The sequence below is a fragment of the Phacochoerus africanus genome, chromosome 4, assembly GCF_016906955.1.
Source record: "Phacochoerus africanus isolate WHEZ1 chromosome 4, ROS_Pafr_v1, whole genome shotgun sequence".
In the NCBI taxonomy this organism is placed as follows: domain Eukaryota; kingdom Metazoa; phylum Chordata; class Mammalia; order Artiodactyla; family Suidae; genus Phacochoerus; species Phacochoerus africanus.
Genome location: NC_062547.1, coordinates 136,375,483 through 136,433,873, shown reverse-complemented (window position 1 = coordinate 136,433,873; position 58,391 = coordinate 136,375,483). Strand labels below are relative to the sequence as shown.

Here is a 58,391-nt window from a genome sequence, read left to right as displayed (position 1 = left end):
TGGTTTGATCTAGGAAGATTCGAGTTTTCTCTTTGAAGTCAGTTTTTTTTTTTTTTTTTTAAAGCTGGTTTGATTATAACAAAGATGCCAAAGCCTGCCCCAGCTCTTTTACTCTCATATACACAGAGTGCATTGTTCATTTTACCCAGTGTGCTCTAAATAAGACACCAGATCAGATACAGCAACCCAGTCTTGCATAAGCCTTGGTTAAAGTGTAGTGTTTTTTTTGTCTTTTTTTAAAGTGTAGTTTTTTGAAACAACTAGGCCAGTAGCCAGAGCAGAATTCTTTAAATGGGACAGATGTCAAGAGAATGGCTGGTCTCTAGCATCCTTCCAGAAAGAAGCAAGTCTAGGATTACAACTTCCAGTGGCCTACTTTAAATAGACACTACTCTGGAAGATGACTTTATTTATAAATATTTTTAAACATAAAATTCAAAAAGTGTAACTCAGTGAAATGGAAATTACAATACATGACAGTGGCCCCGTGCCTGGTTGTGATAACTTCTTGCCCAACATTTATATCTGCTGCTTGACTGACTGCGCTGGCTTTATGACGCCTTTTACATTCATGACGGGGCTCGAGAAGTTAACAGAAATACTTTAGGAAATGCTTCATGTACCTTAAACAGTCTTTGGGAGGAAAGGGTGCTATTTAAAATACCTTCCTTATAGATTTTATGATGATACCAGGTTATAAAAGATGCCTGTGTTTTGTTTTCCTCAAAATAGGATGTATACTTGTGTTTTCTTTTCTCTCTGCCTTCAGAGGAAACTGGAACCTGGTGGTGATGTGCTTCTCTCTCTGGTTGGGGCTTAAGGACCGTAGGTACCAGTTTCCACCCCATTCTCAAATGAGCGGTGGAGGCAGGCGGGCCTGTGCCTGCATCAGGTGTGAGGCCAGAGGATTAGGGGGTTAAGATCAGGGCGTGGAACGGGAGCTTACACCTCGATGAGCCCTGTTGTCTGGGTTGGAGCAGTGCCCATGGCCCTTAAGGAGAGGGGACGGGAGTAATCCCTGGCTTGCGTGGGTTGATTCTTGAGAACATGCGTACTAAGAGTAAAGCTCATGTTTGGTGGCTGTGGAGAAGCAGAGGAACATGTCATCCTCTTGTTATTGAAACAGCTTATTCCTCAGGGTCAAGCTTCGAAAAAGAAACCCAGTAAAAAGTATCTTTATTCTCATGTCAGAAAAGTTCTTCTATGATACGCATTAACAATACAAAAATATTTTGAATACTACAGTGGTCCTTTTTTCTCCCAAGAATTCTTGTGGCGCTAAACTAGAACATAGGCTCTTTGGATTCTGAGAAGCCAGTGGCTAAAGAAAGAACTAAAGGCTTTTGTTGAGGGGTGTGTGGGGTATGGGGATAGCCCTTTTTCTTTGCTGTTCAGGCTATGTACAGTCAAAACAAAACTCCAACTAAGTTAAATTTTAAAGATTGTTTGGAGTTGTCTTGTGGCTCAGTGGGTTAAGGACCTGGCATTTTCACTGCAGTGGCTTGGGTCACTGCTGTGGTGCAGGTTCAGTCCCTGGTCTAGAAACTTCTACCTGCCGTGAGTGGCCAAAAAAAAAAAATATTGTGTAAGGCTCAGGGTTGAAGCTTGGCTCAGAAATGGGTTAAAGTAGGCTGTGGTGAAAACCCACTGTCCACTATAGGAGATTTTTTTGGGCTTCTTGCTTTGGTTATCACGGTCTTCCTTCCTGCAGCCTCACAGGGAACCTAGGTTCATGCTAGAAGATAGGCACTGGCTCGGTGTGAGGTGTGGTTTGCCCCTCTCACAACTGTTTAAGAGCTGGCTAGACAGTGAATGAATGGGAAATCAGTCATGAGAAAGGCTCTCAAAAGTGGGTAGGGGTGCATGCTGGATTTCAAGCCCTGACTTAGTTGAACTGTTGGTTGCAGCCTCTAGTGACTGGGGCATTTGTTATCAGGGCTTCTTAGGCGGTTGAGTTTCTCAGGAACATTTCCAAGTGATTTAAACTGGAACATTCCCCGCCCCCGCCCCCACTTGTCTGTAAGGTAGTGTCAGGTTATTCCTGTTACCCTTGTGATAGGTCTAAACCTAACCTGTTCCATTCACTTCTCTTCTTGTAAGGTCCTGAGAATGTGGCAAAAGGCTTCCCCTGGTCCAGCTTACAGACAGCAGCTGATTTTCTGTAAACAGGGCTTCTCCAGGCCCTTGAGGGAGAAGCACTGTCGTCTTGAGCTTTGTGGTTGTGACCTGCTCACGTGTTGTTGGGTAACCCAGCTCTTTCTTGGTCCATGAAGTATCTGGTATGGGGAGGGCGTGGCAGGGATGGGGCTGGGGTGGGATAGGGAAAGCAGTTTGGCTCAGTCCAGCCCATCTATAGACTAAAGCAGAAAGGGGATCAGGGGCATTTGGCTAGCAAGACAGATGGTAGAAATAGATGCAGTCTGCCAGAGGCATGAGGGATGCTCTGAATCAGATGACACAGCACAGACCTGATGCCAGCTACTTGGAGCAGTTTGAATTGATGGCCCCAGGTTCAGGCAGAAGTTGGGCAGCCTCTGAACTCTCTGGGGCTGGGACCCTGAGAGAGAGTTAACAGGGCCCCTGGCCGGTTTCCACGTGCTTTGGGGCTCTGCCGTCTCTTCTCAGAGAGTGGGCTCCTGGAGGAAGCTGTGTGTCCCGTGCACGCTAGGCTGCCTTTCTCTGCGATTGCGGTTGCTGTACCTGTGTACTCTGCAGGTCGCTGTGAGAGGCCTGAGGGGGCCCAGGGGGCTGGGAGGCTGAGGGCGGCTGAGAGACCTGGTGATGTAGGCGCTGGCTCCGCAGGGCTAGCGAGCAGTTCTGTGGGGAAGTGGGGCAGCAGGAGGTATGAGGGTGAGTCCTGGGGGGCTGGGGACTTGGGGCAGCCTAGAGCACTGTCATCGGAAGGAACGGGGCTGGGGCAGCGGCCTTCTCCGGGTAAGTACCGAATGCATTTCTTTTTCCTCCTAGGAATAGTGAAGAGAGTTATCTGTAAACAGAGGGTGAATTCATAGTCATACACCACAACCAAAAAATGCTGTTCCTGCGCAGGCCTAGCTGACCTCTTGTCCCCTCTCCCCATGATTTAGGTAATATGCCTGTGCCTTTAGACTTGGCCTTGTAACTGCTGAGCCTGGCCCTGACCTGGGATGGGTGCAGTTCCCAGCACAGCCACACAGTGGCAGCCCTGCCTCTTTCCCAGAGAAGCCTTCTCTTGGTCTAGGCTGTTGAGGCTCTGCTTCATATGTCTGTGGGGCTCAGATCTGATGAAGGGAGGGGGCTGCAGTGGGCTTAGGGTTTCTGGATGCCCAGAGCTACTGGAGAGGCAGAGAAGGGGAAGAAACAGATGGAATAGGGCCGCCTCTGAGGACAGGGTTGCCTCCCATCATGTTTAGATATGAACATACTTACTCCCCCAAATTTCTCTTTAGCCTTTGGACAGGGAGCATGATGGGCACTTTTAGTGGCTGGACAGTATTTCCTAGAAGCAATAAACTTACTGCCTGGAGCAGCCTCAGCCTCAGCCCTAGCAGGCATGTTCTAAACCTAAACTAGGCAACTGGAGCCAGTTGGTAGGTATATACGTTCTTTTCTCTGCACAAGTATTTCTGTCTTATGGTGGTGCTACAGGGCCTGAGCATGGGTGGCATCTCTCCCAACCTCTCAAGCTCCCTGGTCTTTTCTCTCTTCAGGGCTGCTTCCACAGCATATGGAAGTTCACGCAGGCTAGGAGTCAAATCAGAGCTACAACTGCTGGCCTACACCACAGCCACAGCCACATGGGATTCGGGCCGTATCTGCCCGCACCACAGCCTACGGCAGCCAGCGAGGCCAGGGATTGAACGTGCATTGTCATGGATACTAGTTGGGTTCATTGTCACTGAGCCACAACAGGATTCCTCAAGCCCCCTGGTCTTGGTAGGTCCATGTTCGAAGTTGCATGGCCACTGGGCATATAGGTTATTGAGGTTGTTCTCTACTGCAGTCACTTTCTTAGATTTAGGGGGCTCAGGATGGAATAGCAGGGGTCCCAACTTGAGGAAGTGAGGGAGCTGGTGGGCCACGATGACTTCCAGGCCTGAGAGCAGGAGCTCAGGCCACCTAAGTGGTGTATGTGGGATTTGTCTGCTCCAGCCCCGCCAGGCCTCACTAGCACCAGACCCCCATTTCCAGAGAGGCCTGGGTACTGTCTTCTAAGTCTGCCTTTCCCTCCCTTCGAGAACATCATCTCCTTCCACCTAGAGCCCAGTGACCTTCCTCACAAGCTGTGTTCCGTGTTCACTCCCACTCCTAAAGCATGGGCTCTGCAACTTGGGGTATGTTGGGGGCTAGGGGCCAAAGGAGGGCTACAGGCCCAGCAGAACATGTGCAGAGTCAAGGAAGCAGCTTGAAGCAAAGGGAAGATGGTGGTGGGGACAAACCCACCTGCACGGACCACACCAATCCGTCTGCTGGTTGAGGCCAAAGCGAGCACGGCATTTCTTAGGCGAGCCAGGGTCTGCTCACAGCCATGCCAGAGGGGCAGAGCAGAGCAGAGGGCGAGCAGGCAGGCAGCAGGGCAGAGCAGGGCCCAGAAAGAAGAGGTAACATTAGTGTTAGCCAGTCACAGGTACCCCACAGTCCCTACAGGCAAGGGCTTCTCCACGGCACGGCCACCCCTAGTGGGAGCCCTAGGGTGCAGAGCTGAGGGATCAGGAAAGGTTGGCACCCAGCTGGCAGTACAGAGGTAGTGGGAAGAGTGGTGGGGGTGGGAAGGGATGGTTGGCTCCTCTCTGGCTTGTGGGGCCTTCTGCAGCAGGGAGCTGAGGGAGAAGGGCCTGGGCGCCCATGGGGATCAAGCTGCTTCTGCCTCAGGGCTGCTTCCCCCCTCCCCAACTCCCTGCCCATTTTAGACAGTTTTCATCTTTGCTAGTCTGCCTGACCCAGACCCCCTGTAGCTTAAGGCTGTGCTACCCATTTCTTCAGCAGGAAAGTAAAGCCCACTCCTGCACCTTCGTGTAAAGGCTGTCTCTGCCGTGGCCTAGTCCTAGCCTCCAGCGTCCCTGGGTGGGGGCGGCACAGCTGTCCTCAATCCCCCATGGATATGGAGTGTGATTGATCAGAGTTGGGGCAGGAAGAAGACGTGGAGCAGGCTGTGGCCCCCCTGGGTCCTCTATACCCTTTGCACCTCCGGGAGAAACTGGGATGACTGGTAGAGAAATGACGAGGCAAGGGCCTGATGCAGCCTCCACCCAGCCAGCCTGTGCTGCCCACCTCTGCACAGCTAACCCGGATGCAGTGCTTGGGTCTAGCCTTGAATGAAATGGTCAGTTCCTCATTAGGTTCTCTGGCAGAGGGGAGAGGCTCGCTGTCGCAGGGCTAGCAGAGGGGTGCGTGGAGTGGGGCACAAACCACTGCTGTATTAATTGGCTTCTGCTGGTCTTCCCTGGGACTGAGTGTCCCTCTTCCTCTGGTGGGGGTTTGACTTGTGAGATGCAGGTCTTGTGGCCAGAGGGCCGGGTTCACGGCGAGTACTCTCCCCCTCCCTCAGGCCAGAGCAGGGCTGCTGGTGAAAGAGGGCCCAAGAGAGGAGCTTCCACTGCTGCTGAGGGAAGGCCTCACCTGTGTTGGAATCCTGATGCTTTTCCCTTGACCGCCTCTTCTTCTTCCCCTGCAGGGCACAAAGGGGAGGATGTTCACAGGATGTTGGGAGGTGGACACTGTCACTGAGACGAGGGGTGCAATCCCTGCAGCTAACTGCCTAGTCTGGCTGCTGCTGGGACTCCGGGCCCAGTCTCCCCTGATCTGGGGGCCCTGGAGTTGGGGTTTTTCCTAGATTACCATGGGGCAGTTGGGCTTCTCCTCCCGCTTGTGCTGATGTGGTCCAGTCAAATACTGGCCAGCAGCCCCGTGTGGAAGTGCATTCTGGGGCAGAGGGGATCCTTCAGCCTGCCTTTAGGGGCAGCTCCCCTCATTCGGTCCCCTTCTAAGCTATCCAGGGGAGGCCTGGGACCTCTATTCTGCCACCTCCCTTCCTCGTCTGTGCCCTAAGGACAATAGTCCTGCCTCCCCTGGTGAGACTGGCCTGCGTGCGGTGTGGCATCTTGAAGGTTCCCTACTGTGTGTTGGTGGCCACTCACATAGTTGTCCCGCGCCGACCAGCCTGGGTATAGCTGCATGTGCAGCTGCCTCTCCTTGCGGGCCAGCTCATAATACTTGGCCTGCTCTTCCCGCGACAGCGCGTGCCACTGCAGTGGGGAGGGGGGCAGATGGGGGGGTGCATCAGGGTGGAAGGAGTCAGGGGCCACCCCTCCCAGCCCACCTGCCCCGTGGCCTCACCCTGCGGCCCAGTATCTGGTTGATAGCAGCACTCTCCTTGAGCGTGCACTCTGCAATGACCTTGGCTCTCATCTCCTTCATGTACAGCATGAAGGCGTTGAGTGGCTTCTTGATGGTTGGCTTCTTGGCTTCCTTCTCTCCCTTGGATTCTGCCTGCGTCTTCCTGAGGGGCACATGAAAGACCTCTTAGGAGCCTCCAGAGTGGTCCGCCTCATGCTGCCACCCTCCTCTGGTGTGGCCCGTGTGTGTGTGTGTGTAAGTGCATAGATACGAGGGTTCTGTAAATGGAATCATTTTTTAAGCCACTCCAAAGGAAGTGAGCAGAGCTCCGTAACTGTTTCTTCTAGGGATGCTGCAGCTAAGTGAGGAAAGCCGCCCCCCACCCTGCCACCACCCAACTCAAACTAGGTCCTTGTTCCCCACCCTGCCCATGCCTCTTCTGCGGATCAGGAGTGGCAACTGCCACGAGACCACTGGACCAGAGGGCTCTTTAGGTAGCCCCTGGAGCTTCCAGGCAGCAGGTCTTGGGCTCAGTGGGAGGAATGTGTACGCTGGCGTCGGCTTACCTGTCTCCCTCCCCCTCCCCACCCAGTGTCTTTTCACTCACAGGCTGCGGTCATAGGGCTGCAGTTCCTGCTTCCCTGAAGGGGGCACAATGGCTGGGTGGGGGATGGCAGCATGGTGACCAGGTACACCCGAGCCTAGCATCAGGGGTGGGTGGGTGAACCTAGAGGCAGAAGGCGAGTTAACACTGAGCCAGGTCTGTAGTGCCAGACCTCTGGACACACACAGGCCCCTGCACAGTACAAGGGGACAGGTGAATAGACCCCCGCCTCCACTGGCCTGCACAAAGGTACACAGAAATACACACACACACACACCTGCTCCCGACCATTACACGGGCACACTACAGAAATCTACATGTCAAGTTCAAGTGGCTACTGAAGTCCTAAAATAGGAAACTGCCTCCTCCTCAGCTCCTGCCGTCACCAGCTCAGCCTCAGCCTGTGGCTGCCCTGTGGGCCCCTTTACTTTCCCCCTTGACCTGTCCAGGACTCTCCGCACCATCTAACAGCCAGAGTGGCCTTTTAAAAACCCCAAGTGCTCCTGGCCACTTCTGCTGAAGATTCCCACTGCCCACACAGTGAGAGCCAAGCTCCTTGGGCTGGCAGAGCCCTCATGATCATCCCTGCTGACCGTCTAGCTCCTCCCCTCATTCTGTTTCCCATCACTTCCCACCTCCAGCCACTGCTGTTCCTTTGGTCCCCCTCACTTGGGAGATGTTTTCCTTTTGAGGAAGCTCTCCCTGACCCCACCAGACCTGGCTGGGGCCTCCCTGGGGCTTCCCCATCCCAGGGTAACCCATTCAGCTGCTGCTGCTGCGGCGTCCATCCCTCCCGCCCTGGGCTGTGTGTGGAGCTAGAAACGGCTCCCGAATTGCTGGTTCCATACTGGCCCAGGTCTGTCACCGCAGGAGTGAGTTAAGTAGAGGACACACATATACACACGCCTCCCACTTTCCTTCTTGTTGTTCTATTGCTACCACTCTGTCCCTTGTTGCTTGCACAGGTAGGGGTCTCTGAGCAGGTGGCCTCTAAGGGCTGGAGGTTGGAGACCATGTAAAAACATGCTGCCTCAGCTATGGCAGAGCTCAAGGGGTGCCCAGGAGAGTGGTCCTGGCTCACCTTTCCCTCAGCAGGATGCAAGACAAAACAGATGCACGCCCACAGCCCTGCACGCCTGAGTGCACGCACTGTCTCTGGCTGTTCTGCACAGTATGCCCTTGGCTCGGGCCTCCTGCACTCCCACTGGCTTCACTCATGTACAGGGCAGTGTGGGGCTGCGGAGTGACAGACGGACAGATGGACAAACGACTAACACAGGGCAAGCACTGGCCTGGGCATGGCCTCTTGTGGGCACTGAAGCCTGGGCAACAGGAAGCAGGAGCCTAGCTGCAGGGTAGGGGACTCACCTGGGGTAGGGGGCGCCAGGGGCTGCAGTGGGGGCAGGGAAGTGCTGTCTATATCCGCAGGAAGGGGACAGGGGGTAGAGAGGAGGGCTGGGCCTGTGATTGGGAGAGAGAGCTGTTAGCAGTCTGGCTTCTGGCTAACTGTGGGGAAAGACTTCCCCACCTTGCTCAGGCCTGACTCCTAGCCCAATAAGGCCAATTGGCTTCTGCTTGGGCCACTCTAGTGAATGTTTTATACACCTGCCACCAGAGGGCAACCTTTCCCTCTACTGGTGTATGAGGGGGTAGGAATGGCATTCTCCTGGGACCCCCTCCAGCCTTGCTTCCAGAAATTTCCCTGTCATTATGGGGCTGCTTCCTGCCCTAGGGCCTTTGCACCCACTGTTGACACAGTCAGGATTGCTCTTCTGCCCCACTGTGTCATCTGTCAAGGTCTTGCTTGGCCAAAACGCCCTTTTTCCTCAAAGTGATGCATAGTCCAAGCAGGAGGAGGCATCCGCCCGGGCTCCTAGAGTCTGCCATCAAAACACTGCTAACTGGGCCCTCTTAACTGGCCTCTCACTGGAACTATGGACTGAGTTCTGAGAGGGCAGGAACCTGAGGCCCAGCAAGCTGCAGCAGTGCTTCTCTGGTGCCCAGAACCTGCCTGGCACACATCAATCCTGGGGGATACTCGTGGGGGATTCCTGATTTGTATTCAAGGTGGAGCTTTATCCAGAGAGAATCTGGACATGGAAGAGTGAGCTGCACGTGGATGAAGGGCAAGTGGGAAGGGGCAGGTGGGCCCCAAGTTGGGCTCTGGCCTGCCCTGATACCTGGGAAGCTAAGTTTTCCTGCCGTTGGGTGATTGTCCCAACCTAGGGAAGCTAGAGACCTGCCCAGGTCACTGCGGTTGATAAGCCAAGGGCTACATAGGCTGCTGAGGCCCAGCTCCAGCTGAAGAGAGACCTGTTGGCCTAGAGTTGGGCTACTGCGTGGGGTCCAGGCGGGCTTTTCCTGGCCCAGCCCGCGGAGACTCTCCAAGCAGGCAGCACAGGGGCAAGGAGGACCCTGCCCTTCAGGCATCTCGGCTAAGGACAGGACCAGCCAGCAGGAGACATTGAGGCACGTGGAAGTATCCCCTGTCCATCAGGCCCCTGAGAAGCAACAGCCTCTCTTGCAGCCAAGCATGCTGCCACCTCCTGGCTCGGCCTGCTTTTTCCTCACACACTCATATGGCCCAGAGTCCCCTCACTTGAGTCTAGACATTACGGCAGAGTTGAAGTGCCACAGGGCTGGACCAGCAGCTCGGTCTCTGGCCTTCCCACGGGAGTGTGTCTGGCTGGCCCTGGTGCCCACACAGAGCCGGCCGCAGGGGCTCGGCGCAGAAGGTTGGAGAAGAAAAACCGAAGGGCAGCTGTGGGTCCAACCACCACAAGGTGCCCCTTTCCCACGGGGCCCTCACTCACCAGCTGACGGTGTGGGGGAGCTGTCCCATGCTGCCCGAGGTCAGAGAGTAGAAGCCGGAGAGGTCAGGGGTCTGCAGCGGCCTGTGAACTCCTGCAGTGAGAGGGGCCGAGTAAGTGAGCTAGCCTGACCTGAGGCCACACGCTTACATCCTCGAGCTTCCTGTGAGGCCTCTTCAGATCCCACCTCCCTGTGCCAGAGGACTGGACAGACGAGTTCGTCCAGGGCCATGCCAGGATGATAACAGTGCCCCGTCTGGAGCCCAGGGGGATCAAGGGCAGGGGGTTTGGGTGACTTGCCTAAGGACAGTGGCTGGCCAGTGGCAGAGTGGGAGTCATTCAGGAGTGGGAGGCCAGATCTCGCCACCTCTCAGCAGGATGCTGGTCTGCAACTGGGGCCTCTGCTGGGGGCTCCTGCTTAGCCTTCTGGGCCGGAGGCAGACCCCTTGGCCTGGGGAGCCAGGGCTCCACCCTTTCCCCTTTCCTCCTCCTTCCCAGGCTTGAGTCAGCAGGTTTCCCACAGCGACACTGGCGGATTTCAGAATGACTCTGCCTGAGGCTGAGGTGAATCAGCCATCACAACCACCACTTTCCATTTTCTCACTGGGGGAGGGAAAGACTACACGTTCTGTTTATCAGCTTCACACAGAGGCCCACTCCCAGGCTGGCACCCAGGGCTCATTCAGGATTTCGGCTCCTACGTTAACCTGAAGCCTTCAAATTTTGACCTGGTACCACCTTCCCTGACCCTTTGGTACCCTCAGGCTCATTCTTTTTGGCATTCTGGGGGGGCCCCGAGTTTGCACAGCTCCAGGTTCTCCATTTGTAGGAAGGGTCCAGCCACCTGGCCTGAGGGGGCAGGGACTTGAGCCTCCCACTCTCTGGCTCTGGGTTTCCTTGGGCTCCTCCCCATCCAGGGTCCATACCTTGCTTCTGGCTGATGTCAGTTGGTGCAGGTGTGGGGTGCGGACTGCTGAAATGTTCATAGAGAGGAGAGAGCTGGGGGACGCCGTGGGAAGGCTGACTGGCTTTGTGCTGCGAAACAAGGAGGGTGGGTGAATGGGGGGACCTGAAGGAGGAAGGGTCCCAGATTGCTGTGTGTGGGCAGACCAACCCCCAAAGGAAAGTGGAGGTGGCCAAAACCACAGGCCTCAGTGGACAGCCCCCCACCCCTCAGGCCACCCTGTGTCTGGTGGCCCTGCCGTCCTGCCCCTTCCCCTGGCCTCAACTTTCCCAAGCAGTCCAGCCTCCTAGAGAGCCTCTTGGCCTTGCGGTTCTAGAAGACCCTTGAGGAAGAAATTCTTTCTGTCTCCTTGGCTGAGGTCTCTCAGTTTCTCTGAGGCCCTATGTCTGATCTGACGAGCTGGTCATGAGCCTCCTGAGCTCTCCTCCTCCTCTAGCCCCCAGACTGAGGCGCTTGAGTCTGAACCTCTGGAACCACCAGCTCGAAGTCAGGGGAGGTAGGGCAAGGTGGCACCGGGTGTAGCCAGGCTCCCTCTAGGGCCAGCGCACCCGGCCTCCGCACTTCCTGTTGCCTCAGCACCGCAGGACTCTTACTTTTTACACTATAGTCACATGGATCTGTCATGAGATGACTCATGTTCAGGCTGTGAAGGGGGCTCCCCGCAGGCCCAGCAACAAGGAGTGTGCGCTCAGAACCAAGGCCTGGCCTGTGTACCCGCAGTGCGTGCCCGCGCCCGCGCTGGCCAATGCCCTGCAGGCATCATCTGCAGCGCCAAGTCACCTTCCACGGGGAAGAGTCCACCTGTGGGGGTGCTGCTGGCTGGGGCACAGTCCAGTGACCTCTGAGCCATGGCACGAGAGCAACAGGCTACCTCTGGGGCAAGACAGTCAGGAAAGGCTGCGGTCTAGGCTCCTGCTCACCCTGTAGGTGAAATTTCTCACTGGGTGAATTTAGTCAGACGCCTTGACGTCTCTGGGGCCCAGTTTCCTCTCTGTGAAATGGATGGGGTTCAAGAACCCTTTATCACCAGGGCTGGGGAAGGTCAGGGTAGCTCTTGGTAAGGAGCCTGGCACAGGTCCCTTGGTACTGCTCTTACGGGTCTGGGTGAGGCTGGAGGCAAGGGCAGGGATGAGCCACAGCGGGTGCAGCAAGGGGCTCCCAGGTGGGCAGAGGATCCCACACCTCCCAGCAACAGCCCTGGCACCAGCTTGCCCACATCGCTGCCTCCAGTGGAGCCTCTCTTCCCCTTGGGGCTTGGTGAAGTTGCTGACATTGCCACCTACCAGTCCCCGCTCATCCATCTGCTCACGAGGAGAAGCCCAGGATACCAGGGCTAACCAGCCTGCCTTCTGTCCTCAAGCCCTCAGCAGGTGATGTTCTAACAGTGGTGGCTCCTCTGCAGCTGGCATGGATGTGGTGCCACAGCCACTTCCTGAGCCCGATGCCTTCCTTGTGACCAGAGCCCCCTCCTGGCCTCCTGAAGTAGGGCAGGGGAGCATCCCTCAGCCTTGAAGAGGTTCTGCCACCACAGCAGTTCCTGCATCTAATTTACTACAATAGCTGAGCAGCCATGACCTTGTCTCAAATGGCTGCTGGGAGAATAAAGCCAGACAGCACCCCAGAGCTCAGGTACCCAAGTGTCACGAGGAAGGGATGTGTAAGAAGCCCCTCACTCACCCCGAACTGCACAGAGGAAGTGCTACTCACAGCGTCCCCCCAGCCCTCTGGTGCCAGGCCTCCAGTGGGCCAGGCGCTTTGGTCTCATTGCACCAAAAGGGGTTTGCCCGGAGATGGCAGCCACTGGCAGCATCACTCGGCGATGACAGGGCCGTGCTGTCCCCTGGCCTTGATTGCTGGGACTTCCCTGTTGCTGTCTGAAGGGCAGGCTTCCTGAGCGAGCTGGGGGTGCTCCAGTCACTCTCAGGTCTTCCTCGATCCCCAGCACTGACCCCAACACCCCTGTATCAGGCTGGGATCGTGGGGGGAATGGAAGGTGGAAGGCGGGATGCCCAGGCCTGCAGGTGGCTAGCAAGAGGCGAGGGAGGAGTAGGCCAGGGCAGGTGTGGGGTATGCACGGCACAGGACTCCTGCACATACTGAGTACTTGCCACATGCCAGGCACCATGCCAAGCACTCTGCAAGCGCAAACCGCTTCCCACCAGGGTACCAACAAGTTGCCACTTCTCCCAGCTGTAAATCCTCTAGCTGCCACCTCATGGCTTGCTCCCCTTTACTGCAGACAGCAGAGCTGTCCCCATCCGCCGCCTCGAGTCCTTGCTCTCATCCATGGCAGTCTCTTGCCCCATCACTTCAACAGATGACCTGTCAAGGTCCCCTGTGACCTCCCTGTCTCCGAACTCAGCTCAGTTCTCTGTCTGCATTTTACCTGCCTCCTCAGCAGCACCGCGCAGAGCTCATTTCTCCTTCCTGCTTGCTGCCGTTCCTCCTCCGGGACTGCAGGATGCCACACTCGCCGGGTTTCCTCTCAACTCAGAGGCCACTCCACTCCCCCCGGCCCTCTTCCTAACTCTCCATCCTCTTCCTGACCTAAGCCAAGCTTGGCTCCTCAGTTCTCCATCTATCCTTACTGCCCAGGCTGCTCTCATCCAGGCTCAGAGCTTCAAACATCTTCATCTGAGGCCCGCATGTCTGGACCTCCAGCCCCCACCGCTCCTGGGAACGCCACCCCCAGATGCTCCCCAGATGCAGCGTGGCCACGGCAGACCCTGGACTTCCTGCTCCAAACCCTCCTCTCCTTCCTCCTTGGTGAATGGCACATCCCTGCTTCCAGCTGCGTCACCTTTGTCACTTTTGGTCACACTCCACGTCCAGTTTGTCAGCAAATCCTAATGGCTCTACTATCAAAATATGTCAGGATCCAACTACTTCTTTTCCCCCTCGCCCCACCCAGTCCAAGCCACAGATACTGCTCACCTGGTGATGCGGCAGCCTCCTGCTCCCTCAGTCTTCCATCCAGCAGCCACCCAAACCACATCACATCACTCCTCAGCCTAGAGCCGCCAATGGCCTTCCTAAGGCTGTAGACCGTGATCAGGCCTCGAACTACCGCTCTAACCCCAGGACCGTATGGAGGTTCCCAGGCTAGGGGTCGAATTGGAGTTGCAGCTGCCAGCCTACACCACAGCCACAGCCACACAGGATCTGAGCTGCATCTGCGACCTATACCATAGCTCATGGCAACACCAGATCCTTAACTTAGTAAGACCAGGGATCGAACCCTTGTCCTCATGGATACTAGTTGGGTTTGTTACCACTAAGCCCTATCAGGAGCTCCAATTTTTCTTTCTTTCTTTCTTTTCTTTCTTCCTTTCTTTCTTTTTGTCTTTTCAGGGCTGCACTTGTGGCATGTGGAGGTACCCAGGCTAGGGGTCTAATCGGAGCTATAGCTGCCAGCCTACTGGACAGTCACAGCCACACCAGATCTGAGCAAGGCCAGGGATCAAACTTGTGTCCTCCTGGATACTAGTCAGATTTGTTTCTGATGAGCCACGACGGGAACTCCTTTTTTTTTTTTGGTCTTTTTGTCTTTTTAGGGCCACAGGCACGGCATATGGAGGTTTCCAGGCTAGGGGTCTAATCAGAGCTGTAGCCACTGGCCTACAGCACAGCCAAAGCAACGCCAGATCCGAGCCACGTCCGCAACCTACACCACAGCTCACAGCAACGCCGGATCCTTGACCCGCTGATCGAGGCCAGGGATCGAACCCAAAACCTCACGGTTCCTAGTCAGGTTCATTTCCGCTGTGCCACGATGGGAACTCCCATTTTTTTAAAAATATGTATTTCTAGATCAATTTTATTTAATTTTAATTTTATTATTATTTTTTGCTACACTCATGGCATGTGGCAGTTCCTGGGCCAGGGATCCGAGAGCAGTGACAGTGCCAGATCCTTAACCCACTGTGCCACAAGGGAACTCCTCAGTGGTAATTTTTAAGTGTGCCAAGATGGGAAGTGGATTGGGAAGTGCAGCTCTAGGCTTGCTGACCTTTTCATGGACCTTCTCTCTACAGGATCCTGGGCCAGTTTGTCCCTTGTAAAATGGGCATATTAACTCTGCCTCAGAGTTCCCATTACAGTTCAATGGGTTAAGAACCTGATATATAGGATGCAGGTTCAAACCCTAGCCTCACTCAGTGGGTTAAGGATCCGGCATTGCTGTGAGCCATGGTATAGGTCGCAGATTCAGCTCAGATCCCGAGTTGCTGTGGCTGTGGTGTAGGCTGGCAGCTGCAGCTCCAATTCGACCCCTAGCCTGGGAACCTCCGTATGCCACAAGTGAGGCCTCAATAAACAGAACTCTGCCTGGCTCACTGGTCACAGAGGCAAAAATCCTAGTTTATCCTAGAATTTTGGGTAGCAGGAACCAAGAGCCTATGAAGGTGGAAAGCTTTCTGGAAGCTTTTTACCTTGAGAGGTTCCCAGGACAGGGGCAGCCAGATCCCAGGCCTCGAGGCACTCCCTCAGAAACCAGGCCCTGGTGGAAGGCCTCTCACCTTTCACCACCTAAGGGCACACGTGCCTGGTGCTCAGGTGCAGCAGGTGGAATGAACAGCCTCCACAGGTCTCTCCAGATCAGGGGCCTTTGCAACTACATTTCTGCTTCTGAGAAGGGCCTGCCATCCAGCCTTGGCTCCGGCCTTTCGGCCCTTGGCTGTCAGCCTGGCTGGTGGAGGGGGTAGCTCTCAACCTGGAAACTCTTAGGGGCCGAGCCTGGGGTCTATGGTGCCAACTCTAGGAGGACAGTGCCAGTGTCCTACTCTGCCAAAGGCATGGGGGATGTCTGCTCCAGAGCCGGGAGAAGCCTTCTCGGCAGACCCCCACCCTGGGGAGCACTGGCTTGGGCCAGGAGGCCCTGGAGGGGCAGCTAGAGCTGACCCTCCTTGGCCGGGCTTGTTAGGCCCCAGTTATATCCCAGCTCATTCTAGACCCAGGAAACCTCAGCCTACAGCCTCTGGCCTGTATGTATGAGCCAAAGGGGAGGGGGGACATCCCTCCCACCAGCCTTCTCTCAGGACTGGGGCAAAGCGTCTCCAACTGCAGTCTGCAGCCAAACCGCAGGACAGGGGCCAGGTGGGCTGAGGGGAGGCTGAGAACCTGCGGGAAGCTGGCAGCCCTGAGGTGCCGGGGCTCCGGGGGCAGGGCACTGACGGCCAGGCCAGTCCTTCCCACGTTCATACAGGCTGCCTCTCCGCCTCGCTCCCCAGCCCCCCCCCCCCCAGGCCTGGCGGTGTAGCCAGAAGGGACCGTCTGGCACGGGACTGGGTGCCCCACGGCCCCCCCCCCCCCCCCAGCCAGTGGAACGTCCCGCTCCACGGCCTCAGCAGCACAAGGCAGCCCCCGGGCTGGGCTGCCCAGACGGCAGGGTGGAGCTGCCTGGGGCCTGGCCTGGCCTGTGTAGGGGGAGCCCAGTGACCGGAGCTCCCCTGCTTGCCTCGCCTGGTGGGGACTGTGCCCAGCCTCCAAGGGAAGGGGGCAGGCCTGGCCTGACCGTCCGCACCAGTCCCCGAGCATCTCGACAGCAGCGCCCCATCTCTCTCTCCTCCGAAGGCAGAGCGCCCAGCACAGTGCTGCGCCCTCAGTGGGCGCTCCCAGCATGGGGGGATGTCTCAACGAGTGACAGACTCGAGGGCCCCCCGCAGCCCCTGAGCAGGACGGGTCCAGGACTCCGGGACCCGTGTGCTGGGCGGCCACGTCCGCTGCTGCCTCAGCAGAGCCGGCTTTCCGGCCCTTGCCCAGGCCAGTTGCAATCCTGTCGCCCCCAGGCGGGTCCTCATGCTCTGGGCGACGTGCGGCAGCCCAGCCCAGGGCTGGAGGTGCAGGAGGCGGGTGGAAACGAGGGACGCCTGGGGTGGGTCTTCTGGGCTCAGCAGTGGCGCTGGGGCCCGGCTGGGTGGCTCCCGCCTGCCCTCCCCACCCCCACTTCCTGCAGGCTCAGGTGAAAAATAAACACAGTCGGCATTTTCCCTGCAGACCGCAGAGGTCCGCTCACAGGCTGCGAGCACCCTGAGAGCCCTCGCCGCCGCCAGCAGAGAAACTCCCTCGCCTCTGACGGTTGAGTCTGAAAACCCCCAAACGCTTGAGCCCCACAACACTTTCCCAGCGAAGAAAGTTGCTGCTTCCTCTGGTCTCAAGCCTGGGGGTGGGGAGCATGTGAGGCCCGAGAGGCCCAGCGCCCCGGGAGAAGCCCCGCCCCCCAACACACACACCCACACACCCACACACACACACACCCACACACCCACCCACACACACCCACCCACCCACCACCAGAATTCAGCTCAACACCCTTAGACACAATCAGGATTTCTTTATGAAGCTCCTACTGTGTATCAGGCAAAAGAATGTTTCAGGCCAAGAGAACAGCACCTGTGCTGACCGCTGATTATTGACCCTGTGCCAGGCCGAGTTCTGAGTGCCTTACAGAGTTTGTTTGGGTTTGTCTTTTTTTGGGGGGGGGCACACCCGAGGCATGTGGAAGTTCCCGGGCTAGGGGTCGAATTGGAGCTGTAGCCGCTGGCCTATGCCATAGCCACAGCCACGCCAGATCCTTAACCCACATTGAGCGAGGTTAGGGATCCAACCCGTGTCCTCGTGGATCCTAGTCGGGTCTGTTACCACTGAGCTACGACGGGAACTCCATTACAAAGTTTAACTCATACTTTCCTAAAACCCATGATGTAGGTACAATTATTCCCATTTGACAAATGAGGAAACTGAGGCACGGAGATGATACATAGCTTGCCAAGGTCACACAGCTCCTAAGCGGCAGAGCTGAGATGCCACCCACTGTACCACCGAGTCCCTACAGTTATGGTGGGCAGAACAGGGGGGAGCAGGGGAAGAAGTCCTGGTCCTAAACGCGGGCTCTCCCTTCGCCTGCTCTTTGCCAGCCTGCTTCCTTCTCACCCTGACCTCCGTCTAAGGCCACTAGCAAGAGACTGTGGCCTGGAGGGGTTCCACCAGCCCAGGAGGCAGAGATGCCCACTTGCTATAAGCGCTGGCCTGAGGGTCCTGGAAGGCACAATCGGCCGGCTGGTCACCCCTGCCTCTCAGATTCTCTACTTGGCATGTTCACGAAGCCTGGTTGAAAGAAGGCCTCCAGAATCGCCGGTGCCCCGGACCCTCGGAATGCCCACCCGCTCATCTGCTATGGAGCTGGGCTCTGGGCGGGGGTCGGGGATGCCTGCTCCAGAGCTGGGGACAGGCCTCTGGGGACCAGTCTACAGAAGGAGCTGCAGATCCCCAGCTCAAGCGCGACAGAAAGGTGGGCTATTGATTGAGTTACTATTCTCTCTACCAAGTGCACAGTACATGAAACCAAGTACTGGGAGTGCCACTGCGACAACCCACTGAGGCAGGCACTGTCCTTCCCACTTGACACACGAGGGAAGCGAGCTCAGTGACGCCGAGGTTACCCGTGCACAGTCCTCCATCAAGTCAGTGCTGATGGCACCACCAGCGATGCCATCTGTCACATTCTCATCTCTGCCCTCCTCTCTCCCTCTGTGCGCAGCCACTGAGGGCTGCTGGCCCCAGGGCCATGCTGTTTCCTCCGCCTGGAGGGCTCTCCCCCAACTTGGGCCTTCAGAGTTGGGTCTCTAGCATTGTGAGTGGGTGGGGCCCAGGGCAAGCCGGCGTGGAGGAGGAGGTGGGTAACACCGGGCAAAGGCCCCTGGCTGGGGCTGGGCGTGGTCACAGCAGCCTGCAGGAGGCTGGGAGGTACTGAGCCCCTGCTGGGAGTCAAGGACGTCCTACCTGGCACTGGAGACCCCAGGCCTCCGTCTTCCCTACCCCCTTCTTCCTGCAAGAACTTAGGGGTCAGAATCAACCAGACAGTCAAAGCCAGAGCCAGCGCTAGTTCATATGGTCCCTTTGTGCTAATTAGAAAAAGTCCCCTTCCTCTGGAGACCCCCGGGCTCACACCAGGGCACACGGCTTGGGGAGCACAGTATAGGCGGGGTTTCAGCTCCTTGAGCCAGATCCCCTGCACGGCCCCACACAGTGACTCCACTCGAAAGGCCCTCCCAAGCTCTCGCTTCCCTTCCCTGCCTTGCCAGGAGCCAGGCTCCATTCCGGCCCTGCCCCTAAGCATCCTTCTGGCCTTGATCAGGTCCCCCAGACTGCGCTCCCAGGCCCGGGGCCCACTCCCCGAGACCTCTACGTCAGGGCCCACTAGGGGCCACCGTCCAGCACCAGTGGTGTCTAAGTGCCGAGGAGTCTGGCCAGTTGCTGAGTGGGAAGCTGCCCGAAGGCCTAGGACCATGAGCATGAACTTTCCAGAAGGAAGCATGTCCCCTTTCCAAAGAGGACTTCCTTGCATAGCAGCCAGGCCTTGATTTGTGCAGACCCCACCTCTGCTGACAGACCCCCGCTGGGCTCAGGCCCTGTCCCCGCAGCCCCGCTCTGCGCACTGCAGCTCAGGACACGGAGCCCTCCAGAGGCCAGGCCCTCAAGCTCCCCGCCCACGGCGTGCCGGACGCCTTGTGCCAGACGCCCACCGCAGAGCACGGAGCCTTGTGGCCAGCTGAGCGGGAGGGTGGCGGCGGGGGCCACACCCTTGTGGGCCAAGACTTCAGTCCCACCTGCCAGCGCAGGACCGTTGCCATGGAAGCAGAGCGCCCCGACAGGTGCGTGTGGCCCGTCCACCAGCTGCCTGGCCCCGACATCAGATAACGGGCCCCTGCCCCGGCCGAGGTGAGGACCGGAGTGCCTGCATGCAGCCTTGGCAAACCACAGGCTGCTCTAGACCCAGCGCGGCCCCGAGGCACCCTCGGAGCTAGCGGAACCTCACTGAGCTGAGTGGCCTGGCTCACAGCCTCCAGTGGTTTCTATGCATTCGTTTACTTTTGTTTTCCTTCCTCCTCTTTGAGGTAAACGCCCCTCAGGACAGGATGTTTTTAGAGGAAAATATAAGCTTCCGGGAGCTGCTGCAGCCGAGCTGCTAGCTGATACCACTGACACACTGGTAACTGCAGCGGCCCCCTGCCCAGCCCAATGCCCAGCCACCCAGGAGTCTGCAGGCTGCGGTGGCACAGCCTCGGCTCAGGCTACCTTTGGCAGTAGGGAAGCAAGGCTCGGGGAAGAAAAGGCACTTGAGGACGAGGCTCTGTAGCAAGAAGGGCTGAGAGCAGCAGTGGCAGCCCCGCCAGGGACAGCCCCCTCCGTGCCTGGCACCCCGCAGAGCCCCACATGCCCACCAGAACCCCACCAGCCCTCGCCACCACTGTGTGATGTGTGTGCAAAGACGGTGCACAGAGGAAAGGGGAGCCGGGAGAGCGTGGACGACTTGCCTAAGGTCTCAGAGCCAGCAGTGACACATCTGGATTTGAGTCCCACGCTCTGGGATTCCTGGCCTGTGGTCGCTGCCACTCAGTGACAGGACAGGCCTCACAGGCTGGCTGGTAGCACGGCAGCATGGAGACCACACGTGTGATGCCCAGGAGCCAAGGGACTGCCAGCTTCTCCCTGTCCCACACTGGGTCCCCTCCCTAAGACCTGCCCCACCCAGGACCTGGGATCACCGATTCTGCCAGCGAGACCCGGGCAACAGTCTTTCTTGGAAAAGAGTGACCAGTGGCGTGGCCCTGGCCTCCACTGAGCCTGCGGGGAGGGTGTTTTCACTGCCCTCATTCGAGATGCTCGTGGTCCGAAAGGAACCAGGGCAGGTCACGTCTCCTGGGTCTGGCCTCGGCTTTTCCCCACCACACGCGAGGCGGCAGGGACAGCCACTGGCAGCCGGGATGGCTCTCACCCGGTTTGTTTTTGTTTTATACCAGGGCTGGATAGAAGGGTAAGCCTGCTGCCTAGGAGCGGAGCCGCCAGAGCTGGGCAGGGCCCAGCGAGGCAGTGGCTGACGGTCGGCCATGGCTGGAGGCTGGGAGGCAGGGGGACGGGGGGGATCTCCCCCAGCCTCAGCACTGCACCCCTGCCCTGATTAATTCCAGCCAGCTTCTGAGGGGCAAAGACAAGATGAGGGTCTCTGAGTTACCTGGTCTGTCCCGCTGCCTGTACCAGCCCCAGGAGGACAGTTCTGCCCCAGGGCCTCAGGCAGGAAGCTCACTTGGGTCTAACCTCTGCAGCTACTGCCAGTGAAGGCCCTGGGGGCTCTGCCTGGATTCAGTCCCGCGGTTTTATCCCCAGGGAACAAGGCAAGGTGTTGTTGGGGGCTTCAGACCCCAGAATGGCCCCAGCCAAGGCCCTGGGGCCCAGTGTGAGCAGACGGAGGGGGGCCCTCCTAGGTGGGGCCTCTCACGAGGGTGAGCTGGGGGTTCCCGAAGCCACACCAAACAGCCTTGACAGATACACACCTGGGTCCACCAGGGTGAAAACACAGGGGAGAGGGTGAAATACCACGTTCCTGGGGGGTGAGGAGCGGGGAGCGATGGGACGGGGGAGCAAAGAGGACCCAGCTGTAGCTAGAAAACCCAGTTTGTCAAAAATGAGGGGATAGATACGTTGCCTAGGTGGGGAGGCGGCAGGTGGCAGGGCTCCAGAGGGGCAGGTGCCCGAGTTTATGCCTCCCCTCCGGCACTGCACAAGCGCAACCATTTCCCTGCTTCAGGGCTCCGTCTGTATCACGTCCGGATCTCATGGGGGTTAAGCAAAGTAATACTTGCGTCGGCTACTCTTTTAAACATTAATGAAGAAGAAAACAAAAGACAAAGGCCAGCACGTCCCTAGACCAGAGCTTTTTAGGAAAGTCAGCCGCTGTGCCAGGCCGGGCCCGCTGGCCCTCGAGTGCCTTTGGACAGGGCTGCTGGGCCAGACTCCTGAGCTTCTGAACAGCCTTCACTGACCAGAGCTGGGGTGGAAGCCCCCAGTGGGGTTGGCAGGCCGCTCTGGGTCCCCAGCAACTCTCCCAAAGGGTTTGGGGAGAGGACACCCATGCCCAGCGACACCCTCAGATTCCTCAGGCCCGCCATTCCCATTGGCCCAGAGCCTAGGACACTCTCGAGTCCATCCCTGGACCACAGGGGGGAGGGCCCTCAGCCCCGAAGTCCGAAAGTGAGCTCCAAGCTCAGCCAGGACCAAGGCCAAATTAGAAAAGAAGGAATCCAACTAGCCGTGGTTCTTAACTGTCCCTGCATCATGCGTCAAGCCTGATGTAACCTCAAATGTCATTTATCCAGTTTCCCAGGTAACAGTTATTCCGGCAGTCCTGAGATCCTGCTTTCAACCCCTTTAGCCCCGACCCTACCAGGCGTCCTGTGCAGCCCAGTCCTGTCCCACACCCGGGAGGGGCAGAAAGGGCCAAGTCTTTCCTTGAGGTCAGAGGAATCTAGCTCACCCACCCAAAAGGAGCAGCGCGAATGTTCACCTCTGCAGCCTGCAAAGCCCCCAACTCAGGCCACACGAGCAAAGGGGCAGAGCATGGGCTTTAGAGGAAGCCAGCCCTGAGTCCAGGTCCTGACTCTGCCAAGTACTAGCAGGTCCTTAACTTCTCTGAGCCTCAGTTTCCCCATCTGTAAATTGAGAGCAATAATTGTATGTATTTTCTTGGCCTCTTGTCAGGAATCTTGATACTGGAATTAAAAGTCCCTGGCACAGGTAGGGCATTTGGGAAGTTCGTGACACATGCACTATTGCTGCGGCTGTTGTTAATCTTTCAGCGACACACAGTAGGTTTACTGTGTCATGCCCTATGCCAGCCATTGAGATTCCAGGGACGGATGTGGCCCTGGCCCTGTAGATCCTTTCCAGCCCTTTTGATCCCAGCCACCACCCCTTAAACCCCCAGCTCAACCTGGCCATCAACCCTTGTGGCCTCCGCCATCCCAACTGCATCCATCTCCACACCCTCTGGACTATGGTCAGTCACCCCCCCACCCCCAGCCCCACCCATGGGGGGTTGTCCACCACAGCTGGGAGGCTCCCAGGCTGGGTACTGTTTCAAAGCCTGCCGGCAGGCTCCGGCCAGCTGCTGTAACCAGGCATATGCTCGGGCCGCCCGCCTGTGCCCAGCAGAGACCTCACCACAGCTGCTGCAAGCTCTCCACAGGCTGCTTCTCGGCGTCCTTGAGGGCCGACCCACCCTCTGCCTGGCCGGCCACCGGGCCAGCCACAGAACCATCTGATTTGAATGAAACTTCAAACTTAATGACTTTCATGCTGGTTATTTAAAACGCAATGTAATTTTCTTAAACACCCTATTATTTCCTTTGATAGCTACAAAGCTTCCCCCAATCCCATAAGCATGTTTATTTTTAGGGAAAAGAGTGGTTTGCAGTCGGTCACAGAGACCATAGGGAGAGGGAGCCCGCAGAAAGCAGGGCCAAGAGTCAAGCTGAGCAGCCCGGACACCCACGGCTGCCCTGCCTGTGTGTCGGCGGAGCCCTGCCCTTCTCACACCGGCACATCCACCAGTGGCCCTCCTGTCCCCTCTCCGCCAGTGGCCAAGCCCCCTCGTCTGGGCTGCAGTGTCCTCATCTGTAAGATGGTGCCAGTGGCTTCCCACAGACACGCCAGGCACACGTGGGGCTGCGGAAGGGGTTCTGGGGCTGGTGACATACCCCCAGCGACCGCCTCCCGGCTTCTCCAGACATTCTGCCCCGGGTGAGGCCTTGGGGCCTGAAGCTTTGACCAGATCCTTGAGATCTGTGCCCAGATAAAGGGGCCCCGGGCAGTGGCTGCCCACACCGCGAGGGTGGGGAGGAGTGGCCCTGCCAGTTGGGGCTCCCTGGCAAGGGAGGCAGCCTGGTTGTGGGTGTGCGTGCAGAGGTCAGCCGAGCCCCACCAATGCGGGGCGTCCTCTGAGAGTGGCTATTTTTAGATCCCAGGCTTTCATGTGGCCGAATGATGTGGAGTTTACAAAGCATTGGTAATGCGTTTCAGATGGCGGCCCAGCAGACCCGGAGACTGGGCCTGCTGCCACCAGAGCCAGGTCAGAGTTAGTCAGACACCCTCTGCTGGACTCCCATCACCTGTCCTTCCCTGTCGCCTGATGGGGAGGCTGGGCCTGGAGCAGCCCTTGCAACACCCAACAGAGCCCCGCCCGCGGCCCACATGGGACCAGGCCTCTCCAGCTGCCACTCATCTGCACCTCAGAAATCCTCATGGCCAGGGACCTGCACTCCCGTTTACAGAAGGAAACGGACCTGGAGGGGGTAACAGCTTTGCGCGAGGTCACAGAGCCAGGGGAGGAGGTGGCCCTGGTCCCTGGCTGCCTTACCCATCACAGCCCCCTCCGCTCATGGGCACACTGGGCTTTCTGGGAGGGGGTGATCTGCCATCCCTGGTGAGGCCATGGTGGGCTGGCGCAGCTCTAACCATGCAACCCCCAGAGCCCACGGACCCCTGGGGCCACGTCCTGCCCGTCCAGCCACACAGTCATCCCTTGAAAGCAGAGAGTCTCCCGTCCTTGGAGAGAGACAGAGGTGGTTGTTTGACAGGCAGAGGCAAAGGCGTTGATGAAGCATCTGCTTCCTCTGATCTCCAAGGAGCTTTGGCCGAGGGGTTGGCTGGGGCGTGAAGGCTGTGTGTCACCATCTCCCTCTGGGCTCTGAAGCCGCAGCTGCTGGCACAGCAGGCAGGCAGCCTCCCCTTAAGACTTAAGAGAGGGCCACGCTCAGGCCTGCCTTGGGCCAGGCCCCGCATCTAACAAGGGACAGTCCCTCTACCCATCAGGGGACTGAGCCAAGGGGAGCCCCGGGCAGGACCAGGACAGGCCAAACCCTCTGACCAGGACAAACCTTCCCTGGCTACAGCACGCAGATGACACGTGCCAAGGCTGATGTGGGCCACGCCTTTTTAAGGGTGGCACCCGCGTCCAAACCCCAAAGATCACAGGTCGGCGAGCTGAGGCAGAAACCGCCTGAAGGGAGAAGCTAACAGGGTCCTGGGTTCGCAGAGACCCTCTGCAGACTCCTGGGGCCTGGGGTCCTGCGAGAGACAGGGCTCTTGACAGCGGTTGTCCACACCATGGCTCAGTGCCCCTCCGTCAACAGGGGCCAGACGGCTTGACTCACGACCCTGGACAAAGACGGAGCGAATGAGACCACCTGCACCCGCGGCCCTCCCACCTTGCCTGCTCCGGCTCACTGGGGTCTCCCGGACCCAGAGCCCACTGTCCCTGGGCCCTGCTGGCTCCCCTGCCATCACCCCTGCACCGCCCGCATCCGCCTACCTCTCCCTCTGCGTCCAACGCACCGCACGTGCCCACCAGCCACTTCCGGGCTCTGGAACTGGCACCGCCTGGGCACGATGGGCACAGGGTTGCCCTCCTCCAGCCTCACAGACCCCGAGCTTCGGGTGGCCTTCGCAGGGACTGGCAACACAGGTACTGCTGCCTGTCCCTGCTGCTCGCGCTGTGTGCCCGACCTGCAGAGCTCGCCCGCTCTCGCCGGGGCAGGTTCTGGGCCTGTCAGGAAGCTTCCCCAGCTGCCCCCGCTGCCCCCTCTCCCTCCTCAGTGTCCTTTAGTCCAAGTGGCCACGCCGAGCCCCCAGGAGTCCCTCTGCCTCGCCGGAACTGGGCACTGGTGGGGCTGCGGGTGGGAGAGGCAGCTGCCCCCTTTGTGCTAGGTACATGGGGGGCTCTAAATACCGATCAGGGGTCTGGAGCAGGAGCCTAGACACGGCCGCAGTGTGTCCCTGACCAGCTGAGGGCCTGTCCTCGTCGCCTGCGCCAGGGGCACTGGCTGCTGAGCTGAGGGGGAGCGTCCAGGCCTCGGGTCCAACCTCAGCATCAGGGCTGCTGCTCCGACTGGCACACTGGCCTCTACGGGGGCCATTCCCCCACACCTATCAGTGGCCCCTGCGGTGGCTCCTGCTCATGAAGCACCTACTATGTGCCAGGAGCGCCACATACACTATCTCATCCATTCCACAGGAACCCAAGGAGGTAGGCGCCTTCCCTATTCTGGGGTTTAGATGAGAAAACTCAGGCCCAGAGGAGTTAACTTCCGGAGACCACTCAGCCAGGGGGCGGCAGACACTGAAGGTGGAGCTGCCCCAGGGGGGCCCTGGACACGTCCCCTCCCTGGCGCCCCCTCCCTGGCGTGTACCTGCAGGAGGAGGGCCGTTACCCGAGGCGCCCGCACTGTACGGCGGGGGAGGGCGAACCCTGTGACCTGATAAAACACCTGTTTCCTCCAACGGAGGCTTGTTTGTACACAGTGGCAGGAAGCAGCCAGTCACAAGGTATGAGGGAGTGTGACTGCATGGCTTTGGGACCGCAGCCGCCCGGGGAGGCTGGGGGGGAGGCTGCGGCTCCCCGGGCCCCTCCACTGTGGCTCTGTGCCCACCCGGATCCAGCCTGACCTCAGCAGTTATGCGACTGAAAACCAGTGCCCCTCCAGCCCTTTCTTCCAGCTCAGCGATATCTCCCCTCCTGCGGGGGCCAGGGAGGGTGGGGTGTGACCTCAGGAGACCCGGGAGGGCATGGGCTGCCAACCGCCCCGGGGAGGGGATCGCCAAGGCAGCCCTTCAACCCCACTCACACCTAAGTCTCGGGGCACCTGGGGAGGTGGGCAGAGCTGGAGTGCACAGCCGAGTCTGCCAGCTGGGGACGCTGCCCGGTGAAACCCTGGAAGGGTGGGGTGGGGTGGGTTGGCAAAGAAGGCCTGGGTCCTGGCGACCAACCCAGGGCTGTGTGTCCTTCCCCCCACCCCGCTGAGCTGGAGGAGTGGCCAGGCAGCCCTAACACGGCAGCACTGGGGGAAACGGAGGGTCAGGGGTCCGCGGGACGGGCCTCTTTCAGGGTGCTCTCCTGGCCCTGCAAGGCATCAGGGGGACCCTGAAACCAAGTCCCCCCTTGGGAGCAGCTGAGGGGCTTTGCAGATGTTTCAACGCAGGAAGGAATGTAAGTCAAAATTACTTTTAAGCCTCCTGCCCTCCCCAAGCCCATGAGATGAACCACGTAAAAGGGGAAAGGCCACGCAGGCTGTGCTCAGGCACCGCAGGGAACCCGTGGTGAACCGGGGCTCAGAGAAGCAAAGCCCCTCGACTCTGCCTACCTCTTGAACCCACGCTCCGGGCAAATAATCAGCACGGTGCCTCAGGAGTGACCGGCCAGAGCACCACTCCCACCGGTCAAGGCGGCAACCTGTGAGCAACCTAGAGGCCAGCTAAGAGGAAATGGCCAATACACATGCGGACAAACGAGCAGAGAAGCTGTACACGGGCATGACTGGGGGGTCTACAAACATGCACCCCCACGCCAGGGGACCTGTGGGGCAGGGGGGGCGCTGTGAGAAAAGCTCTGAGACTGGGGTAGAGGCTACGGGCCATGAAGGCTTCGTCCCCTTTTCTCTTACAGATCAGCTTCAGCTCCCAGCAGCCTGGGTAAAGGCGGCTGGGAAGGGGCCCCTTTCAGACAGACCTCTGAGGTCCTGGGAGAGGAGTCTCAGGCCGGGCTGCGTGGCCATGGCCCCCCGGGCTGCTGCCGCAGGAGTAACTCTTTTCCTTCCAGAACCCCTGGGTGGGGGAGGGCCCTGAGCAGGGGCCTGCAGACCCGAGTCCCCGCCCCAGGGCTGCGCCCCAGGGCTCAGGCCCCTCCAGGTGCAAGTGCACCTGCAGCTACCTCTGGGCCCCCCAGACCCAGAGGAGCCAGGACGGCAAGGGAGAAGGGACCATTTGTGGCCAAACCCCCAGCCCCCAGCCCAGGCCATGCTGGCACCTTGGGGGCACGTTCCCAGCACTGCTGCCTGCAGTCCTCACTCCAGCCCTGGGAGGAGGGCTTGTCGCCCTCAGAGTCCAGATGAGGAAGCTGAGGCTCAGGGACACTTCTGCCACACGGGCTGTGTCTGGCCTCAGCACGGCAAGGGCCAACAGCCCTGGCCTCAAGAGCTGCTGGGGTGGGCAAGGCAGCAGAGGTCCAGGGCGGTGACGGCGGGCCCCACCTGGATGGTCAGAGGAGGTCTCCGGAGGAGGCGACATCTGAGGAAGCCCTGAGGGACGGCTGAGAAGTCCCCAGCTACGTGAGGACCTAGAGAGAATGCCCGGCGGAGGGAATGCGCGCAGAGGGGCCCCGACGGCAAAGAACTGGACAGCTGTCAGACCCATCGGCACGCCGACGGGGCTGCTTTTTAGGGAAGCCGCCCCGAAAAGAGGAAGGAGAGAGGAGCACGATGCGGATGAGCAGGGCGGTCGGTCAGCAGGGCTGGCCCCCGGGCACGCGGGCTGCGGCGCGGGGCGGAGATCTTCCCCAAGAGCAATGGGAGCCTCCTCAAGGGCGCACTCGGGCCACAGCGGGGACTTGACTTAATCTGGCCGCTCAGCGGAGCCTGGACGGCGGCGATCCAGGTCCGACAGAGGCACCCTGGAGGAGGAGGCTGTCACTGCCCCTTGGGCTTGGGGTGGCGAATAAAGTAGAGAAGTGGAAGATGTGGGGTGTCTGGAGGGGAGCCGGGTCCCCGCCTATCCCCTCTGTCTGCGTCACCCCTTCGGGAAGCTCCTCCACGGCCCAGGCAGGGGCCAGGTCTGACCAGGGATTCAGCTCTATCCATCCGGCTCCTCCGCTCCCTGGATGCTCCCAGAGACAGAGGCGGGTTCTGATCCGGCTGGTGGCCCACCTGGGGCCAGACTCCTTCCTAACAGGTTTCACCCCAACCAGGGCTGGTGGCCCAGCATCGCCAACCCTGCCCCGCGAGGCCTGGCTGCTCACCCTCCGAGGGTGCGGAGGGCTGGGTGGGTGCATCTCTGCAGAGCTCCCCGGGACAGGCTGGCCACGCGTCAGCACCACTTCCTTCCTCTGCTCAGTCCTGCACGGAGGCTCCCCTCCTGCTCCCCGAGGGCTTGCTCACTCAGCCCTCACACCCCGGAGTCAGAGATTGTGAGCCCAATGGCCGGGAGCCCGAGCCCGAGGCCACAGCTCCAAGTGGGCTCCTCCAAGTCGCTGGTCTCAGCCTGCGCTGCCTCCACCCAGGGAACAGCCGGAGAAGAGCCAAAAGGCTCTACTTTTAAGTGGAGATGTTATTCCCACACCTCATCACTGACCATTATTGTTGATTGAATTTGTGGCCGTGCGCACCGCATGCGGAAGTTCCCCGGCCAAGGATGGAACCCTCGCCACAGCAGTCACCAGAGCCACAGCAGTGGCGAAGCCGGGCCCTTAGCCCACTGAGCCACCAGGAAACTCCGCAAGTGACAATTTTAAATTTTAAAATTCAGAGGCCTTTAGCATAGTCACAAGGTTTTGCAACCGCCATCACTACCTAATTCCAGATCATATTCCCCACCCCAAAAAGAACCCCCACACCCATTAGCACTCACCCCCCATTCTCCTCGTCCCCCAGCCATTGGCAAGCACCCCTCTACCTTCTGTCTCTATGCATTTGCTTTTTCTGGGCATTTCATCTAAATGGCAAAAGGCTCAGCAGCCTTCCAGGGCACAGGCCCCAAGTAGAGCCCATAGAAGGGGCCAGAAGAACGATACGGCCTGCTAGCCTTTTTTTTTTTTTTTTTTTGCTTTTTAGGGCTGAACCAGCGGCATATGGAGGTTTCCAGGCTAGGGGTCGAATTGGAGCTGCAGCTGCTGGCCTACGCCACAGCCATAGCAATGCAGGATCCAAGCCACGTCTTTGACCTACACCACAGCTCATGGCAACGCCGGATCCTTAACCCTCTGAGCGAGGCCAGGGATCGAACCCGCAACCGCATGGATCCTAGTCAGGATCGCTAACCACTGAGCCACGATGGGACCTCCCCTGTTATCCTTTCTGAGATGACAATTTGCAGCAGACTGGCAGCTCTGCACACTCCAAGAGTGTGCGTCTCCTTAAGAGTGATGCCTTACCGCTCCCCCAAATCCCTCAGCGTCTGGCCCAGGACCTGCTCACCACCCCTCACAATCCCAGAGCAGAGCAAGTAAAACAAAACAAGCAGTGACTACTGGTCTAGGCCAGGAACTGTCTGCAAGCCTACCTGAGCTGCTTGAAAGACACGAGCCGTGAAATAAACGACCTAGTTTCCCATCCCCAAACAAAGTCTGCAAGAAGCCAAGTACCAAAAAGAAGCCACCTGTGGGAAAAGGACTTCTCTCTGCCTCCTGGCAGCTGGCTGTGAGGTGGTTGTTTGGCCCACTGCTCCTGGCAAGGCTGCAGCCCGCCTGCTTTGAGGTGTCTGGTGTGGTAGCCACGTGGGCCTTCCGCCCATACGAGGGCAGAGGGGGTCCCTGGCGTGGGTTCTGCCCACTGTCTGGGAGGTCAAGTGATGGGCCCTGAGCCCCCAGCACGATGGCAGACCACTTGGATTTGCTCAGAGGAGGCAAAGAGCAGGGACGCTGGTGCCGAGGCCAAGGGCAGGGGCTGGGCAGCTGGGCCCTGAAGATGCGCTCAGGAAAGCACAAGTTTGGGAAAGGCGAGTTTGCCTCCAGGGCCCCCGCAAGGGCCTCCTGTCCCCCCGTAAGAGTATCTTTCCTCACTCCAGACCCATGAACCTTGAATTACATGATAAACATGCTCCTAAAACATGGGGTCTACGAATTCCGCTTTTTAAAACCCCACCATATTTTAAAGACCCACACAATACTCCAAGTGATACAAGCACTCTTCTCACTTGCTGTGTTTCCAACTCTCAGGTTTGCTTAAAAAAGGCTCCCCTCCCTCCATGCGCATCTTCGTCTCCCAGCCTTTCCCCGGTGGCCTTTCCCGGCGGCGGCGTAGGTTCTTGCCTCTGTCCTTGACTCCGGCCCCAGGGAGCAGCTCAAGCCAGGGCTCCATGAGCCTGCCTTCCCCCTGTGCTGCCTGAAGCTGGGCTCCAGGAGGCTACAGCTGAGTGGGAGGGAGGACAAAGGGATTTGCTTCTAGAAGAGGGGGCATGACACACAGAACTGCATCTGCTGGAGCTTGAGAAAGAGCCCAAGGTTGAAACATGCCTTAGCCCCTGCTCCCTCCAGGCCTGACGGCTGGAGGCGGCCATCCAGCTGCCCACACCCTGACCAGCGTAAGCTACACGACACCAATCAGACCCACCAGCACACCCTTACTGAGAACGAGGTGCTCCCCCTCCGGGCCCTCTCCTACCACAGCCCACGCTGTGAAAGGGACACAGAAACACCGCCTTCCCCCGCATCTCTCTGGAGTCACAGGAGGCTGGGAGAATCTGCTTGCCGGGACTGTTTGGGCGCCTAGGCCTTTGGTCTAGTCGCCGTCATCACAGGGACCCAGCTCCCTGTCTACGCAGCTCGCTTGTGGGCGGTTTGGCGGTGGTGGGTTATATTCCACACTTGACCCCCAATCTCAGGGTTGACCCGTTGCGGGGGTGGGGGTGGGGTGGCACCGAAGCATCTTTGTTAAGTATCAGCTCATGCAGGGGACAGGTCTCTGGGGGCAAGGTCGGCAGGCAAGCCCCGTCCCTCACAGGCTCAGAAGGAAGCAAATAGCTCACAGATGGAGCCACCCCAGAGCACAAAGCCAGCAGGAACCCTGGGCCAACATGTTCCTTTGCAGATGAGGGGATAGGGGTCCAAAGGGCGAGGGGCTCATTTCTAGGCAGCTGGCTACCAGGTTTCTCATCCTAGGTTTCCGGAGAGAAGCCTTCATTTATTTTCTCACGTCCCACCAGCTTCAGCCCGAAAGAGCTTTCAGAGCCAGCTCTCCTCACTCCCGAATCAGCCTGGCAGTCCCTCTCCGCCCTCTGGGGGACCCCACCACAAGCCACGGGAGCCTCCCTCTGCAGGCTCCACCTGCGCTGGGTCTGCATTTGCAACCCACACCTGCCCACTACAGCCCCCAAACCTTTCATGTACTCTAGAAGCTCTCGGCTCCCCCCTGACTTGGGCCAACGGAGCATGATCCGCAACACTCATGTGAACTTTTTGCAAGAGCAGCCTTCCTGCTCCAAAGCACGCAAAAGAGGCTCTTCACACTTTAGGTCATCTGCACCAGTGGGCAGAAAGGCATGGTTTGTCATGATCCTGGAATCTTCCCCAAGCCCTGGGTCCTTCAACATTTCATCTGCAAATTCATTCAACAGGCCCTTTACTGATTTAAGACACCTCTGCAAACCCTTCCTGGTGTGTCTGAACCCAAGCCAGCTTCACAAAAACCCACGTTCCACACATCGGGTTTGGCTTTTTTCTCTGGCAAGGGCACATCCCTGGGCCAACGGGGACGGAGCAAGTAGAGCCCGCTTCTCCCGCACGACCAGGAGCCCCGAAGCAGTCCAGCTTCTGTGCCCATCCCTCCAAACACCGAGGCTTACAGCAAAGCTCACAGCTCTGACCACACTCCATGCACCACCCTTAGGACAGGTAGGTGGTCTCGGCTTCAAAGTTCTCAGAGGAGGCTCCACCCCAGCCATCAGCTAACCCCAAGACCACAGCGCCTGCACCTGCTGGTGAGCAAGCTGGGAAGACAAAAGCCAACAGCTGGAGGGAAGTGCGGTGCCCCGGGCCCTCCTTCCTTCAGGAAGGTTCTGGTTCAGACCCCACTGGGTGGATATGGGGGGAGAGAGAGAGACAAGAACACAGCTCTCCTATATCTATTTTGTTCCAGGAAGCGGCACTTCTTGCCTATGCCTCACATACCTGATCAAGGAGGTGGCCAGGCACAAGGCGGGCTGGGTTGCTGGGGCCACTTACCAGCGGGGGCTGCGGCTGGGGGTGCTGCCCTGCTCCCGAGGGGGGTGGGTAGTGCATGAGCAGATTGAAGGCGGAGTAGACGGTGTCTTTGTACATGCCGCTGGCGCACTCCGGGGCCTTCAGGCCTGGAAAAACCACAGCTGGTCAGACGCGCCAGCCAGGGCGGCCGGGGCTGAAGGCGGTCTGTTCGCTTCAGAAAAGAATCCCAAGTGCCAAGGGGTCCCCTTCAAGGTCGTGACCTGAGGGGCTGGGGGTGCCCTCAATGCCAAGCTTTGGCCAAGTACTGCGATTCGGATCTCCCCGACTCGACCCCCCACCCGGCCCTCCGGCCAAGAAACCTGGGCCAACGCTTTCTCCTCTAGACGGGGGATTAGCCAGTCACCTGGGCAGGAGGGGAGGCGGAGATGGCGGGGGTCTGTTTACTCCTATAAAGGTCAGGGCACCGGAAGTGACTCGAGCCCGGCGGCGCCCGGGAAACCCGCCCCCCACTCCCCCACCCCCTCGGTTTTACCGCCTCCTTGAGCTGCAGTTGCGGGGGGGGGGCACCCCCTCGGCTCCCTCCCGCCCTCTGCAGCCCGGCTGTCCCACCGAGGCCGAGCCTGAGCGGGAGGAGGGGGGTCGGGCCAGGCCGGGCAGAAACTCACCATCTTCCAGAGACTCTGGAAGTTTGTCGGAGAAAAGTCTCTGCGAAGTGTGTTCCCGCCCGAGAGCCTGCGGGGAGATCCAGAGAGGCCTTGAGAGGGCTGGGAGAGCTGGGGGCTCGAGACCCCGGCCAGGAGGGGTGGGATGGGTGGTGATCCCCGAGGGTCGCGGGAGGGAGGGGCAGGGCAGCGCGAGCCGGGCGCCGGGGGCGGCCGGGGGGCGGCGGAGCGCGGCGGCCGCGGGGGAGCAGCGGGGCGCAGGCTGGCGCTCACCTCGGCCCCGACCTCGGCCTCGCCGCGGGCCCTGGCGCCCGCCCCCGGGACCCCAGCGTCGCCGGCCGCGCCCTCGGACTCATTGACCAGCGACGACTTGAGCTCGGCCAGGTCGCGCTCGGGGCCCACGGCGCTGTCGCGGCTCTTGTCGTCCTGCTCCTCGCCCTCGTCCTGGAAGGCCAGCAGCTCGTCCGGCGCGCCGAGGTCGTCGCCGCCGCTCGCGCCGCCCCCGCCCGAGTCCAGCTGCGGCATGGTGCGCTCCGCCCGCGGGGGCGCGGGGCGCGGGGCGCGGGGGTGCGGAGCCGGCCCCGGAGGCGGCGAGCCCGGAGACCGGACCTCCGAGCCCGGAGCGCGGCGGGCGGAGCGCGGGCTGACTCCGCCTGGGCGGGCTGCGGGCGCGGGGCGCGGGCGCCGGGCTGAGCCTCTCCCGGAGCTGGCGGGTCCGAACATCAAAGGCGCCGCCGGCGGAGTGCCGGGGGCGGGGCGGGGACGCCGGGGGCGGGCCTGGTGGGTGGGCGGAGCCAAAGAGCCCCGCCTCCTCCTCTCCAGGGAGAGGCCCCGACGCGCCCAGTGGGCATAGTCTTAAAGGGCTCGCTCTCCCAGGCGTAACGCCAGTGAGGTGTCCGAGTTGCCTGAAAAGCGTCATCCTTCTCCTGAAATGCGGGGACTCTAACGAAGATTCTTGACCCTGCTTCTTCAACAAGGGAATCTCTTACCGCGCCCAGGTTTCCCCACCAGCCGCAGAGGGCGTGGGTCCCACAGGCTCCTGGGGTTTGGGGGTGATTTGGAAAGGGAGCCAAGCTGTGAACTGAATCTATGCCCCGGTTCCACTATGTCCGGCTTGGAACTGGGGGCATCCTAGAGCTTGGGAGTTGCTCGAGGCAGTGCTCAAACCCCGGGACTCCTCAAAACCCCATTCTCTGGCGCATCGACCAGTCCTTTGCCAATCCGCGACCTCCTTCCACGTCTCCCGCACACTGCACGAATGCCAGCATACTACCCCTTCACAGATGTATTGAGTGCTTGTTGCATGTGGGGCTCTTAATCTCACACATCTGTGATGGGTCCCTCAACCATGTGGCGGCCCGAGGCGCGAACACAGCCAAGAGGCAGAGCAGTAAATATCCCGCCCAACCCCGTGCAGTTCCTCCAGTCGTACTCCCACCCCCGCCACGACGACTCTCTCAACTGCGTTCCAAGCCTGGAGCCCGAGCTACGTTGGCCGCGGGATTCTAAAGAGGGTCGGTGGTCCCAAGCAATTCAACCGGGAAGTCGCTTTCCCGCAGAGCCGATTGACTCCGCGGGGCTCAAGCGGGCCCTCGCAAGATCTAGGCTGCCGCGTCCGAAGCCAGAGGAGAGCAGGAACGTGCACCAACTTCCATATCACCACAGGCACCTTGGGTCATGTCCACACGGGTCTCCTGAGCACACTTCTGGCATCTAGAAAAAAATACTGGCCCTTTTGGATCCCAGGGCAGCAAACCGCAGACCCCAGCAGGTTTCTGTGCTGGATTCAGGGTAGACTTTCCCACGTCTCCCGAGAGCAGCTGGGGTAGAGGGTATTTAGCAGGGGAGAGCGTCTTGGACGCTTGTCCGGTTCAGTCCCACAGGACTCCAGCAGCCGCGCAAAGCCTGGCCGGAAGAGGGCTGCGCCGCCCCTGCGGGTCCAGGCCCAGCCGCGTTGGCTGCGGATCAAAGAGCCAGGGCCGCCCTTCTCTGCATTCAGATCCTATCTCTATTCGCCCCGGGGGGTGCCTCCCCCCCACCTCAGGGCTGGAGTGCCCGCTTATCCTCCCTTCCGGAGGCTGGGGGGCGGTTGCGCACTAGGGCTCAGCGTGGGGATTTAGATGTGGGGAAGACCCTGTCCATTAGGTCTCCCCCTAGTCCTCTTTCCCGGGGGTGAGCTTGCGGCTGGGTCTCACTCATCCCCTCTAGAGGCTGTGTGTTGAGGGGTGGGGCAAGGCAGGGGTCCCTGGAGGGGTGTTCCAGCTGACTTGGCCCATCTGGGAGGAGAGAGGATGCAGGAGGGGGCCCACAGCCCTCCCCCACCTCCTCTGCCCCTGAGGCTGGAGGAGCTGGCTTTGGGCTGAGCCTCCTCTGGGAAGCTGAACGGGACTACGAATGTGCTGAACCCAGAGGCTTTGGAGGGCCACCTCTGCTTTGGAGGGGACCCCAGCTTATCAGGAGCCTCCTCCAGAACAGAGGTCCACACCCCCATGCGGTCCCAGTGGACACAGGCCAGTGGAGATGGACGTTTTCTCCACGGAGGAAGACAAGAAATCAGGGCAATAGCGCGGTGATTGGTTTGTTTTTCTCAATAAGGCGAAATGTTTTTCAGCTGAAAGGTTAGCCTCTAATCAGAGATTATGAACCTTCTGCGCTATGGGTGTGAAAACAGCCCTTCTTTACTAAAATGATCATGAGAATTGATTTTTAAACATATGCTTATGTGGCAAAAGAAAAACTCGGCCACACCCTGTTCACTCTCCCACCCTGAATTTGGTTGGACATTTTATAGGGCTGTGCTATCCCAAAGTCTGAGATCCGCTGCCTTAGGGAGTCATGGCCCCAAGTTCTTGCCCTGCTGGGTGGGACCAGGGGAGGGGGTGGGTGAGTAGCGAGCACAGGGGTGTGAAGTGCGGTCAAGTCAGGACCGAGGGCCTGAGGCTCAGACATCCGCAGCCACACTGGACTCAGCCTGAAGCCTGCGGAGAAAGCATCTACCCTGCACCCAACCTCGGACTCAGGCCGTGGAGAAGGGAGGGGCTGAACACAGGACCTGCCCTCCAGGAGGCACTGACTGCTTGGGAAGCTGAGAAATTACTAGAGCTAAGTTTGTTACAGGCTTAATTTATACAGACCATGAGCAGAAAGAGCTGTTCATGGAGAGATCAATGTAGCTGGAGTGATCGGCTGGCTTCTTTTTGTTTGTTTGGTTTTTGTCTTTTTTGCCTTTTCTAGGGCCACAGCTGTGGCATGTGGAAGTTCCCAGGCTAGGGGTCCAATTGGAGCGGTAGCCGCTGGCCCATACCACAGCCACATCAATATAGGATCCGAGTCTCATCTGCGACCTACACCACAGTTCACGGCAACGCTGGATCCTTAACCCACTGAGCAAGGCCAGGGATCGAACCCACAACCTTATGGTTCCTGATCAGATTAGTTAACCACTATGCCACAAAGGGAACTCCTTTTTTTTTTTTTTTTTTCTTGCCACTCCTGTGGCCTGAGGAAAATGCCAGGCCAGGGATCAGGGATCCAGCCTACACCACAGCAGCAGCTGGAGCTACTGCTGCCAATGCCAGATCCTTAACCTGCTGCACCACAAGGGAACTCCCTGGCTGGTTTCCTGAGCGAAGCAGACTTCATCTGGGCTTGTTAGGCTCTGTATGGGGTTGTGGAGATAGAGAGGGAAGGGTACTCCAGCTTATCCTCAAAAGGGATGCAGTTCTGCAGCAGCCGCTTGTCTGGTCCATACTGATTCCATTATCATCACCATCTATCCAATGACTTCATATTACTGAGCGATTACCGTGTGTCAGGCGCCATGTCAACAGCTTCACCACATTTTCTTATTCAATCAGCATGCCAATTCCATGACACAGGGACTATCACCCCATTTATGAATGAGGAAACCAAAGCTCAGAGAGGTTGAATAAGTCACCCAAGTCTTACAGCTTACATCCCGAGTCCAGGCAGTCTGACTCCTGAGCTACCCCAGCATCCACACTCTAGTGTTCCATTTTGATATCTCACATTCAGAGGGTGTCCTTACCTGCTCTGTGGTCTTTGCCGCAGCTGTGGCATATGGAGATTCCCAGGCTAGGGGTCCAATTGGAGCTGTAGCTGCCAGCCTACACCACAGCCATGGCAACGCCGGATCCTTAACCCACTGAGCAAGGTCAGGGATCGAACCCGTGTCCTCATGGATGCTAGTTGGGTTCGCTAACTGGGGAGCCAATATGGGAACTCCTGTAGACAAATGCTCTTGATGGAGCTGTCAGTAATAGGGTCCTAAATTTCTGGGTGCATACAGGCACCACCAGGAGGAATCTCCCTGGCTGGTCTGTATTGGGTGGCTCAAGCCTTCTGCTGGGTGAGAGAGACCAGAGCCTCTCCCTTGAATCAGACAGGCTCAGCCTGTGCCACCTCTCTCCTGCACCCATTCTAGACTGCCTGCTCTGGGCACTGACTCGATCCCAAACAGAGGCAATAGGCCCTGGGCCCCTACTATGGGATGGTGAGTGGGCTCGGCTGTGGCTGCCCCGGCCGGAAGGGGCCAGGGAATTTGGGGGGCCAGCACCAGCCGTGGAGAGGCCCCAGACTCTTCTGGACTCAGGCAAACCCAGATCAGAGCTGGATTTAACGAGGCTTCATCTCTATGCAAATGAACCAGGTAGCCCGCCCTGTCCTCAGATGCTGAACGCAGCTCTTCAAGGTTAAGGATCAGAACCAGAGAGCTCTGGGTTTGAATGTAGACCGACCTGGGTTCCATCCCTGCCCTGTCATTTATGAGCTGGCGGGCCCTAGACCCACCCCTGACCCTCGGCTTCCTCATGGGTAAAATGACTGTCACCTCAGAGCCTGCCTGGCACTGTGGGAGCAAGGCTGAGATGAATCATGTATCAAGGAAAAGAGCTTAGCACATTCCAACCCTCTAATAAATGGGTGTTCTTGAGCTAGATATTTTTCGGAAGTTGTTAGGCTAATTGGCTCTTCGTGTAACGTCATGCCATGTAAATCCTCTAAATGTTCTCATGGCCTGAGCCCACTTCATCACAGCTAAGGCCAAAAATATACATTTCCTTTCTTTTTCTTTCAAGTTCCTTCAACATGAAAGGCCCGCGTGAACTCGCTGACCTTTTCTGCCAGGGAGACCCTGACGATGCGGTGTTTCCAGAAAAGAGCTCAAAGGAGCCCCAGATGGATTTGGTAAATTACAACGGGGAAGAGGTTCAGAGCGGCGCTCTTCCTGCGCGCCAGCCGCCTGGCATCCTGTTGGGGCTTGCTGCCTGCTGCCTGGGGGCCAGGCCGCTGGCTCCAGGCAGGAACGCTTCCCATGGAACTTTCTCTCTCAGGGCAAAGCCTGGTCACACGTCCTAGAGGCAGACTTTGGTTTGTTGCTAGAAACACAATTTGATCTCTGAAAATTCTGTAGTTTCGCTGCACGTCTGCGCATGTGTGTCTGTATGCACATATGTGGGAGGCTGTGGCCTACAGAATGGCAAAGACACACAACGGCTGGGATGCGACTGCTCGGGCAGCTGCCTCTAGAATGAAGCAAGGAGGGTTTGAGGTCTCGTCTATATATTTCTTCTTTATAATCGTCTGTGTCGTTGTCCCCTGACCCGCCAGGATTAATGCAACAACCAAGAACTGCTCTTAAAAAAGAAATTTAATAATAAAGCGCGATGTTAGTTTCTCCTGATGAAACCCCAAGGATGTTTGGCCAAACTGGCATGAGGGGCGACATTAGAAAGAGTGCTGCCCCACAGGTGCAAAGGGCTTGTGATGACAATTTCCCAGCGCTCATTTCCCACAGGGTGCCATCCATCGGTCCAGGTCAATGGGGTCGGGATCCGCTCACCAGGAGGAATAAACGACCCATGGTTTCCACAGGAAGGGTCTGGAGTCAGAGGTACCAACATGTTAGCAGCAAAGACAAGCCGGGAGTGGCTTCTGTGTGCCAAGCGCTGTGCCACCCGGGCGCGATGGTCTCCCGAGGTCTCAGGAGTGGGAGGCCTGGGTCCCAGACCCTGCTCCACCCCTGGCCTGCTGGTGAACTGCCTTCTCTGGATCCAGTGCCCCTCACCTAGTTTCAGGCATGCAATGAGGGGCCCATGGCGATGAGTCCAGAGGTGAGGGACAAGGGGCACCCCAAGTGCAGCAGGAAGTGGGGAAGACCCAGTGTCCGTGTGAAAGTCACCTGCAGCTTCACAGAGGAGTATGCCCACATTTGCCCTTATTTGGGGTGTGGCAAGAGCCCCGGGTGCATTGATATACGAATGTCTCACTAGGAAAGTACCATTCGATGTCTCTTTTTGAGACAGGGCGGTCGGGGGTTTTGCTGCTTATTGCTAGGGTCTGACACAGAGCTGGCAAAGCGCAGTGCTGAGCAATTTTGGGGTGGATGACCTTCTGGGTGGATGAATGGATGGATGGACGGATGAATAGATGGATGGTGAATCCTTCACGGCAGGGATCATTTAGAATCCGGGAAGGAAGCAGCAAGCCCAGTACCTGCTTTCAAGGAACTTGCCATCCTGTAGAGGCCATCCAGCCAATAGAGTTTCCAGGAGCCAGTGGTTCAAAACCACGGCTGTTGTGTGCATGTCATTTTAGACAGGGCTTCCTGGACAAAGAAGGTCAAGCCAGGCGACAAGGAGAATCTGGGAGGACAGAGCCTTCATCAGATGGGGCAAGAGCCCACACTGAGTTGTGATGAACTTGGACCCCATAGGGTCTCTGGGCCTGGGTGAGCAGGACCCTGGGAGAGAGTCTGGCTATCTTTTGAGCCTTGCCCGGAACGGCACGTCTTCATGTCCCAGTTCCTCTGGTCCCCTCACCTCCCACCGACTGGGACAATTTTTCCCAAGGACCCTTTCCCAGACACTGGCTTTCCCTGTTGCCCCCTCTTCTGGGACAGCCAACCTCCCTTGTGCATTATCCAGCATCTTGCTCTGGGCTTCCAGGCTTTCCTGGCTCAGTCCCCAATGCAGAGTGCCCTCTCTCATTTCTAGCAGCCAGGGATGGGGGAAGAACAACAGGACGTGGGAGGCAGGGAGGATTAAAGAGGACCTGTACCCGATCCTGGATATACACAGCCAGTCCCAATGTACACGGCCAGTCAAGTCTCTGAGAAGTCCTGCATCAGAGAAATCTGGTCTAGCCTTCTTTGGTTCAGTGCCCCCCACACTTATGTGACCAGATAACTGTGTTTCCATGTATGATTTTCCAAAGAACATGACTCCCTTGAGAGTCTCTGGAGGAAAGCTGGTATTCCTGATTTCAGGAGACAGAGAGGGGCACTCTTTACCCAAAACTTTTTATTTGCATCCCTGATAGGGAGAAAATTTGCAATAGATGCAACCCTAAACTAGTCACTGGAGCTCTAACCAAGCTTCCACCTTAGCCCTACTGGATTCTTGGCTTCTTGGGATCGAGGCAACTTCATCTGTGTCCTCGCTACGTGCTGACATGGACCAAGCATGCTGTGGTGCTTAATAAATGCCCGCTGCCCGTGGGATGGAGCTGTTGTGTAAAGGTCCCACCCAACTCGGTTTCTCAAATCCCCAGTGGCTCTTCCCATTGGTTTGTTAGCTGGGAATTCGGCAGCGTCTGAGATGCTTTGTTTTTTCAAGGGTCATCTCTGGTCTCTCCCTTACCTGGGAAGTCTTCCCACCCACTCAGGTCCACAGGGAACGCTCTCCCTTCTAGACTCCTGTTGCTTTTAGACTGTGAGTCCCTCAGCTTCTCCTGACTGTTCCCTGTTTCTGGTGAGTGACTCTTCTGTCCCTCTACTGCTGTCTGTCTGGTGTCAAGAGCTGGGGCTTGGCGCTCACAGCCCGTGTGCAAACTAGGGCTTCTCCACTTACTCACTGTGGGTGGGGCCTTGGGTGAGTCACCTGCTCCTTGAAGCCCTCCGTTCCACATCTGTTAAGTGGGAGCAGCAATAGTATTGTTTCAAGAGCTGGGAAGATGAGCTGAGTTCTTGCTTATAAAGTACTTCGCACAGTGTCAAGTGCGGAGTAGATTCTTGCTAAGTGGCCATCAGTGTCAATTATTATTCTTATTTTATCCTTTTGTCTTTTCTAGGGTCGCACCTGTGGCATATGGAGGTTCCCAGGCTAGGGGTCTAATCAAAGCTGTAGCCACCAGCCTACACCACAGCCCCAGCAACGCGGGATCCAAGCTGCCTCTGTGACCTACACCACAGCTCATGGCAATGCTGGATCCTTAACCCACTGAGCGATGCCAGGTATTGAACCCACAACTTCATGGTTCCTAGTCGGATTCGTTAACCACTGAGCCACACGGGAACTCCTCAGTTATTATTATTGATCCCAGCCAGCAGAGCAGGACTCAGGACTAGCCCTTCCAAGTGCTTAACAGAGGCTGTCCCCGCAAGCCTACCGTCCGGCTGGTTGTGGGTGGAGAGTGGGGACCAGGGTGGGTGAGAGCAGGAACCCTGCGTCCTGAGGCCAGGCCGAGGCCACCGTGTGTTCAGCCTGAGTGGATACTCCTCCCGCCAAGAGCTGGCCATCTGCAGGTGTCTGCAGGCTGGAGGGAGCCAGCGGGCCCTCGGGGCCCTGAGGGCAGAGACCGGACTAATGGGAGGAAATTACACGGAGAGATTTCATCTCAGCTTGAGGAAGCACGTCTACCAGACAGAGCTGGCCAAGCGTGGCCGGCCCAGGTCACCGACAGAGGCAGCAGCGCCCAGTCAGCAGAGATGTGTCAGCAGAGGCTGGGGGCTTCCAAGGGAGGAAAGCCACTGAGTGGGTTTCTGCCCTTGAGGTTCCGCCAAGGCTGTGGGCAATCCCTTGTACTTCCAGCGTGGGCCTGCCGCTCACTGGCCCATGGGAGCCCGTCTCAGGGGTCTGAGAGTGAGGGCAAACGCTGGGGCCCTTCTGGCTCCAAAACTGAGGCTGGAGCCTGGAGGGCAGAGGATGTTGCTGGAAAAGGCTGCTCTCAAGGGGGTTGATAACCACACTGTCCCCTTGTTGAGGTGGCCGCTTCGTGCAGTGGCTGACAAGGAGCCTGAGCCTGTTCTGTGCCCAAGCACCCTCCTTAGGCCCGCTGGGGTCAGGGAGGACAGAGCTGGGTGGCTGGAGGGACCGTATCCTGAAATCAGCCTTCCCTCCCTTGCTTCAACCCCTAAAACCAGGGGCTGAGGAGAAAAAACGGGAAGAAGCAAGAGAGGAGAGAGCCTGGCTTTCAATATTGCCTCTGCCACTGGGGAGCTCTGTGACTTTGGATAAGTCTCTTAACCTCTCTGTGCTTCCTTTTCCTCTGTAAGATGGAATGATAATAAGACCGATCTCACGGGGGTCTGGTGAGGATTAAGTAAGCTATTCTTCGCGCTCCATAGTGAGCACCGTGTCTTTGCTAAATAGATCAATATCCACTGATACACGGCCTGCGGCTACCCTGGTACCACACAAGGGTGTATAGCAATCCCAGGCACCTCGCTTAGTCTCCACCACAGCCTAAGGCTGTTGAAAGGACCATTACTGGGGAAAGCGCATCTGAGAAGGTCAAGTTCCTCGCCCAAGGTCACACAGCTGGTGAGAGGCAGAGGGAAGCTTTAAACTCAGGATGGTCTGCCCCTCAGGGCCTCGGCTCTGCTACCCCACAGGCGTTCAGCCTCTCCAGGGAGCTCAAGGGCCAACGAGAGCTGGGCCATGACCGATCCGCGGGCAGGATGGGATCAGTGACGCCCCTACTCCCACCCGCCTCGCTCAGGCGGGAAGCCACCTCTCGCGGAGAGATTTCTCTGACTAATTTGTGGAAACATTGCTGGGTGACTCCGATTACAAATTACAGCCCTGCTTCCTCGAGCTGAGTAAGGTGGAGGCGGGGGTGGGAGGGTGGGGGGGTCCTGGAAGTAGCCAGTTCTGGGCTGGCAGCGTTGGCCTTTGTGGCGATGTCGCTGAGGGAGCTGGGCCACCCCCAGACAATTTCCAGGGACAAGGAATAGGAGCGGGGAGGCCTGGGTTCCCGTCTCTGTGGGTGGCCTGGGCTGTGGGCCTGGAGGGGGGGGGTGTCCTGCTCACACCCATTATCTCTTTTGTCCCGGCTGGATTTGTCTCTCTTGCTCCAGACGGTGGTCCCTGGGCTGCGCCAGGGCCTGGCAGAGAGCAGATGGCCAATAAATTGCACCGGATTCCAGAATCCAGACCCTGCACTTCACGGCTTACCAAGCCCCTTCCCTTCTGTGATCGCCTCGGATCCTCACAACAGCCACAGGTGGGGTAGATCTAATTTTAACCCCATTTTACAGATGAGGAAACTGCGGCTCACAGAGAGGAAGTGACTCGCCCAAGGTCACACAGCTCAAACCCCGGTCTTGGGGCTCCAAATGAACTAGAGCTCTGCTACCCAAGGAGCTCCCCCCAACCCCCGACCCCCAACCTGGTCCGAGAACAATGGGGGCGGGGCGGGGGGGGAAGGGGACAGAAGGAAGCCCTCGTGGGTGGGAGGCCCCCTGGGCTCCTGTGGCACAGACGTTCTCCTCAGACCGCATCAGGGGGGATGGTCTTATTGTCTACCAGGGCACAAAGCCACAGCCTCCAGGGCTACAGGTTTCTGACTCAGGCAAGGGCAGCGGGGGCGAGGGGGGCGGTGGCTCCGGGATACTGAGCTCTTTCCCAGCTTCTCCCAGATGCCCGAGAGACAGGTCCATGCCCTCAGGAGCCCTCTGCCAGGAAAGGACCTCTAAGCCACTGTGCCAAAGACGGGGCATCAGAGCTCGGCCTCATTTGGGGGAAACAGCCCTCTTGTTTCCTGGGGACCGAGCACCAGGGAACTCTTTGAGACCCCGCTCCTCCTGCCTCCAGCCTCTGGAGGGAGGGCGGCGGCTCGGTCCCCGGAGCCAGCCTCCTCTGGAGCAGTGAAAGCGAGTCTCCTCGCCTCCTGGCCATGGGTGGGCCTCTGCTGACAACTGCGGTCTGCCTTGTCAGCTCTGCCGTTTTTCCTTTTTGTTCATTGCTCTATTGCCGCTGACATCTCAAGGGTTTCCCCTTCTGGTCAAGCTTTGTCTTTTGTTTTCATAATTTGGGAACAGCTCTCCTCGTCTTTCTCCCCCCTCAGCCCGTGGTTTTGGAAGGTGCTGAACCAGGAGGTAAGGGGGGGGGCGTTTAAAACAACTTCCCCCAGCATTCTTCTCTCCGGGGTCCCTGTCCCCAGCAGGGCTTGAGGCACCCCCTGGGGGGGGGGGCAGCTCCGAGGGCAGCACCAGGGGGAGAAGGCACCCCTTTGAACTGGAAATTCTTAGTCCAGGTGGGGCTTCGGTTCCTCTGCCCTGCACCTGCCAGCCCCCTGGTGTCAGGACCCACCCCTTCTCCTTCCCTTTCGCATTCATTGTCCCCTCTCGAGGGGGCTGTCCCCACTGCTGGGGGGAGCTTCCAGCACGGCTGAGCCCACTGACTATAAACAAGCCACTTCACTTCTTGGGGCCTGTCGTGCTCTGGGACAGTGGCCGCCTGGCAGAGCCGGACAGGATGGGGGATGGGAAAAGGCTTTCGTGGGGCCCCTCTGTTCATCTGGATTCACTGCGGGAGTAGGTCTAGGCTGGAAACTCCCCTTCTGAAATTCATAGCCCCTCTGGCATAGGGGGGATTTCTGCAGCTGCGGCACGTTGGGACATAGCCGCTGGCCCATTGCAGTGGATTCTTGGCCTTGGGCTCAGGCTGGGGCTGGGGCTGGGGCTGGGCTGGCCCTTCCCTCCTGACTGTGGGGCCAGGGCTTGGCAGGTAGTTTGGGGGAGCGCAGGACTGCAGAGCTCTCAGAGTGAATTCCTACCTCTACTTTGGAGCCAGCGAAATGCTCCTGACTTCCTGCTCAGCCTCAGACCCAGGACCCCAACCTGGAAGAGCCAGAAATCCCCAGGCTTTGGGCCCCAGCTCCTCCCCCTACAAAATAGGAGGGGTAGGACCTGGCTGGTTCCCGAACTACTCATGCTTTTGTGGCTGAGCTCTAACTTTTCATTTTTTGTTTGAAGACGAGATTCAGATCTGCTGGGGAAAAGCACTTAAAACCCCTTTGGTGGCTGGGACCTGTACCTGAGACAGAGCCACAGCAGCCTGCACCCCAGCGTGGGAAACGCTTGTCTTGGCTTTTCCTTTACACCCACAGAAAGTCCCGAAGGTTCCCTGGGGCAGCGGCTCGCAGGCCAGTCTGGGAGCTGAGCTGTGTTGCCGGCACAGGGAGGACCTGGTCTGTCTTGTTCACTGCTGGGACCAGAACCCCTGGAACATGGGGGAGCATCCGGGGGAGGTTAGGCAGTCCCACGGTATGGACGAGGGCCTGGTGTAAGTCCACGGCCCAGCTGGCAAAGCCCAGTTGTGCAGGCCTCAGAGAGAAGGAGAGCAGTGAGGGCCAGAGTGGTTAAGGAGGGGCAGAGCTGCACTGGGGGGCAGATGAGACAGGAGGCAGGGAGCGGGGCCTTTGGAGCAGAGGGGGAGTTGATCCTCCCTGTCCTATCTTCCCTGGACCAGCCCGCAGCATCGAGAGACTCAGGAGATCGCCAGGACCCTCAAGCTGGCATACAGGGGACATTGTGGCCCAGACAGGCAGGTGTCACAGGCCCCTGGAGCTCCATCCTCTCTCCACAGCCAAAGAATTGAGGAGCCTTCTCCCCAAGCTCAGGAAAGCATGAAACGAAATATAACTCCAAAGCACCCACTGAGTGTATTGAGCATAAGGTGCTTCTTTTTTTGGGGGGGGGGGCACTGCACCCACAGCATATGGAAGTTCCCAGGCTAGGGGTCCAATCGGAGCTGTAGCTGCCAGCCTACGCCTCAGCCACAGCAACGCCAGATCCGAGCCGTGTCTGTGACCTCCACCACAGCTCATGGCAACTCTGGATCCTTAGCCCACTGAGCCAGGCCAGGGATCGAACCCTCAACCTCATGGTTCCTAGTCAGATTCGTTTCTGCTGTGCCGTGACGGGAACTCCCATTTAATGTTATTTTAAAAATGCAGGTGGAAATAAATATTTGGGGGGTTGGGTTGGGCTTGGGAACCTGCTGCATCCCAAGCAGTTCAGTCGCTCACTGGCCAGCCGAGGGCGGCCCTGGCTCCTTCCACGGCCTCCTGTCTTCACCCGGTCCTGGGGAGTGGGGATCCGGCGGGGCAGCAGCTGGGCCTGGGCACAGCACCCCCTGGTGGCTGGCTCCAGAGGAGGCTGTGTCTGACCTGCAGGGGCGGGTAGGAAGGAGGTGGGTCCCTGCCTGCCTCCTCAGCTGCTGGCACTGCTTCCTAGAGGACAGCCGCTGGGTCTCACTGGCAGAAGTCACCTCCTTCTATTTTCAGGGAGCTGTGACCAGGTTCTTCCCTGGTCTCTGGAGCAGGCCTGGCAGCCAGATATGCAGGTTCAACTGAGCCCCAGAAGAGGGTCTTCTAGAAGAGAGTCACTCACATGGGGCTCAATAGGGGTGACAGGCTGCGTGAGAGGCTGGACGGCTCCAGTTTTTCCAGGGCCCCAGTCTGAGTGGCACCTTCAGTGTTGGTGACAGACCTGTGGCACACAGCGGGTGAGGCCCCGCAGCAAGGGCTCTCCTGAGAGTGATCAGGGGCCAGGAGGCCCTGCTCTACCCAGCTCAGCTGCTTGGGCTGGCGGGATGACAACAACGACGGGAGCAATGTCACCTGGTGACTGACTGCCTCCTGTGGGCACACGGGTGAAGCCTTGCGACAGCTCTGTGAGGCAGGAGGTCTTTTCTTTTTAACGAAAAATCTTCAAGGGAGGGGGAATTGCAGATATCGAACCAACATATATCCCATCAAGCCAATGTCACAATTATCAAGATTCAACACAAGAGTTCCCCAGTGGCTCAGCAGGTTAAGGATCCAGTGTTGTCACAGCAGCGGCTGTGACGCCAGGTCACTGCTATGCTGTGGGTTCCATTCCTGGCCAGGGAGCTTCCTTTGAATTTCCTTCCTGCCTTTTCTTTCTTTCTAAGTAAACAAAGCAAATCTCAGATATGTCATCGCACGCTTGCATGCCTTAATTTCGTATGTGTTTCTAAACACATGGACCTTTCTTAATAACCACGAAGCCATTATCGCATCAAAAAAATGAGTAATAACAGAGTTCCTATTGTGGCCCAGGGGTAACGAACCTGAGTATCCATGATGTTGCGGGTTCGATCCCTGGCCTCACTCAGTGGATTAAGGATCCGATGTTGCTGTGAGCTGGGGTATAGGTGGCAGACATGGCTCGGATCTGGCATTGCTGTGGCTGCAGCTGCAGCTCTGATTCAACCCCTGGGCTGGGAACTTCCATATGCCTCAGACATGGCCCTAAAAAGCAAAAAAAACAAAAAACAGTCCTTGGTATTAGCTAACACCCAGCCTGCGAGGCAGGTACTCTTTTTTTTGTCTTTTTGCCTTTTCTAGGGCCACTCCAGTGGCACATGGAGGTTCCCAGGCTAGGGGTCAAATCCGAGCTGTAGCCACTGGCCTACGCCACAGCCACGGCCACGCCAGATCCTTAACGCACTGAGCAAGGCCAGGGATCGAACCTGCAACCTCATGGTTCCTAGTCGGATTCGTTACCCCCTGTGCCACAACGGGAACTCCCAGGTACTCTTATTGTTTCCATTTTACAGAGAAGGAAAGAAATTCTCTGAGGACTAGGAATTTGGCCCAAGGTCACACACCTTGATAGTGATGGCAGCGGGATCTGAACACAGGGAGTCTGACTCCGCAGCCCCTCCCCCTCTAAGTTCCTCTTTCTGTTCCTCAGTTTCCCTTTCTGTAAAGCAGGGAGTGAGAGTGGCCACATTACTCCCTCGCGGGAGAATGTGCTTGTGGGCTCCAGGTTATTCTTGCCCCAACAATGAAAATAATAATGAAATAATTCATCAGAGGAATTAACAAAAAGTTGCTATAATTGCAGACATATGACAGTGACAGGAATCTGAAGTTTGCTGAGTCCCCGCTCATCTGCCAGCTCATTTAAGCTTTATCCCAATGCTATGTTCCCTGATGAGCTTCATTTGCATTTTGCAAGTGAGGGAACTAGAGGCTTGGAGGGAGGAAGTACCTTTTGGAGGTCAGGCTCCTGGTAGCTGTGGGGAGCAGGACTGGGAGTCAGGCTGGAGTCAGTCTTTTGGCGGGGGGCGGGGTGGGGGGAGGCAGAAATCCCTGGGGGCATGTTAGGAGCTGCAGGTGGACTTTGCTAAGGGCTTCAGTGCATCCTGCCATCACGGGGAACATGCTACTTGGAATCGCTGCTTCCAAGCAACAGAAATCAGCTTTGGGGGAGTTCCTGCTGTGGCACAGCAGAAACGCATCGGACTAGCATCCCTGAGGATGTGGGCTCGCTCAGTCGGTTAAGGATCTGGCGTTGCCATGAGCTGTGGTGTAGGTCACAGAGGCGGCTCGGATTAGGCCAGTGGCTATAGCTCTGATTTGACCCCTAGCCTGGGAACCATCATATGCAGCAGGTGCAGACCTAAAAAAGAAAAAAACCAACAAAACCCAAAACCCACTTTCGTGATTTGGGGTAGATTAGGAGTTTACAGTTCACAGCAATGCCAGATCCTTAACCCACTGAGTGAAGCCAGGGATCGAACCCACCACCACATGGTTACTAGTCATTTTCACTGCACCACAACGGGAGCTCTAGATTAGGAATTTATTGGAGGGATGTGGAAAGGCTCACAGACTGGATTGGAAGGAGGGAGCCAGGCTGGGAGATGATGGACGTGAGGCAGCCTGGGGCCTGGAAGGCAGCACGTGCTCAGAGGTCTCCACGGGCCCCAAAACCCCAACACACACTGCACGATAAATCCACTTCTTCCTTTTTCTCTGCTCTGACCCGGAGACCCAGGAGAAAGCCTGGGTCAAGGGGCCCAGCCTGGCGGCACCGCCCCTGCCCACCAAGGCTGGGAAAGCCCAGCACTTTCCTGGAGGGTTCCAGAGCGAGGGGCTGTGCCAAGGCTTTTTAAGGGAGTGAAGCAGAGAGGGAGCTGGAGGGGATGCCCCAGAGAAGACTCTGCCGGCTCTGGTTTTCACACTGTAATTTTGCTTTGAGTTCTTGGTGTGTGAGTCACATGTGAAAGTCTCTTGTTTTTGCAAGGCCTGCGTCTGCTGCTGCTGCTGCCACCTTCACAGCAGCTGCCACCTCTAGGTAGGAGGCCCGGATCTCAAGCAGGCCCCCGTGTCTGCCACTGGGTGCTGCAGATATGGGAGTGAAGCACAAGGACGGAGGACTGTAATCTTGGGGCCCACTGCTGGGGAGGGGTTTTGCATCACATGCAAATGAAATGCTAATGCAATGCAAATGAGTGGATGCCCTCAAAGCCCAGCGGCTTGCTTGGTAAACCATGTAGGGAGGCCACTCAGCTCTGGTTGGCCTGTGCCTTCCAGAAGATGCTCGTCCCACCTTGCCCCCCCCGGGAGAGCCCTGGCTTTGGGCCGTTCTGATACCTCCTCCTTCTAGAAACGCACCCTGAGCACTTAGTAATCCCTGAGGGGCCTCAGATCCTTGTGAGAAGTCGGTGGGGCATAACCCCTAAATTAATAACTAAAAAGGATCCTGTGGCTTCTGTTTGCTCCTTTGTGGCCTGTGCCCAGGCCTGGACACATAAGGCCTGCTGATCGGCCCAGGTCCAGCCAAGGGGCCAGGCTGGCCCAGCAAGGCCTTGGAGATGTGGGACAGCCCTCTTCCCACCGGGCCGCACCCATGGGCCTGGACAACAGGTTCTGATGAGGCCAGGAAGCTGGCTGGAAAGGCTGACTCCAGGGAGGGAGTGTGGGGGCTGTTTAACAGCTGGCAGAGCCCCTGGAAATTTCCCAGACATGGTCCCCACTCTACCCAGATGGGGCCAGGTTGTTCGGATAAGAAGATGAGTCACGGGGGAAGTGGCGAGGAAGAGGGTGAGAGGGATCCCTCTTTCTCCTCCAGGGCCCAAGAAGGAGGAGGGCTTTGGCTTCCGGGAACGCAAAGGGCCCATCCCATTGAGGGCACTGCTGCAGCACTCGGAGGACAAGCCACAACAGTCCCCTAAGCCAGTCCCAGCCAGATCCTGTCTTTTTCTGGGGGCCCAAATTACACTCTCCCCAGTCTCCTCAGAGTCTGGCTTCAGCCTGAAGTGCTCCAGGCTCTGGGCTGGTGCGTTGCAGGGCGCTCCGTCTCTCCTGCCTGTCCGTCTCGCTCCCTGCCTCTCATTTCACAGTTTATCTTCATAAGGATCCATTTCTTCTCGGCAGCCCCAGCGGGGTCCCAACATCTCGCTCAAGCCAGCTGCAGGATCTGAGTCTGATGGCCCGGCCTGCCTTGCCCCCTGCTCCTGAATAGACATAGCACCCCCCCCCATTGCAGGCCCCCTCCCCCCCGGGTGAGGGGAGGTGCTCGGTGGTCCCTGCCACGTGACCCCCTGCTTGTGCAGACTGCAGGTAGCTCCAAGGATGAGGTCGGGCTGAGCTCATTCAAGACACCTCCGTGGCCTGAGGCTGAGGATCTTTGTGAAATGAAGATGCGGCTGCTGGTCAGAGCCGCATAGGGTACCCCCATCTGCCCAGGCACGGGGGATTGCAGGGTGACAGGGGAGCAGGATCAGAGTTTGGTAGAGGGTTGTCCAAGAAAAAGAAGTCCTTGGGTTGATAAGACCTGTCCTGTGAAGGTCCCCACGGGAAGTCCCCAGGAACCTGAGCCTTAGTTGCTGGGAAAATTCGACATGTCCTTGATGGCCTCATCCTGGACAGACACGCGCCGCTCATGGTCTCCTCACACCCCTTTAGGTGAGGGGCCACCCGGAGGCCTGCTCACCCACGGCCCCTCCAACACAGAGGGGCATAGGTCGAAAACAGCAGGGACCAAGCGCCTTTGAGCCACCAGAATGACCTCTCCCTGGAGACCCAAGGGGACGGTGGGCTTCCAAGAAGAGGTGGCTTCCCCATGTCTGTGCCTCGCTGTCGTTGGAAACACATCCTCCCCTTTCATCATCTGAAGATTTCTTTAAAAGGGTTTTGTGCTGCAGCAGTTCTGGGTGAAGTTCGGAGGATCTGATTCTAAAAGGCTCTTTCTCTCCCAAGACCCTCAGAGAGTTGCCCTCGAGACACTTGAGAGGCAAAACAGGGCTCAGGAGCTTGTTTGTGGCTTTGGGATCCTGAATGTTTTCCATTCCGAGCTGTTTACATGTAAGTGAAGATTATTCAGCCCGGACTTTTATTGTAAATTAATTTCAAAACCAAGTTCTGAGGGTGAAGAATGATGGCGTTTGTTCATCAGCCCAACCTGTGTTTCCTTCCAGAAGAAAGCCGGATGCCGTTGAGCAAGAGCTGGGAACGTGAGGCTTGCCCTGATCGCAGCCGTGTCAAGGGTCCTGACACTGTCGCCGTCTTTTCCTTCGAGGGGATGTGCTCAGGGAAGAGGTGACACGGGAGATGCCGAGGAGAATCCGTGCTGGGGGCTGTGAACCTCCACCTACGGTCCGGGCCCCAGGAAAGTCACAGCTTCCTGAGTTGGGGCTGCCAACGCCTTGGCCAGGCCCCAGCTTGCCTGCTGGAGAGTCTGTAGGTGTCTCCCCGGGTGTGCTGAGGTGAGTGACATGGACAAGGACCCCTCGGGCTGGGGGACAGGCTACATGGGCTTACCTCCTGCCTCCCCACCCCCATCTCTCTGTTAGCAAGACTTCTGATGCTTCCCCCCCCACCCCCCCGGGGTTCTTGGCACCCCTGACATTTCAGCCAGATAACGCTTTGTCGCCAGGGCTTGTCTTGTGCGTTGCGGGGTGTGGAGTGACCTCCCTGACCTCAACCTCCAAGATGCCAGGAGCACACAGCACCCCTCCCCCACGGCTGTGACCCCGAAAGTGTCTCCAGATGTTGCCATATGTCCCCTTGGGGACAGAATTACCTCCAGTGGAGAACTGCTGAGTTATAAGACACATTCCTGGTAGAAGCTAAGATAAAAATAATCTATAATTCCAGTATCCAAACTTAACTCCTCTCTGGGTTTTGACGTCCTCCTTGCAGACTTTCTTTTCCATGCAGATACGCGTTCTTGCTTTTTTCCGAACCCGAGGCCACACAGCGTGCTGTTTTGTCACTTGCCAAGCCATGAGCTGCACAGTAGATATTTCCTTTCACCGCCCGATCAGCTTGACTGCGTCTCTTCCCAAGCTCCTCCGGAAGCGTCCCTCTTTGGTAGAGATGGGCCGGCAGGCCTGGAAGAGTGGTGGGAGGCCCTTCAGGATCACATCGCAGGCTTTCCGAGTCCGGGGGATCAGCGCACTCATTTCTTGAGAGGTTATCTGCTGCGGACACTGGCCCATGCCTGCAGCCCTACACCGCTGACCCCCAGGTCACCCCAGGCCCACTTCCGCCTGGCCCAGAGTCTGAGCTGTGTTCTGTTCGGCTGGTGTCTTGGTGAGTCAGCCTGGTCGGAGAGCCCACCTTGCAAGGAGAGGGATGCAGGATGGGCCATTGGCCATCAGAAGCCATCAGGTCCCAGGTGGCAGGTGGAGGGCAGTTCTGAGCTTGCATGGGCTTGTGGGCCCTTGGAAGATCTGATGAAAATAGGAGACTTTTGGAGTTCCCATCGTGGTGCAGCGGAAACAAATCCGACTAGGAACCATGAGGTTGCAGGTTCGATCCCTGGCCTCGCTCAGTGGGTTAAGGGTCTGGCGTTGCCGTGAGCTGTGGTGGAGGTCACAGACGAGGCTCCGATCTGGTGTTGCTGTGGCTGTGGTGTAGGCCGGCGGCTACAGCTCCTATTAGACCCCTAGCCTGGAAACCTCCATATGCCTCGGGTGCGGCCCTAAGAAAGACAAAAAAAAAAAAGAAAAAGAAAAAGAAAAAGAAAAAAAGAAAATAGGAGGCTTCTCAGGTAAAACACCCACATCTGCCCTTTTCTGTATACAATTCCACAGATGGCAGGTGAGGAACCCCTGAGGGCAGCAATTTTCCTGGGGACTTGTGATGACCTGGAGACCCATTCCTCGGCCTTCTAGGAATGTATGTCAAGGCCCTGGGAAGGCTGTGACCTCAGCCCTTCCCCATTACACAGGGCAGGGCCTCCTTCACAGAGCAGCGGTGTCGGCCCCGGGAACAGAGGGATGGACGGGCAGATGAAGAGATGCACGCATGCGTGGATCTGGAGGCCAGGGACTAGGGTGTGAGCTTCCCCAGCGATAATGCTGATCACAGCCAGCATTCGCTGCAGCTGTAGCACCGGCCAGGCGCTCCCCTCATGCGCCTGACTTCACCCAATCCCATGAAAGGAAGGTACTGTGATTATAAGTGAGTTGACTTTTTACAGCGCTGGAAGCAGGCTGCGACTTGTGCAAGGCCACACAGCCTTGCTCATGGGAAGCCAGAATATCTGTGCTCGACCTCGAAGCTGCACGGCCTGCATGGAGGGCAGGATGGAGTCGCGTGAGCTGACAAGGTAGGTGTCCAGTCTGCCAGGACCTACTGGGAACTCTGGGCCTGGGCCTGGCTTCCCAGCAGGCATGGAGAATGCTTGGTTGTGGCTCAGCAGAAATGCACCTGACGAGTATCCGTGAGGATGCACGTTCAATCCCTGGCCTCACTCAGTGGGTTAAGGATCCCCCACTGTTACTGTTGCTGTGGTGTCAGCTGGCAGCTGCTGTTTCAACTCGACCCCTCGCCTGGGAACTTCCATGTGCTGCGGATGTAGCCCTAAAAAGACAGAAATAAATAAACAAAAATATCAGGCAGCGATCTCGCCCACCTTTGGAAACTAATGGCTTCCTTTGGGGCAATTGAAGTGAGTTCCTTTACACCTGACTTTTCACGACCAAACGCAGCCTTTCAAGGGAAGTGCACCTGTGCTCCGATGACTCACACGTATATTCGGGCTTGCCAGGGGCCAGGGCAGCTGCTCTTCCCAACTGTAGCACGTTGCTGGTAGATTTACGAATCCAGAAATCACCTTATTCCCCTGAAAGAGGATCGTGCATTCGATTGAAAGAGGCCTTTGCTGCAAGTGTCTGGCAAGCCGTGAGCAAACATCTGAGCCACCGTCAGGAAACTCGAGCAGTTCTCCCGGCCCCCAAGAAGTGGTAAGGGCTGCAAGCTAGGAAGACTGGTTGTGAATCTATGATAATGAGCCTCAAGAGTGCATCTGCTGAGCTAGGTGGCAATGCTACAAATACAGCATCTTTGTTCCTTCCTTGTCGGGGGTGGGGGGGAACCTGGCATGAGTGGGAAGATCTAGAACCCGTGTTGGAGATCACCCAGACAAAGCTGCCCATCCTCTGGATGAGGAAATGGGTCGAAGAGCACATGAGGACTTAACGGCACAGGAGGGGCAAAGCCAGGACGTCAACCTCGGACTTCTCAGCCTGGCTCCTGTCCTGGAGCTGTCCCCCACGTGGCTCCTTGTCCAGAACAGAGGGACGCCCAAGACAGTGACTCAGAACTTGCTTGGCAGTTTTGCTGATAGATTTTTTTTGTTTTGAAGTGAGATGTTCTGCCTCTGTTAAAGTCTCGAGGAAATTATAGTGATTTTGACTTTTTCAGACATGTTTGAATTACTCACAGTCTGGAATGCCCAGGCAGAGGGTGAGACGCTGCAAGGATGCTGCAGAGACGTTAGGGGCACAGGATGCGCAGTCAGATGGATCTGAGTTCAAATCCCCATCCTGCCCCTGACGGTGTGAGGTCACCATGCTGCACCTTGGTCTCCTCCTCTGGTTTTGGTACCAACACCAGCATTGAGAGGAAGCGTTGCTGGGGAACCAAATGAGGGAGTGAACAGAGATGGCACGGCCATCAGGAGGCCCGCATACACGGCCTCGGAGGTTAATCCCTGACCGAGCAGGAAGGCTGAGGTCTTGCTCAGCACGCCCAGGATCAGCCCACACTGAGGCCTCAAGCGGAGCCTTGTTGGCCTTGTGGGTCAGGAGCAGAGCTGCCCGAGTTCAAATCCACCTCTGTCCAAGGACTTGCCCTCTTCCCGGGAAGAAGAATAAATGTGGACAAGGACAGCGCAAGAAGCTGCATGGTCAGGGCTTAGAATTGGTGCCCAGCGTACAGGTGGGGCTCGTGGATGCTGGTTTTTAATCACTGTCCCTCTTCTTTCAGCCTGGGTTTCCGGCAGGGCAGCAACCACTCATGTGTCAACGGCAGCAGTGGAAAAGTTTCCATAGCTCTGGTTCTGCCAAATATGGTGTGAATGTGAGCTTTTTTAGTTCGGGGCACGGCTGAGCCTTCGCCCCTGCTGTTCCATTGCTAGGAAGCCCCGCACTTCTCCTTCCCCGACTCTTAGCATCCTTTCAAGGCTTAGCTTGCAAGGCTATGGACAACTGGGAAGCTCTTTCCTGATCTCCTGTGTCAGAAACATTCAGGGAAAGTTCACCAAATATTGACTGGGCACCTACGCTGTCCAAACACCGTGCTGGCGTTAAGTTCTCCCCTTTTTTGGCCCCGTTCATTTCTGTCCTAACTCTTGTGTCTTTTGCCCTATCCTGCAGTATTCATTTCCTCTTTTGGTTTCAGAGGGCCAAGGGCCTTGCAGACCTGCATAGGGATCGAGGGCTCGTTTGTACCTGCCCCCTCTTTGCCTTTTTCTGACCTTTGCTGTCTTTTCTCCCTGGCCACAGACCTACCCCCGGGGGCAGATGTGTCAGCCTCCCATCCCCGAGCCAATGGCGGATAGATCTGAGCATGCTCAGAAGGACCGTGGGGGGTACCACCCCCTAGATGGGGGTTCAAAGCCCTTGAGAGGTAGCCCCCGAAGGAAGACAAAGGCTTTCAACTGTTATTGTAAGTGTGTCTTCTCTCCGTGGGTTGCATGGAGATCAAAGTCTGAAAGAAGCCGAAGGTTGCTCTCTGACAAAAACACCATATTTTTAGAAGCGCTTGGTGGTTTAGGATGTTTTGCCCCAATGCTGCCTGTCGGTGGCAGGGGGTGGGGCTGGGGCGGAGGCCGAGGGATGCGGCCTCAGGCTGGGGGTTGGGGGGAGTGTGTTTCCTGGCAGCAGGAGGCCTGAAGGTGGAGGCTGAGGGTGGGAGGCAGGTCTGTGGTCACTTCTCTTTGCTGAAGACCAGAGCCCACCGACCGGCCGTACCCTTGAGGCCAGGGCAGGGGAGGGGAGCCTGCGAGACCTCTGGCTCCATCTCCTTTCAAAGATGGGAGCCCTCAGGGCCAGGTTGGAGCCGAGGATGAGCTAATCTTCCCCCCCCCCACCGCCCCCTCCCTGCTTCCCATCTGGGGGATTTTGGACTCGCACACATGAAACCATTAGAGAACAATGCGTGCATTCTGTAATCAGGGCTAATTGGTGTGGTTCCGAGGAGGAGGAGGAGGAATGCCAGGCTTGTGGGGGCCAGGACATCAGTGGGTCTCTGAAGCAACTGCCCAGGAAGAGTCCTTGGGGACATGGAATAGCTCCTGGGAGCTGGGAAGGTGAAACTGGGTGGGGTAGGGGAGAGGACGGCCCTGCAGCCCCGGGCCAAAGCTAAGAGGTAGGAACTCGTAGGGCTTGAACGTGGGGAGTCATGGGAGCCATGTGGTGGGAGCTTGATGAGACAGGAGGGAACCTGTCTACACTCCCAGCGATCGGAGCCTGCCCCGCTCAGTTCTGCTGAGCCTCGTGTTCAAGGGTGACTCGGAGAGCTGAACCGGCTACTCCCTGCACCCAGAGAGGAGCCGAGAGAGCCATGGTCGGGGCTGCCCGGCCCTCCCCATGTCTCCCCAGAGCCTCTACCTTATAATCAGGGTGGCCTTGCCTTAATGTTTAAGCCAAAATCCCAAACAGCCAGGCTGGGATGGTGAGCTATAATTTATATCATTTTTCATATGGGTTATAGGCTCCAAAGGCTCAGACTCTTTCAAATGGGAACCACATTGAAGAAGGGGTAGACCGATGTGAGGAAATCTGGGCCCAGGAAGCCACCTGCTTCTCATTTGGGATGTGCTCGGGTGGATTGTTTGCTTCCAGGGCCCAGCTGGTTTTGAGAGACGGCGGGGCAGCCATGGATCACTAGCCCTGCCAGGCGACCCTGCTGGGGCTGGGGTGAGCTGCTGCGGCGAGGCCCCCCAGCCTCCAGCGGGCCCCCACGTGGAGCTCTGCGGAGGAAGCTGGGAGCCCTGTGTCTTTGGTGCTCCCCTGGCCCCGCAGAGCCAAGCCAGCGGGAGACAACCGGGTCTGGGCACAGCCCCACGGCCTGTGGGAGGCCTGGGGCCTCAGACTGGTTCAGGGGAGCAGGGCCTCTGGGCTCCCCCCAGACCCCGCTTCTTGCAAACCAAGGCATCAGCGTAGCCCTGGAGGCTGGCTGCCCACGCCATGGACGGGTCTCAAACACGTGGCGCTGAGCGAGAGAATACGAAGGACGATTTCCATTCATACACGCTCCACGTGCAGGTACAACTCTCCTGTGGGGCTAGAGGGGTCAGCTTAGGGGATGAAACCAAAAAGACCAGTGACTACCCTGGAGATGGGGATGGTGGGAGCCTTTAGTGAGGGCGGGGAGGGGACGGATTCCGGTGGAGTGGGTGGTAGGCCGTGTTCTAGTTCTTTTTTTTTTCTTTTTTTTCTTTTTAGAGCCACCCTTCTGGCATATGGAAGTTCCCAGGCTTAAAGTCAAATCAGAGCTGCAGGTTTTGGCTTACACCATAGCCAAAGCCATGCCAGATCCGAGGCGCCTCTGCGACCTCCACCACAGCTCACGGCAACGCCAGATCCTTAACCCATTGAGCGAGGCCGGGGATCGAACCCGGGTCCTCATGGTTGCTAGCCGGGTCTGTTAACCACTGAGCTACGACGGGAACTCCTGTGTTTTAGTTCTTGATCCTGGGGGCGGCTACAGAAGCATTCACTCCAGGCATTCCGTAGGCTGTACGTGTATGCTTTATGGACTTCCTGAGTGGGTTATTTCTCAGTCAAAGAGGCTAAGAAAACCAAACAGAAGACAGTGAATGATGGAGCAGGGCACTCTGTCCTGTTGCTCTCCTCTCTCCACTCACTTTCACCTTCAAGGCTCTCCCTTACGTCCCCACCCCTACCCCACGAGCAGTCAGCCGCTTCCCACTTGCCCCACCCAGCCCGGCCCAGACCCAGGCCTCCCTTGGTGCTGATGGAGTCACCAGGCTAGGGGCACCTCCTGATCCCCAGAGAGCCCTGAAGCCCAGGGGGCTGCGAGGCCCCTTTCTCTGCTGCCCCCGCACACTCTGGGCCTGGCCCAGCATTGGGCCCTGGGTGGACTGGCCTGAGTTTCTGGCCCTGAGAGATTCCTCATGGGGTCAAGAATCAGCAGAGGGGCTTGGGCTTCCTTGTCTCCGTTCTTGCAGGACCGATCTGCAGGCTGAGTGGCTCGCTGGGCCAGGGGACATCTGTGGATGGCTGTCAGGGGGCCTCGAGCCGCAGGCTTGCCTTGGCACCCTCGGGTCTCTCTTAGGGGCGCCCTGGGTGACTTGACTGGGAAACATGGGCAACCTTGAGAACATGCATGATTTTGGGAAAACCAAAACCAAAAACAAAACCAACTCTCCTCTTCAAAGTTCTGTTGGTTCTTTTTATTTTCAAGGAGAACTATTGATAGA

General features: G+C 57.8%; 1 protein-coding gene across 1 annotated transcript; it reads right to left on the bottom strand.

Moving 5' to 3' along the window:
• Positions 1 to 350: 350 nt before the first annotated feature.
• TCF7 (transcription factor 7) lies at positions 351 to 33,584 on the bottom strand. The gene is given in 13 exon segments (XM_047778628.1): positions 351 to 2,732; positions 2,734 to 2,793; positions 2,795 to 2,963; positions 4,423 to 4,495; positions 5,599 to 5,647; positions 6,117 to 6,224; positions 6,316 to 6,478; positions 6,923 to 7,042; positions 9,733 to 9,823; positions 10,656 to 10,764; positions 32,235 to 32,359; positions 32,879 to 32,945; positions 33,149 to 33,584. Coding segments are annotated over 13 exon segments (1,497 nt in total). The 5' UTR covers positions 33,401 to 33,584; the 3' UTR covers positions 351 to 2,621.
• Between the last annotated feature and the right edge of the window lie 24,807 nt (positions 33,585 to 58,391).